Below are 72,089 nucleotides of genomic sequence, written 5' to 3'. Positions count from 1 at the left end.
TCTGCAGACATTGCCTTTTCTCTAATCTATTCATCTTCTGTTTATAAGGTGTATTTTAATTTCCTGCTATGTTGTATCATTTCTTTGATTCTGTCCTTTTAGTGCATCCTTCTTTCTTATTTTTCCCTATATTTTTCCCTATATTTTTCCCTATTTATTTATTTTTTTTTCCCACAATTACTTCTATTAAAGTTTATCTTGGAAGCCTCAACTGAAGACAAAGAGTCCATTGTGCAAGAACTACAGATGTTATTGGTAGGTGACAATCTCTTCCAATTGTATTAGATAAAATAGCAAAGTGGGATAAAAGAGAGCAAATACACTGTAACATGAGGTAACTTGTTAGCCTTTCTCACCTCTTGAAGCTCACTCATATTTATGTAAAGAATATGGTTACTTTTTATAAAAGGAAGGTTCAAAGCATAATAATAGAGTTCAAAAGTGTATGATGTACTGTATCAGATGAGGATAAGTGCTGTGGATAATAGAGAAAACTCCCACCTACCTAAAATGAGGAAGGACATCTGTATTATCAGTGCTATAAAGCTATGATAGGTATGAAAGGTATGATATGAAAGGTAGCTATGATACTACCTTTACTCCATCAAATTCACATGCAAACATTTCAAAGTCCTTGGGAAGGAGCATATGTAAGCAACATTAACTAAAAGAGGTAAAGTATGTACCATATTACCTTTTGATGCTACAACAGTCTTTCACTTTGGATTTCTTAAGAGCATTTTATTCAGTCAGAATCTCATCCAAAAAGCCCACAGTTTCATTCCATGCTAATAGGCTACCAGAATTATTTTGATAACAACTTTGATCTTTGCCCACAGCAGTTGTCTCAATAAGCAGGCTGATTTTGTTCTGATTCAGATCAGTTGAAAACGTTCTGCTAAAGTCCATGGGACACAGTTTTTACACACATTTGGACATTTATTCTGATTTTAGTGGAATAAGACCAAGAATGCCTTGCTCATGTATGGATCAGTTTTTGCCATTGTGGTGCCACCAAGTGCCGACTTCAACTAACACTGCAGGACATCCCAAAAAAATCTTCATCCCCTTTCCTTATCCTTCTTAGGCCAGAAAGATACTGATGAATTTCCAAAACAGCCTGGCACTAAATCACAGTTCTCTTAGGGAGATCTTTGTGTGTGGTTCTGATTGACTAAAAAATAAATACAATGCACCAGATGATATTTAATTTAAGTTAAAATATATATCAGGGTTTGTTCAAACTTCTCTGAGTCTTCCTTTTTTCCTGTTTTCTTCTGCTTTGATTCAAATTTAGAAAATTCCATTGGGGGAAAGAAAAAAAAAAGCCCAGGGACATATTTATTGCAAAGGTTTTAAATATTCCATTATTAAACAACTAGACTGATTGCATTGTTCTTAAATAGAGTGAGCTCAGGTGAGGATATGGAAGAATACCTGAGACAAATATTCTAATGACTTCGAAATAAATGCATCTTTCCATGACAGCATTTGCTTTTAAAGATCCTAGTTGCTGAAATAGCTTCTTGCATCATTAATGAGTAGTGTATAGCTGGCTGATTGTTCACCTCCTTTTGTGCAAGAACTTGGATTTGCTTTGAATACAGACTATGGAATGAATATATTTGAGATTTTAAATGTCCCTGCTTTCTGAAAAGCAGCTTTGTCACCAAGCCACATTTCTGGAGATGTGTAACATTACCAGTTTCTTCAGTTTTCGAACTTGCAAAAATGTAAATCGTATTTTAGGACCACCACCAATCTATCTTTATGTTTTACTCTATGCTTGCATGAGCATACTCTTTCAAAGCTCAGATGAATTGGAGACTGTAAAATGCTCTTCTGAAAGGATATAAGAAAAGGCACTTTTGTGTTATTTTCTATGTAAATCACTAGATTGTCTTTTTTTTTTTTTTTTTTTTTAGTAGGTGTTTCAACATAACTTTGTAAGCAGCAGTGTTGCTTATAATGCAGAAGTACTGTTAGCGTGTTTTCTTAAAAAATAAAAATCGAATAGGTATCTGTTGAACAACCAACTCTTACATGAGATCCCCAAGACCTATGGCTGGTAAAATTCATGGTAGTTCACTACAGTCAGACTTTCAGTTATTCACAAGGGGGGAAAACCTGCTAGTGGCAGTTGCCTTTCTCCAAAGTCATCTAGATTGGGGAAGTTACAGTTAGTTCTGTTTGTACTCTTAAAACCTTTTGCTGTACATTCATGCATTTCCCTATAGGTAACCATCTCTTAATTTTTTTTGGTCTTGCTTTATTCACCCTTGTGACTTCTTTTTTTGTAATAGGTAGTGAGCTCCCTCTGTCACTGTGGAACTTTGAATGTTTTTCTTCCATGCATTTCCCAGAAACATCCACTTTTCTGCATTTTTTTTCTCTCCATTTTCATTTGCAGTTTTTTGTCTTTTCTAACTTTCTAACTTGCAAACTCCTACATGCATCTAAAGCCATTAGACATCCACCTGCTCCCTCATAGAGAAAGGTGCCTTTTAAAGCACGTTCTTCTCTGTAATTCCTATGCTGTGAGTGCTTTTTACTTTCTCAGTCTCCATTCTGCTACCCTACCTCTAACAAAACCTTTGCTCTTAACATTTAGTAGAGACAATCTTTCAAAATTATTTTCATAGCCTTAAGCGTGTCTCTTGCATTCTACTCTCATTATGTCTTAGAATATTTAGTAGGAATTGTAAAATATGATTAGGTGTTCTGTCACATCCATGGTCTTCAGATTTATTTGATATAAGAGTGATCTGAGGCTCAGTAGTTCATTCCTAGCATAATCTGTGTGAAGTTCAGCTATAGTTTTCTTCAAACTCTAACCATTGTCTGTTTGCTCTTATTTTTTATGAAACAATCTTTGCAGAGAAAAAAAAAGAAAGTCTTAGGTGAAAACCAAGATTCTTCCTAAGGGTATTTTTGCTCTCTACCAAAAGTACTTGCAGGCTGGTTTCCTGAACGTGAAATCTTCCTTCACCAATGTGTTGGAAGATTTTTTTTTTCTATGAGGGAAAATATTTGCAGTTAACAATAAAACACGCTCAAACCTATAAATACGTTTTTTGAATGTATTTTTTAAATTTATAAATTTAAAGCTTGATCTGCTTTTTGGGCTAGAAGGAGCTTGAGGCTAGGGAGCCAGCTGGTTTTCTCTGATATCAGATCCAACTGGGAAATAGCCAGGTGATTTTTATAAAGGGATAGAAAAACGTCAGGTGGGTTTGGTAGCTGGAAGGAAGTGGAGGGTTGAAGTGTGTGCAGCCTACCTTGGTCAGGTGGGTGGCTGGTCTCTGTGCTTTAGCAGTATGGCCTCTCATGAAAAACAAAATGTAAGCTGCAACTCTAGTTCTTCTGGGCAAGCTGTTAATTTGTTTTGGTTCTCAGCAACTGAAGATTGAAGATTGAGAAGATGTGAAGCAGGGAGTTTACCACTGGTACCTGAAATAGTAGCATTCAGGCTGTAGACAAAAGTTTTTATCTGTCAGATATTTGGTGAAACAGGAAGTACATCTGCTTTCACAGCACCTTTCTCCTTTCATCTGTTGCAGCTAAATCAAGGTAAAATGATTTAAAACTTATACTTGTCCATCTCACTAAAGCTATGTGTAGGTGAGGTTGCTATATCTCTAGGTGCGGTCTTGCAGGGCTACTGTAGGGATGTTTTCTGTGAACTCAAGGTGGTCTGGCGGCTTGGCTTTTTTTGTCAGGGTCATATTGCTACTGTCTGGCTCTCAAGGCTGTTTTAAGCGATAAAGTGATGATGGTTTTGATGCATGTTATGAATGCTTTATTTAGTGGTGGGGAAGCATCTGACGTTATGATGTTGTTACTAGTAGGTAGCACGGTCTTTAATGAAAATATTCATGATGATAATGTAGGAGAGATGAGTCTACTGTCCTGTGTGTTGAAGCTTTCTCTGAGAGATTTTGAATATGTGAAATTATATTTTACTGTTAACCTTAAGACAAATGATTAGAATTAAAGTATGCAAGTGCTTTGATGCTCTGGGAAGATTTATCCTTATATTAACATTTATTATATATGCTTTTTTTAAAGAGGAATATGTGTGTATATACATGTTAATCTCAATCAAAGCCCATGGTGGGGAAAAATATGAACAGGTTAGAATATCATCAAGGTGTGGGTGTTGATTTTTTTTTTTTTGATAATTACTTGTGTGTATGTGTTTTTTTTTTTTTTTTTTTTTTTAATTAGCGATATACTTTATCTTGTCTCACCATGATCTTTGATAGAGATTGGACAGGAGCTCTTTGTTCCTTTTCTGTGTAGCTACTTGTGATTAATGAAAGCCTACAGAAAGGCTTGGTAAGATTTTAATAAAGAGGCAAAAATTCCAGCATTAGCATATTTCCACACTTATTTTTCATAAGCAAAACTCTTCTGTTATAATAACTTTTTCCAATACAAGGTTCAAAAAACACCCCAAAAGTTCTCAAAACAGCACTTCAAATATTATTGAGAGATTGTACCTGAGATACTTTTTCACTATAAAATAATCTTTTTAGTACTCATCTAGTTCTTTCTACTCTCACGTTATTTCAAGTTGATTTTCTTTTTGGCTTTCTTGAGAAATATGAATGTGCTGATCTTTAAGATGGGCTGTTTAAGGACTGTGATCCATCATGTATTCCAATAAAGAAGAACCTTTGTTTATGTTGAATATTAAGATGAAATGCTGCATGTTACACAAGAAATAGAACAAGAAATGCTATGTTTTCAGTTGATCTGAAGTTCGTTAAATGCAAAACTGCTGGACTCCTATTTTCCTTGTAAAGGTGTATACATGTGTATGCTGGATATTGAAAATTACTACTTGCTGAGAGTATATGTAGGGGTATACAAAATATCATTGGGATTTGTGCCTTTGACTTTGCAAGTTTCTGTAGTGGATGTTGAGTATGTTGAGTACCTACTTTATAACTAGTCTCTTAGACCCTAACAATTGTATCTAAATATGATTGCAGTATGGATCAAAATATTGTGCCTTAAACTACAATTAGAAAAAAAAAAATATGGAGGGATAAGTCTGATGTTTTTTAATAGAAAGGTCAGAAGGAAGTGACCATAGATGACTGTAAATATGCTTATTAACAAGCTTATTACTGTTGTGTTATTGTTTTCAAAACCCATTCTCATGAAAGATGAGTAGAAAAGTGGTGAGAATAGAGTACTTTTTCCAGAGTGAATTTAAGTGAGTCAACTACTTAATGAGTTTATAGCTATTATGGCTACTTGGTAATTTCCCCCTGCCCCTGACTCATTCAGGACAAAAACTATGCTTTGGAGGATGCTAGAGAATTCTAGCTGAAATATTACTGTTTAAATATTTAAGAGTATCTTAATTTCAAAACAGCTGCAGATTAGTGGAATTCCACTAGAAATTAATTTCTTATAATTCAATATCTATTTCTGATGCACTACAGAATGTTGAGTGCCCCCCCCCCCCAAAAAAAAAAAAAAAGGCACCCAAAACCCACAACAAACTAAAAATAGAAGAGTGATTTCTTCCGTACAATGAGTACAATGCAATGCTGAACATAGAAACTGTACTGCTGTAAAACTGCTTTGGAAATGGCTTATTTTTATAACCCAATAAAATACAATGCTTATTTTCCAAAATTTGTCCTGCTTGCATTGTTGTGAATGACTCCTACATTTTCTGTTCAAAAGAGTGAAAAAACAATTCTTTGTAAATACCTTTCACTGAACAAATTATTAGATAAAAATTGCAATGCTTGCTTTAAACACTTGTCCAAGACCGTTCTCTGCTAATAACATTTTTCTAAGAAAGGCTTAATAAATATTAACTGGGAAATTGGAGGATGTAAGTTATTTGTTTTATTGTGTATTACTAAGTAATTCTTTGGCTTTGGAGAACAGTTTGTCTTCTAAATTTCAAATTCTATGTAACCTGATTTTTTTCTTCTTCAGAACAGTAGCTCACATGAACATCAGGGTCTTTTTTTTTTTTTTTTTTTTTTTTTTTTTTTAACAGGATGTAGTCAATATGTTAAAATGTCTTTTAATATTAAAGGTATGTAGCAGAATCTGCTACAAATCTTGAATTTGCAAGAGTAAAAATCAAACAATGCTATTAGTCTTTTGTTCAAGGCTACAGCACTGCAAAGGGATCTTAGAAGACTAAGATATTTGCAAAGCTTTTCTAAATGTTTAGAGATGGTCTCAGTTTATTTTTCTAATATCTGCAAATCTCAGTGTATCATGTCTTCATCCATTTTTCCCATGTGCAACATTCACTGTACTGTTATTGTATGCCTTTGTGCCGACATCTTGCTGTATATGAAACGGTCAATAATTCTTTCTGTGATACAAGTAAGAGTCAACGTATTTTTGCTATAAATCCAGCAATATTATAGTTGGACTTGATGATCCTTTGGGTCCCTTCTCGCTTGTATATTCTATGACAATTCTATTGTATCTTTCTACCAAGCTTAGGCTGGGAGTGGAGCTGGAAGCAGTGCAGGGAGCGTGTTGGAGTTGCTGTGGCCTCAGAAACTGAGGTGGAAGGTGAGGGGACAGAATCACAGAATTTCTAGGTTGGAAGAGACCTCAAGATCATCGAGTCCAACCTCTGACCTAACGCTAGCAGTCCCCACTAAACCATATCCCTAAGCTCTACATCTAAACGTCTTTTAAAGACTTCCAGGGATGGTGACTCCACCACTTCCCTGGGCAGCCTGTTTCAATGCCTAACAACCCTTTCAGTAAAGAAGTTCTTCCTAACATCTAACCTAAAACTCCCCTGGCGCAACTTAAGCCCATTCCCCCTCGTCCTGTCACCAGGCACATGGGAGAACAGACCAACCCCCCCACCTCGCTACAGCCTCCCTTGAGGTACCTATAGAGAGCGATAAGGTCGCCCCTGAGCCTCCTCTTCTCCAGGCTGAACAAGCCCAGCTCCCTCAGCCGCTCCTCGTAGGACTTGTTCTCCAGGCCCCTCACCAGTTTCGTCGCCCTTCTCTGCACCCGCTCAAGCACCTCGATGTTCCTTTTGTAGCGAGGGGCCCAAAACTGAACACAGTACTCGAGGTGCGGCCTCACCAGAGCCGAGTACAGGGGGACGATCACCTCCCTAGCCCTGCTGGTCACACTGTTCCTGATACAAGCCAGGACGCCGTTGGCCTTCTTGGCCACCTGAGCGCACTGCTGGCTCATATTCAGCTGACTATCCACCATCACTCCCAGGTCCTTCTCTGCTTGGCAGCTCTCCAACCATTCCTCTCCCAGCCTGTAGCTCTTCTTGGGGTTATTGCACCCCAGGTGCAGGACCCGGCACTTGGCCTTATTGAACTTCATGCAGTTGACCTCAGCCCATCGGTGCAGCCTATCCAGATCCTCCTGCAGAGCCTTCCTACCCTCAAGCAGATTGACACACACCTAACTTGGTGTCATCTGCAAACTTACTGAGGGTGCACTCGATGCCCTCGTCCAGATCATCGATGAAGATATTAAAGAGGACCGGCCCCAGCACCTGGGGGACGCCACTAGTGACTGGCCTCCAACTGGACTTGGCTCCATTCACCTTTGGGCCCGGCTATCCAGCCAGTTTCTAACCCAACGAAGCGTGCGCCAGTCCAAGCCAAGAGCAGCCAGTTTCTTGAGGAGAATGCTGTGGGAGACGGTGTCAAAAGCCTTGCTGAAGTCAAGGTAGACCACATCCACAGCCTTTCCCTCATCCACCCAGCGTGTCACTTTGTCATAGAAGGAGATCAGGTTCGTGAAGCAGGATCTGCCTTTCATAAACCCATGCTGACTGGGCCTGATCGCCTGCTTGCCCTGCAAGTGCTGCGTGATGACTCTCAGGAGGATCTGCTCCATGAGCTTCCCTGGTACTGAGGTCAAACTGACAGGACTGATAACTGCAGTGCATGGGACTTCCCTGGGGAGCCTCTCTGGATGCCTGGTCCTGTACAACATCATTGCCTGTGTTCGAGACCTTGGCACCACATGGTGACATCTTGAAGTATTTCTTCTGTAAGTCTCTGCCTTCTGACAGGAGTGATAAGTATTTCAACTACTTTTTCCTTCTGTCCACAAAACACGCTACAGCCAGAAGCCCTGATCCTGAACAGTTAAGGGGGATCTTATTAGGATTGGTGCCTAGTGGCATGAGTGCTTACACTTCAGAAAAACAGTTCAGTTTTTCAGAGCTGATGTTCCCCTCTTACAGGAGGAATACTTTAGCCAAAGACCACTCACTGAATACAAATGCTTGGAAGAAAAACAACTACCCTGACTTTTGTTTTATCCTGCAGAAAAGTTGGGAAGAACTTGATTTCTGGGGAGGTGCCCTATAATCCCAACTAGCTGTTCAGCTGGAGGAATTCACTGTGTAATCGTAATTCTTTAGCCTAGAGTAAATGTAAAATAATCTGTTGAACTTGTCTGATTCGGAAAGCATTTTTACTCCAGAAAGCCTCATGGCTCTGGAGATGATGATGTTTTGAGCAGGGATGGCAGTTATGGTTTATAAAACTGATCTTTACAACACTGTTCTCCTGTTCTTGTGCAGAAAAATACCAGCAGTTAAATACTGCATTTATTTTCCTCCAGGTTATGTATAATTCTAGTTCAGTATCCTTGTTGTATCTGAAGATATTTACAGGCATCTTTAAGGAAAGATAGCTAAAGCACTAAGCATAGTGCAAATTGAGCAAATGTTATCATAATTTTAAAGGACTACAGAAAGTTTTTGAAATTGCAAAATGATTTTTACTTACAGTAGAAACACATGTTTATGTATGGTTGTCATCTTAGTAACTCTTTGAAACGTTCAGCAGTTAATGCTGTATAAACCAAAGCTAATATCTGTTTTGAAAAACAAAACAAACAAAAAAAACCTACCAAATATTAATGGGAGAATGTAACCAAAATGAAATAACTTTCAAAAAAAATTGGACTTCTCTCCACAGACAGGAGACATCTCTTCCCTTTATATAACACGTCTCATTTGTGCTGCCTACTGTCCTTTGCTTTCATCTTACTGACCTCTGTGATAGCATACATGTGCCCTGTAATGGTCCAAGTTGTAATGCTGTAAGACATACATAATTATGGCTTTGCTGTAACTTGATAGTGAGTAGCCATAATTAAGATCCAGGTTTTGTTTCTTTTATCCTTAGATAATCTTTTGGGAACTATTTCTCAACTTCTGATTTTGTACTTGAAAGAGTTTTCAAGTGACAACAACAAAACCATTAAACCACATTGATAGCTGCTGCATGTAAAATTTTCATTTTCTAATGGCAGTAGTATAAGTGGAAGTTATAGGTTCATTTTTTTTTTTTTTCTTCTGGTAAAAATTAGATATTAATAAACAAGGAATGTAATTTTGTAGGTTGACTATGTAACAGTCGTAAAAAAAATCTAAAATAGAATTAACTATCATCCCAGATCATAAACATCCTTTCCACAAGAGTATAAATAAGACAAATCATCTTCAGAAGATGACAGGTAAGAGAAATGTCCTACAGAAGAAAAATCCCTGGTAAAATTCCTTGTTAAATCCTGAGCAACAAATTGTTTGAGATCTGATAATTCTAGCCTCTAAATACTTAGCTCAGTGAGGGGGAAAACTGTACTGGAAAAACAATTTTTCTGGAGACTGCAGTGCTGAGATCTGTCTAGGAGTCTGGGCAGCAATGAGGTAAATGGATTATCAACGTGACACTGTGGTGTTGCTGCTTTTTTTTTTTTTTTTTTTTTTTTTAAGTAAACAAACACTGAGATGGTGAAGAATTCTTCACTTCTTCCACCCCCCATTTCTTCTTCTTTCCACTGGATTGTGAAGCTTGGCTTAGATCATGAGATTGCAATATTTCTTGTGTGGTGTGGGGGCTGTATGAAGAAGAAGAGAGAAGTGAAGCACGGGGGTTCTATTTCAGGGCACTAGGTAGGAAGCTGGGGTTTGGCAAAAAAAAAAAAAAAAAAAAAGTTTTTGGCTGGTTTTTTTTTAAACTTTAATTGGAGACGTATTTTATTCTTGTGTGTATATGTCAGTCCTTGCAGTTTTTTAGTAATAAAGTGAAAGTTTGCTCCTTCACTGTGTTTCTTCTAGAGCTGTGTAAAATCCTGTAACATCAAGGGGGGTATCAGCACATCACTAAAACTGCAGACAACCTCTACTGCAGTTGAAATCCTCACTTTAAAAAAGCACACCATCCCTTTTACTTGTGAACTGTCTTGCTTGCTGAATAAGCACTTCTGCTTTGTCCCCAGTGTCTGAGTTGCAGTTGCCTGTAATTTGATTGTCACTTGTGGAAAAGGAATACATACAGTGTTGATTTTTTTTTTTTTAAAGTAATAATCACAGTATATGGCTTACTGTACATTACATATCTGACTGCCTCAGCATGAGGGGAAAATTCCTTTCTTCAGTGAGACAGATGCAATTTAGTATACGGATGTTTGTCATAAAGCAAAGAAACACTGTTCCAGGGAAATTTGATTTTTTTTTCTCTATTTTAGAATATTCATGTTTCTAGCAAAAACAAAATGCTGCCTACAATAAGGGAAAGGAAACAATGGCGAGAACTTAACTGCATTCTTATCTTGCTTTTAATTTAAAAAGTTTTATGAGGTAAAAGACAAACCTTTAGAGAGCTGAAAAATAATATAAATGCTTGTAGAATGGAGACTTGGAGCCTTAAAAGGGAAGAATTTAGACTATAAACTCAAATAACAGCAGTGTTGCTGTGCAAATGCTATAGAGGCCAGTGTTGAGGAAGCAGACTTTTCTGCCATGAATGTTTATAGTTTAGAGATTTGCCACTTGTATATTCAAATTTAATTGGCCACAATGAAATGCATTTTAGTTTCCAGTTTGCTGTACCCATTTACAACAAGTATTTGTCACTCTTCATTCCGCATTGTTCCTCTTTTAGCGAAATAGTCTCTCCACCCAGTGTCACTGCACCATTGGTAAAATTATCACAGGTATTGGAATCATGAGCTCTCAATCTGCTTGTATTTTTTAAAAGGTATTTAATTTTGCTTAGCAGAAGAAAAACAACAGTTGAAGAGGTATCAAAGAATATGAGATAGGGAAGCTTGTGGTAGTTAAAAACATTTATCACTTTAATGGTATTTTACTGTGTGCTCCTGCATATGCATCAACAGATTGCAAATAAAGCAAAGGATTTGCACGACCTCAGTAATGCTTCCGGTGTCCCAGCCTTATTTCAAGCTGTGGCAAATAAAGCATAAATACTGCAGGCAGCATTTTTTTCTCATTTAGTCACTTATAAAACAGACTTAAAAGGAACAATGCTGTGAAACCTGGCTTAACTGACCACCGGAGGGAGAGAAAATGGAGTGAAAAAAAAATAACTAATGGATGTGGATCTGTGTTTTAAAATTCCAAGGAATATTTTACAGAGGATTTTTTGTGTTACAAAAGATGCTTCATATATAATTCTTAATGTATGGAAAATATCACTTAGGGAAATGATGGCTTGGTACTCCACCCATTACAAAAGTTTAGTAAGCAGTATTATTATTACAATGTCCCCCTTTGTTTTACTGAGATCATAAAATCATGGAATCATAGAATGGATTGTGTTGGAAGGGAGACACCTTAAAGATCACCTAGTTCCAAGTTCCCTGCTATAGGCAAGGATGCCACCCACTAGATCAGGTTGTCCATGCCCCCATCCAACCTGGTCTTGAACATCTCCAGGGTGGGGCATCCACAGCCTCTCTGGGCAACTTGTTCCAGTGCCTCAGCACCCTCTGAGTGAAGAATTTCCTCCTAACCTCTAATCTAAATCTCCCCTCTTTTAGTTTAAGACCATTTCCCCTTGTCCTATCATTTCTACCCAAGTAAAGAGTCCTCCACCCTTTTTATAAGACCTATCTGAATATTGAAAGGCTACTATGAGGCCATCCTGGAGCCTTCTCTTCTGTAGGCTTAAAGAGCTGGGGCTGTTCAGCCTGTCTTGTAGGAGAGGTGCTCCAGACCCTTGACCATCTTTGTAGCCCTTCTCTGGACCTGCTGTAGCAGCTCCACATTCTTCTTGTTCTAGGGGCCTGGATGGATCTGTTGGTTAGGTGAAGATTTTTCAAAACCATGGTGACAGCAAACTAGTAATGGAAATCTCTCTCTCTTTGCCAGTTCAGATAGAAGTTAATTAACAAAAATCTCTTTGGTCCTAGATTAAGTTTGTAGTCATAATTTGGAAGAGAGAACCACCTGCAATAATAAATACCCCGTCCCTGTTGTGGTAGGGTTTTGCTAGGGGTCAGTTAAAGCTGTCTCACATTCTCTTAGTGTGTATTGGCAAACTGTGTATGCTCAGATGCAGGAGCAGCTGTGCAGTTGCTCTGTGCCCTCTTTTCTCCATCCTTCATCTCAGACCTGCATCTACTCCCCCTGGGAGTGTCAGATTGAAATATTTGGTGCAATCAGAAGAACATGGGGAGTTGGGGGGGGGGGGGTGTTGAACCTGGTTTCTTTGTGACCTATGGAAAAGCTTTGAATATCGGTTGCTTTGGATCACTGTGTTTTAATGGATGTTTCTATAAGGATTAGTCCTTGTAAAAATCTCCTAACAGTGCATTTATACGTTCTTTTGAAAGACCCAAATTCGGTTGCGGTATTCTCTGGTGAGAGAGACAAGGAGGAGGTGGTCTTGGAAGCTTCAGGCTTTCAAATATTTATTTTCAGATACGTGATCCAAATTAAATATGCTTATTAAAAAATGTTCATTAATACTTATAGGTATATAACACAAATATACTTGTGTGTAAACAATGCCTGAATATTTTGTATTCATGTATTGAAAGCTACAACTTCAGAATGATGCAGAAGATTGACTGCATGGAGCAGTTTGATCAGCCTTGCGCTGTTAAGAAGCTACAAGCCTGCAGTTACTATTTTGAGATCACTAATTACTAGTCAGTCACTGAAAATTCAAAGCATGCTGTTTTTGAACACACCAGCCTTTTCTTAACACTGTAGCAGAGGCTGCACTACATGCTGTGATGGGTTATGCTACAATGCTTTTGTCCATTTGCAAGAAAATGAGGAAATGAATGAAGAACAGCCACCTTTGCAGGTGTGCTGTAAAGAAACAGAATGGAGAAAGGTCCATTCATTCATAGAAAAATGAGTGCAATGGCCAAGATAATGCACAATGAAAAAGAAAGGAGATAAAAATTTTCCAATTCCTCAAACAAGCCCAAAATGCGTCAGAATAGAGAATGCTTCTTTGCAACTTTTGGATATTCTTGACAACCATGAAAGTCTTCTAAACCTTTTTCATGAAGTGGCTGAACTCACCATGTCAGTTTTCTTGCTAAACCTTCTCAGTGGATGTTGTCACCAGCTAATTGTTCTGAGTATTCTCTATTTGCATGTTGCTAAGCACATCTGGAGTACCACCCTATTTATGAAGTATCTGTGGTACCTTCAAGATACCACAGGAGGCTTTCATCTTGCGTTTCCCCTTGGAGTAGGCTCTGCACACAGGAGCATGTTTTGTGTAAACTTCCTAAATTCCTTGCAATGTGTGCATATGCATCTATAGATTTAATAAGCTGTTCATTTAGCTAAGAGGAAAAACTAATATGCCCATGTCTTGGTTGTTCATGTCTGAAATCTATCATGCAGAGATATAGCATGATATCTGCTTCTAAAACAGGAATTAAATCACTTTACTTTCATAAAATCACACTACAATAGTGGCCAAAACTGCAATATGTTTTTCAAATAATGGCAAGGTCACCATGTTGCAGCCACAGTGAATGAAATAACAGCTGCTGCTTTTTCACATATTGGCTGTGTAATGGGCTTGCATCACTAATTATATAATGAAATAAATGAAAATGTCTGCAAGAGCTTTTGGGTTTTTCTCCTTAGAATGTCAAAGGGTCATACAACTTCATGAGTGTTAACCACTACCAATTTTTCTTCTAAGTTTAGAAAGAACTAGTTCCGTTGTTTGCAGGTAGTGCCCACACTGGAGATGAGGAAAACTATACATATGAAACTGTGTTATGAAACACTGGTGTTTAGGCTGAGTGATTGAGTAATATTAGCTGATTGTCTTGCTGGTATGTCTTGCTATTATGTACCACCAGTTTGAACTGCTGTATTCTGCTTTTCCTTTGGGTGTGAGTATTTAGGAGCAAAAAATTAGTGAAAAGTTCTTCTGAACTTCATATTTTATTTCAGTGAAATACAAATTTGTAAGCATGGAAGTACAGGTAGGAAGATAAATAGCTGTATAAAATGGATGAAGATGGAACTTATCTGTGCTTGGAGCTGTTGACTGAAAATTAAATCAAGGTTTTGGAAGCCAATGTAGTTCAAGGTTAACACCCACTTCTGAGTTGCCTTACTTCTGAGTTGCCTTTTTTTTTTTTAGTTTGGCTTATTTCTACTGAAGAACTATTTCTTCCTGACCTGAAATCTTGAACTCTTTTACCTTAAAGGTCACATTGTGGTTTAAGCCATTGAACAGCAGGGATCACATTAATATCTGTTTTTGACATAAAATCACACTATTTCTCACTTTTTGTGAGAGAGACTGAACAGCAATTTTACAAGTGTTAGTTATCTTAGATCAGTATTTTGAGTGTCATTTACAGCAAGAAACTGCTGTGAAATCTCACTGTAGTCAGACTTATGTTTGTTGTAATTTGAATTAGGTTAAAGTGTTTATAGTTAGCTGAGAAAGTACATTGCTTTATAACCTTTTATAATCCACCAACCATCTGATGAATAAAAATCAAGCATGTTTTCCTATGGATGGACTGCTAGGTTAGCTCTAAATTTTGCTGTTCATCAATTTCTCTGTGCAATGCGGTAGTTATAATGGATTTCAGGCTGAGGTGATTTTGGTGGAAAGAAAAACAAGATGCCCATAGAACACTAATGTTGTTGTAGGAAATATCACGTGCTCTAGTATCACTTATGTGACTAAATGAAGCCAGACCTTTACAACAGTATATATTTTTTCCTGATACTGCAATATTCTAAATGTGAAATGTAATGCCTCGTCTGCTTTGGTGATCTTTTACTGAAACTGCTAAATCTATACCACAATTGAAACTCTAAAAAATTTTTTGTTATTTTCTGCCTCTGTTAAGGCTGTTTTTGATTGCCTCTTAAAGCATTTTTCTCCCCGGTATCCCCAGGTATGGAGTTGGGAGGGATGAGGGAGGATCCGTGACACTGATGAGTTCTCACAGTGAGAATCTACCAACATCATATAATAATGACTAGAGCTAGTCTTCTGACGTTTGGTGACTGCAGCTTAATTTGCATGAATAAAAATGTTTTCAGCTGTGTGTGCAAGTGCAATGAGCTGGAGTATTGGCCCTGAGCAAAAACTCAGAGTTGCCGTGGAGATCTGGATACTTATTTTTTCTTTACTGTAACAGAACTTAGATTTTCAAATCCCCTGGGTGGCTCTGAGGCTCTTGCATTGTATGGATGTACACATGAGCACATAGATTTATTTACATTGTATTTTTCCTTCTTGTTTAGAAAGTCATCTTTTCTGGTACTTGCTGATGTAACTGATGTTCTCTTCCAGTAATGGTAATAACATATTCTGCCACTGAAGCCTAATGGAAATTGAAATAAACTATATATTTTTTTTTTTCTCCTCATCTGCTTGTGAGCTACAAAGATGAGGAAGATCTCATTAACATTAGTATATATATATTTTATTTATTTTTCAATGGAGGTGTCTCCCATTTAGATCTTAAGGCCATTATAAAGTCATACTGTTATTAGTTGTGTTAGGGGACCTTTTCACATGGTTCTTGATGCAATGAATTAATTGTCAGCAAACGTTGTTGAATTCTTCCATCTTGCTCTTAGAAGAAAAAACAGGAGTGGACTTGCAGTGTTCTGTTGATGGCCTGAGACAAAGTTAATGAAGGTAGAACTTGTTTGAGTCCCTTGAACTATGATGAGCAGTATTTTACATGGGTATATGTTGCATTGCATACAGTGTTGAACTACTGGTTAGTGACCAACAACTAGTTTAAAGGTGTTTTTTTTTTTTTTTTTTTTTTCTTAAACCATGAAAATTATTTACAGGTCTTGATCAGTGCAAGTAGACCCTATTGATGGATCAGAAAACTAGCAAGAGAATGGAAGAAAAAAATTTTACTTTCTAGAATCAAGTTTGAGACCATAGATTAAGCATTTTACTAAGAGTTTCTCCTAAACAAAGTTTTAATAAAAGATTAATGTGTATGTATATCTTAGGTGTTTTTTGTACATTTTATCATGAACCTTCGTGAGTTTGCTTGGATAGTGGTATGTGATGAAATAATGCCTTAATTCTAACTTTTTTTACATTTAAGGAATATTCTTGCTTTTTAAAAGTCTTCCTGAAATATTCCTGAAATAATGAACAAAAAGCTCTGATCTTGAGCACAAGGTAATTCTCATCCTAAGGTCGAATGGCTGAATAGTCATTGTTTAGCTTGCCTTCTCATAACAGCTCCTCCCCCCCCATTTTGGTTTCCCGTTTCATTCTTTCTTCCCTTTTACTATCTAGTGCTCAGATGAGAACACAGCCCTTTAGTAAGTGGTGAGAGAAGGAATTGCAATTACAGTAATGAAAAGACCATGTGATTTATTATGAATGATTTTCAATTTACCAGGAATTGTGATTTATTAAAAAATAAAAAATAAAAATCTGTTTGCCTAATCAGCAAATCTGTTGGCATAAGCCTTTTCTCATTCATGAGAAAGACCAAAATCCACCTTATAATCATGGCGAGATATAAGTGGTTACCCATTTCTACTTGGCATTGGCAACAAAGTGGTCTGTTTTCTCTCTAAGCCATCTCTGGGACTGGCACAAATGAATTTAAGTAATGGTGAAGGATCAATAGCAACGCTATAGAATAAGAGAAAGCTATGTAAGAGTTTTCATCTTGAATAAGCATAAACCTTCAAAATGCATTTTTAAAACATTGAATTAGCATCTTCTAAATTTGTTCATGTTTGGCACAGAATATGCTCATCAATGTTGCAATAGTGTCTGTTAGAAAACACTTCTGCATCAATGAGAAACATTGGACATTGTTCTATTCTAGTTTATTACTAAAGTACTCCAGTTATAACTTGTCTGACTTCTCTTGAATGGGGAGATTTTTTTCTGCAGATGAGATGTCTTGCCAAAGTCCCATGTTCTTGCAGTAGTCTCCAAGTATTTTTAAGACTTTCCTTAGTGTATTAACTACAGCTTTGAGATCATCAAAATTCTTTAAAGTTCAGCCTGAAAGTAATTGGTGAACCCATTATTTACCTTGTCGTTTCCTATCTGTTGATTGTGCTCTGAGTCCTTTTCTCCTTTGAGCTTTCACCATGTTCACTGACTCTGGCATATTTAATTTGCTTTGTGAATTACATGTGACAAGAAGCACCTTGCTTACTGCCCAGGGAACAGCCTGTGCTGTGAACTGTGGTGCTTGTCTGATGCACGTGACATTAATCTCAGCCACAGATACTTTTAAGTCCATGTAGGATTACAAAAGAGAAAAAGATTAATTGGGGAAAATATGAATGTACCTAACTATTGAAATGGGCTTGAAGTATCACAACATAGAAATCAAAATGAGACTTTCTGGTTTTGTTTAGTTTTGTTTTGATGTATTCAATCATTAGGTTTCAGGTTTGTAAGGTCTTGGCTGATATCTCTTCTAGATGCATGGCACCTCTAAATCATGAGTGGAGCATTCCCTAAGTTTTGGATGCAGTGCACAGAATCTGTGATTCTGTGATTTGAAGTGTTTTATTGTTAGATGAGTGTATGGCTCAAGCTCAGGAGATCTTCAGTGTTGCTTCAAATGTTTTTCTGGGCTTTCTCAAAACAATGCAAGTGTTCTTTTTCTGCCTGTAGAGAAATTGTGAGATCCGTAACATTCCTCCCCCAGATGTCTACGGGGTTTCGAAGTGTGTGGGGGAAATGCTCAGCTGGAGTTGACAAGAAAATCCTTTCCAAAAGGGTTGAAAAGATTAGTTCCTCTGAATACATTATTAATACTGGTAAGGAGTAATAAAAATGTAAACCCTTACAAGCACAGAAAAAATAGCTCTCTTTACTTCTTGCAATGTTGTTTATGAAAGTTGAATAAACTGTTCTTCAACCTTAAAAATCATATTATACTGGTAAGTTACACTGTTCTGTAATTAAGTTATTGAAAGATCCGAAAGAACTATTGGATAACATGGAGAGGAGACACTTGATGAGTGAGGTAAACTTATATGAAATGTGAAGAGATGGAAAAGCAGAACCTTCTCTCCATTTGAAGTAGAAGGTTTAAAGTCTCTTTCTCTTAAATGAAGTAATCTGTACAGTTAAATTGAAGTAGCATTCTCTGTAATGCTTAGATTCTAGTTGGATAAATAATTTAGACATTTTTCCTGAAAGGTTTTCAGGAGGATTGATGTTATTAAATGAGTTCAGGGGAAAAGTCCAATTGGCACTGCTAAATGTTAGACTTCTAAGAAAATTGATAGTGTTGTGTGACAAATCATGCATGTTACCCTGTACATCATCAAAAGGCTTTGGGATGCAAGCAAAAGTTATTAAGCATAGAAAACTTTTTCTGTATTTCAAATATGTGAAGTTTCTGTGTTAGTCAAAGAATGAGAAGAGGTAGATGTGACTTATCCGCAGCAATAACACTAATCAAGTGTCTATTTGTATCGAAATGAGCAAGCATGTATATGTGAACAGTTGTTAGGTACTTGTTGACTACCAGTTCACTAGAAGAGATGTGAAACTGAATAGACTTTCCTTGCCCCTACCACCAATGATACGTTCTCTGCATGTACTTGTGTTTCCAGTGGGGGAGGGGGAAACCAAAAGCAACAAGAATGGTACTGGTCAGGAATTCTGTGTAATAACAAAAATGTGCTGTTTGCTGTTGCAAGCTGTTGCTCTGACACAACTGTTGCTAGAAGAGATGATATCATCTTCCCTCTTGCTTAACAAACCACAGTAACTTTTGTAGAAGAGGATTACTTTTTAAAAATTTATTTTAAATCACTTTGAAATAATCAGCCAAAAAGTCTTAAAAAGCATGGACAACTAGAATGGATAGTCATGATAATTATTGTGCCTTTCACTTGTTAACTAAGGGATGTCAAAGCTCTGGGGATTCCAGATGTGTAATGCAAGTATAAATTAGGACAGTTCTGAAAGAAGCTGTATTCACTGTGATCATTCTCACTATGATCATAGTGAGACAACATTTGGATGACATTGTCACCTTTGCTCTCTGTTCTACGCCAAATAATTGCAGAGCCTCCAACCTATACACTGTTTCAGAAAAATAGAGAGGTGAGGATCACTCTGGTGTTAACATGACCAGGTATCCATCCATGTTCCTGGAGGGAGGGACTCCTCAAGCAGCTTGCTAACTGTTACAGGGCTAACAAGGAATCAATCAGTAAATAATGTGACAATATAGAGAGATTGTAGAGCCTATAGGAGTGGCACATCCCATATTATCTTAGCTCAGAAATGGGAAGTTGGAAACGATTGCAGGCTGTTAGCTTTTAGTTGAAGGGAGTTCTCTGTCCTAAAAAACTTCTTAGACATTTCTTAAATCTTATATTTTAATACCACTGAATGTATCAGGTCATTTGGGCTTTGCTGATTAATGTGGTGGTATAACAGGCCTCTAACAGTAGCTTTTTTTAGTTGGAGGGGTACTTTGCTGCTGGTTTGCTATGCAAAATACAGATGACTCTTCTGGGGAAAAAAGCAGATGAGCTGGTGTGTGGATTCCATCCGCATGCCCAGGCAAACAAACAAACAAAAAAAAGTAAAATAAAAAACACTAGAATTGGTATTTCTCTCTGGGATATCTCTGCGTTAAGAGACCAAGGAAAACGAGCTGCAATGTGTGATTGCTCTCATAGAGCACCCTGTGAATTGCATCAGATTTACTGGTGCTCTTTTTGTGCGAGTCTGTACTTCTCTTTCAGATCCATGTCATGACTAAAGCTAGGATTTCACTAAGCAAATCTACTGTGCTAGTCTGACACCCAATACAGGAAAAGTGTGGTGACTCACTTGCATCAACAGTCAAAGTTGTGAAAGTTTTTGTGGTGGAGGGGTAAGCTACTGCAATTTTGCAGCAGTTGTCCTGACCTGGTTAACATCAGTCACAAAAGATACATTATGGGACAACATCTGATCTCTTTAATGGGGCAACGCTAGATGCTTTATGTGTGTGGGGCATGTCTATTTGCAACATTATCTGTAAACTGGTTCTGGTAGCTGAAGTCATGTTTTTGGTGGCTGTCTACTGTGGCTTAATCTGACAGGCAGCTAAATGCTACACAGCTGTTCACTCATTCCTTCCCCCTGCATGCCCAAAGTGGGGTGGGGAAGAAAATTGGAAAGAAAGGTTAAGTAATTCCTGGGTTAAGGTAACAGTTTAATAAGGAAGGTGTGTGTGTTGACACAACAACAGAAGAAACTAAACCAATTGTTCAACACCAGCCAACTGAGCTGGTGTGCAGCCAGTCCCCAAGACGTGGCAACCCCTCTTGGCCAAATCCCGCAGTTTTAGGGTTGAGCAGAACACTATATGGCATGGGACATCCCTTTGGCAGCCTGGGCCAGCTGTCCTGGCTGTGTCTCCTCCCATGTCAAGGTGCACCCCCAGCCTCCTCACTGTCAGGGCAGCACCAGAAGCTGGAGCATACTTGGCTCTGCGTGAGCACTGCTCTGCCCCAACTGAAACATGGGTGGCTTATCAGCAATGTTATCCTAAATCCAAAACACTGTGTCGTAGCAGCTACTAAGAAAAAAAATTAACTGTGTCCCAGATGAAACAAGGACCTTCATTTATTCAGGTCAGTGGAGAAAAACTTGGTTTTGGGGGCAGCTTCCACCCTGATGTGTAATCTGCTGAGGTGTGAAAACAAGTCTCTGGTCATAGTACGTGTTAAACCATGATCTGCTCCTCCTAGGTAATTCTGCCAGCATAAGCAACATAGTTTAATAGCAGTATATGCTCTGGTCATTCTCCAGCTGATGAAAGGGTTGGTTTGAAACCCATCTGGGGAAACATCACTGAAGAGTGATGCTCATTGAGTACTCAATCAACATTCCTTTCTGCTCTTACTGCTGCTTCTTTCTGTGCTTTTGTCACTACCGCTGCGGCTGTAAGCAAGGTTAGGGCTGTCCCCAGTGGCTTCGTACAGAAGCTGCCGAGCAGGCTCTTGCTGAAGGAAAATGGCTCCTGCTTCTTAGCATAGACATTCTGGTGCACAGAGAGACTATGCTTGCTCCTTTTCTCTCTCCCTCAGAGGGAGAAGAAGCTGTCTCTGAGAACTGCTTGCTGTCAGCAAGCCTGTCATCTCACACAGCACCCAAGGCAGGTTAGCTGGTTGTTTGTTCTGGGGTTTACTACGCTACATGTTGCCCAGCTTTCTAGTCATATTGGTTTGACTCTATGTTAGTCTGAACTTTTCATAGTGCTGCTCAATGAAAAGGTGAGAAGTCATCCTCTAAATGATTATTCGTTTTGTCCTGTGAGAAGTGAGATGGCATGTGACAGGGGGAGAAAGCCCTGTCTTGCTTCAATAAAGAATGGGGGACATGTTGGCAAAGTCCTGTCTTACAGCCCTTGCTCAGAGACTGCCTTGAGACTCTGCCTGACTTCTGCCTTGCCTTGGCAGGCGATTTGTTTACAAGTGGTTTCAAAATCTGTGTTGACTTGAAGGAAATTTGTGTTTGCATCTCCTAAGTCTGAGGCTTATGCAATGTGTCTCAGGATTCTCTTCTGCTTTGTCACATAGAATAATGTCTCTTCTGAGTAAAGTATCTAGTATGTTGGAGTGTTTTAATTATCAATTAGCAGACTTTATGAAAGTATATCTTGCCTCCTGGTAGTAGTTAAAGACATAGGGGGAAAAATGAGTTAACAATATTTTAGTTGAGAATGTAGGAGATACTAGTTACTAGTTTTCATATCTTAACATCCCCCCCCCCTTCAGGGATTTACTAATCCTGTAAGTAAATCTATGGTTAATATATTTAAGCTGTAAAACAAGCTTTCTGTCTTGCCCTAAATTCCGAAACAACTCTTAGCTGCAGGGTCTACTTTGCAGCAAGCTGATGTGCTCTGGAACATAACTCACTGAGGGAAGAAGAAATTTCAGTAAGGCTGGTGGAGAATCTACATTCAGAGAACAAGGGCAGAAGTGGAGTTTATTGATCCAGGTCATAATGACAGAGCACAGCCTGATAAGTATGCTGTCTTACGAAGAAAGGCCTGAAGTTGCCAGCAGAAGTCTGTGCTGTATTCCACAGAGTGACTGTATAAGTAGGAGCAGGAGTTTTTCTGATTCTCTATGCGGCTGTTGGTGGTTCTCATCCCACATCAACATGCAATGCATTTGCATCCCAAGACTGTCTGTATAAATCTTGCCTATAACTAAGTGAGCTCATGTGTCGCTCTTCTAAGTACTAGGTCATATTTTATTGACTATTTGATGTAGTCAACTCCTAACTGAAAAACAAAGGTTCCAAATGCTTCTGTTTAAAAACAGAATGCAGTATTTTGACCAAAACGCAGCAGCCTAATGACTGGGCTGCAGTATAATTGAATCTCCTGTAATGCACAATGTGGCAGCTATTCTGATGCTCTGGTAACCTCAAAGCTGCAAGGTGGCAGGGAAGAAGGGTAAAGAGATGACCCCGTGCAAGGAGGATGATGAAAATGAAAGAGTCTAACCTCAGCAGTTCTGAGAGTACTATGGGCAGTGAACCGTATGAAACAAAATACTTTTGGCCTGGACTAGAAACATGCTCTATCCTGAACTGTAAATTTTCTGTTAGTATGCTGTTTTTTTTTTTTTTTTTTTTTTTTTTTTTTCCCTTAGATCTTTTTTAGCTTTCTTTTATTTTGCTCTCCACAAAACTCCTAAATTTATGACATTACAAAGCTCTTGAAGAGCTACCACTGTCAGAAAGATTTGATAAGGTGGGACAACTGCTAAAATACAATGATCTTGATTTTTTTTTTTTTTTTTTTTTTTTTATCATAGCTTTATGAGCTCCATCCATTTTCATTTTGAAGAAAGTAGAAAGTTTTGCTCTTTGTTTAATAACAAAACATGATTTTCACCATTTAGGCAATCTGCATAAGGAAAATCTGGTCCATGAGTTCATCTTCTGTTTTTAGTATTCATCAATTTTGGTAGCTGTTGTGCTTGTTTATGTTGTCATGCACAGATACCATGCTGTCACTTGTTATGTGATCGTTTTTGAGTTGCTTGGTTTACTGCTATATTGCTAGGTCTTTGTAAAATCTTAAAACTATGGCTGTCATTATAGAAAGTGAAAACTACAAATAAGACTTTGACTTTTTTTTTTTTTTTTTTAAACTCAGCTGATGGCAATACCATTATATTTCAGCAGTAATCTTGTTATGAACCTCTGCAGTCATCAGACGTAGTGCAAACTGCTTGGAAGATGTGTTTTTAATCTGCATTTGAAAAGATTGTAAGGATTAATATAGCTAAACTTAAAAATAATGGCATCCTGAAAATATTGGTGTAAAATATTTTTTAAAAGTCCAAATTTGTCATAAGGTCAACAGCTTCATTTAACTTATTTCATTAGCATAACAACCTAAATATCAATCTTTCCATTATTGCTGAATTTCTTAGTGTTTTGTCAGGCAGTTAATTTAAAGACATCCTTCTTCCAATTTGTATTTGATAGATACATAAGAACCTGCAGGATTGCTGGTGTTTTGATTTGTGCTTTTGCAGAAATTCCAGTAGATTGAAATGCAATTACTGAATTTCTTAAAGACATACATCTGTGAAATTTAGATAATTTTTGGCTTGCTAGGCAGAGATGGACTATTATAAAAGTGCTTGAACCTAGCAACACTTTCTGAATTCTCATTTTACCATGAAATAATTGAATTAAGTTCATTTTCAGTATCTTTGTATCTACAAATTACCTTTATTCTACTCAGAAGGTTGGTCAGGTTGTCTTCTTAAGGAAGGGATAAATAGCTTTCTCTGTACTATCCACTCCTTAACTCCATGAAAAGAAAAAGGGGGAGGGGGAGATTGGAAAGGAAGATTGGCTATGATAACTAATATACTTCATTAAGAAAGGACTTCAGGCTTTGTGTATGTTTTCTGGCTACTACTGCTGGGAGGAAAACATCTTGGCTGGAAGAAAAACTGTCTCATAAACTTGGAGCCTTTTTTTTTGATTTATAAATTGTTGTATGAATTAAATTAACAGGAAAATAACAAGATGTTCCTTAGCTAAAAGTATGGTGTTTTTTAACCTCTAACCCAAAGATACTGTAAGTGCCTCAACTCACCATCACTCTTTGCACTGCAATCCAAGGGTGATAACATGGGGCCCCATCTTACCTGCATGTTGCAAGAGGTGGAAAATTTCTACAAAGGATCAGGAAAAAGGAGAAATGTCTTTCAGTGACTGCAGGCTATGCTAGAAATCTTGGACATGGTATCGATATTTGATAACTGATTTGCTTCAGTTTCAAGTGTTGTGGCAACAACAACTCATAGTTGCTTCATTGCCCTTCCCAGAGTATGTCCCTACTATCTATTTGCCTGAACTTCTGGACTAGTGTAGTGGGTTTACGTGGCAAGGTTTTGGTAGCAGGGAGCCATAGGGGTGGTTTCTGTGAGAAAGATCTAGAAGCTGCCCCATGTTTGGGAAGGGCCCCATTGTTTTCCAGATCCGAGCCAATAAGCGATGTTGTTTTTCGCCTCTGTGAGAGCATATTTAAGACAGGGAAAAACGCTGCGCCACACAGCAGCCGGGAGAGTGAGAGGAGCGAGGAACAGCCTTGCGCCAAGGTCAGTGTAGAAGGAGGGGGAGAGGTGCTCCAGGCGCCGGAGCAGAAGTCCCCTGCGGCCTGTGGTGAGGACCATGGTGAAGCAGGATGTCCCCCTGCAGCCCATGGAGTACCACGGTGGAGCAGGGTTCCACGCTGCAGCCCGTGGAGGAGACCACGGTGGAGCAGGTGGCCCTGCACCGATGGAGGCTGCCGCCTGTGGAAGACCCCTGCCGGAGCAGATTCTGGGCCGGACCTGTAGCCCGTGGAGAGGAGCCCACGCAGGAGCAGGTGATCTGGCAGGAGCTGCTGCCCGTAGGGGAGCCAGGTTGGAGCAGTTTTCTCCTGAGGGATGGACCCCGTGGTACGGACCCATATCTGGAGCAGTTCTGGAAGAGCTGCTGCCTGTGGGAAGCCCACGCCGGATCAGTTCATCAAGGACTGCATCCCGTGGGTGGGACCCCACAGCACAGGGGACGAGAGTGACCGAGAAGGAGCGGCAGAGAAGAAGTGCTGTAGACTGACCATAACCCCCATTCCCCGTTCCCCTGCGCCGCTCGGGGGGAGGAGGTGGAAGAGGGTGGATGGGGGGGGAAGGTGCTTTTGTTTTTTTTTTTTCTTTGTTTTCTCACTTCTCTCGCTTGTTAGTTGTAGGCAATAAATCTTACTATCTCCTTATGCCGAGTCTGTTTTGCCCGTTACAATAATTATTGCGTGATTTTCTCGTCTTTATCTCAATCCTTGAGCCCTTTTCACATATTTTCTCCCCGTTCCTCTTTGAGGAGGGGGAGTGAGAGAGCGGCTGTGGTGGAGCTCGGCTGCCCACTCGAGCGGAACCACGACAACTAGCCTCTAGAGAAAGCTTAAATACACTTGATTTTTTTGAAAATTGTTATGTATTATTATTTTATTAATCTTTGTTACACTGAAACCAATAGTTTTCAATACTTTTTAAAAAGTATGCTTTTTTTTTTTTTAATGTTTAAGGAAAAAAAAGAAGGGACTGGGGGAGCAATACTGCCTGTTAACTGCTATGACATTAGTCACTTTTCCTATATAGCATTTGCAGCTTCATTATTTGAAATTAAACAAGAAGAGAAAGAGATGAATTAGTCCATGTGAGAGGGAACTCTGGAAGAAAGAAGCCTTTTTTTTTTTCTTTTTTTTTTTTTTTTATTTATTTCTTTGCACCTTAAAGACAAATGCTGGTCAGATAAATGATCTTTCAAGTTAAAAATATCTTTGAACATAAATTAAATCCTGCTCGAAGATTTAGGACTGAGTCATATAAGAAGTATCTAAATCGTTCAGTGATTGAAGCTTTTAGGTGTAGATATCCATCTAAGCTAGTTCTACTTTTCAACAGAAAATAGCAAAATAGTGGTTTGCCAGTGTAATGATAAGATGGATGTCACATAAAAAGAGATGGTCATAAAAGGGAGGGTGAGCATGAAGCAAGGAACATGCTGATCGTTCTTTAAGATGAAATGTTCTTACTGCTAAAACGGTGATTCTTCAGATACCATAGCACATGTGGTGCAATTTTTACTGTTACGCTGGCTGTTATCATGTAGCAATGTCTGAATGGTGATATAGGGAGATTATTGTTGTAGGCTATAACAGGGCTTGCTTCCAGAAACAAGATCTAGAACCCTTCAGTGGTGATTGCAATATTTCCAGCTTGGTGAATACATCCAGCTGTATGCTGAAGTTTGTATGTGAATACATACAAACAGCTGTTGATACATGCAGTGCTTGTGAGTTAGGATCACATGTTCGTGGAAAACTTTTGCTACAGAACAAGACTTTTCTTTTATTGAAGGGAGCCGAAGGAAACAGATTACCCACTTTAACCAGGAGTGATTTATCATTTTACTGAGTAAATCACCTAGATGGATATTTCAATGCTTCCAGTATATTTTCCTGTACCTTCCTGACAGGTAAGGTGCAGATTGAAAGTGTCATCTAGATGGGACATAGAGTCACTATGTTTACAACGCTAAGTATGTAATAAAGACTTAGGGTATAACAAGCAGTGTCTCTATCACTGAAATGGGTACCCTGAGAAGTGAAAAGGTCTTTCAAAAGTGAGTGGCCACAAAGTGAGTCCAGAAGCTGTCATTTGGTCATTCAGTTCTCCACTGAAGGTTTCTTTTTCAGGTGTTGAAGCTGATGTTGCAAATTCTGCCTTAATTTCTTTCAGACTTCAGAAGAAATTAGTGTGATGTAGTTTGCAGTCAGTGAGTGGTCATGCATTAATAGCCCACGGGATCCTTATTGTTGGCTTGAGCTCTTTTGTTATATGGAGCTATCTTGTCACTTCACAGCTGTTGCATTATATGAGCAGTTTAAGCCACAGGGAATCATCTTTCGGTATTAAGCCCTTTGCAGAGGCAAGTGCAGGACATAATAGCATTCTGTAAGGTTGCAGAGAGCATTTGTATTAAGACAATTATAAGTACTAAATTATTTATTTTTGTTGCACTGACTATAGGAATGAATTCCAAATAATAATGATCCTACTTTTAAAATCAGCTTTATAATTAATTGTCCTTTTCCTTTTTTCTCATGTACATCTTTTTTTCTTTGGATGAGGGAAGAAGACATGTTCTGAACCCTGTTGCCTCTTGTTCTGCCTAGTACTCAGTGGTTGTCTTTTTGCCTTACCCTTTCCTCACCACAGCAGCCCTTACCTGGTTCCATAGGAAAGCTATCACTTGCTGATTCATCAGCTCCTGTTTTCTGCAAAGATTAAGCCTTTTTCCCCCTCTTCTTTTCACACCTAATTACTGAGGAGGTCCTCTTCAATTTATATCAGCTTTTGTGCTTCTTAAAGAAAAAGGAGACTGTCCTCCTACTGAGTTGTCAAAATTCACACCATTTAGAGCTCAGTCTAATTCCAAAGGGTAATATAGTCCAGAAAAATCTTTTCTCTATATGTGAATACTCTATTTCATGATACATAATTATGGTCCATACATTAAGATTTGAAACTGTTACAATAGCTACCTGCTAGGTTCCTGCCTTCTAGGAAAAGCTGATATCAAAGAAGTTGCATGTTTTCATGTTCATTTTATGCTGCATTAATTGTGATCTTCATTAAATTCATCAAGTAATCATCTGAAATGATCATTATTTTCTGCCTAGCAAGCTGAGCCATCTCTCTTCTATAGCTAGGCAAACAGATAAATGGTGCTGGCTGTATGTAACTCAAGTAAAATGAAAACAGGTTAGCCATGCCTGGAATCATAACTTAAAGGCAAAATCTTTAGGCAGACCTAAAAGAGACCCTCTGCATACAGGTCACCTCAAGGGTATGCATTGGTAATTTCATGAGCTTAGTCTCTGGATTCCCAATTCTGCAATTCAGTGGTCATTTCTGAGTATACCTAAAATAAGAATCAATATTTTGACTTGATTCTGGAGCAACCTGAAAATATACCTCCTTTTGGGCATCCTGTTGCTCATCAGCTTTGAGACAGATTTGCTTACCAGACCTGTTAATTGCTGCTGCACAGTGGCCCTTCTTGAAGAAGTCAACACAACATTATCTTTGAAAGGGTACTGAAGAAAACAGCCTACTTTGCTTCATGTCCAGGATGAGTCAAAAATGAGATCTCTCTCAATAATGCCATAGTATCTTTTTTTTATTGTCCTTGCTATTGCCAGTGAAAGATTTGAACTTGGATGTGGTGGTTGTTACCATTATGTCACAGAGATTTTTATGGTAGGCTAAAGTAACATGATAAGGAGAGGGAAGCTAAGTTAACAGCAGGTTTGGATCTGTATGCCATTGCAAAAAAGACTACAGTGTGGAAACCCTGTGGGACATCCTGTTCTGTTCTTGATGTTGAAGCTTCTGAAGTTTCTATATCAGTCTCCCCCAGCAAGGTTACCTAGAAGTTAGGTGTTCTGTCTGTCAGATGTCAGGGATCCTTTTAGATTCATTGAAGGCATTCTGATACCTTCTAACGATGTTTCAGGATACTTTGATGTTAATCTTAAACAGGGTGAATTGTCCCTAAGATATGTGTACTTTTCTCCTTTCCCTGATTACAGGGAGAGTGTAGCTTGAATGTCTAGGAGTTATGCATCCACCATGAAGTCATTCTGTTAATAGGACTGTTAAAAATATTTATATGGCAGGAGAGGACTAAGGTTTTTAGTGTATCAACACATCAGACTGTCATGTTGTAAATACTTTATATTCAGGTAAGTATTCAACCATTATATTTTAAAATGGCTGTGACCTGAGTTACTGCTGGGTGAGAGTCATCTTGTTGATTCTTTTGGAGATAAATTTGTTGCTAGTAACTTGAGATGATGGAATAAGTTCAAACTCTCAGTTACAATACTCAAGTACAGATAAGGCAGCCCTACTTATTATCATTTTACCTTTTAGCCTTTGGCTGCAAAGTTGTGAAGTATCTTTCAGGATTTTGACTTTCAGCTGTTGCTTATAAAGAAGTGTTACCTGTGAGAACAATCATTAGTTACAAAACCTGGCTTACTGCAGAAATGCAAAATGCCATCAGGAAGAGTGCTGGAGTACAAACATCTAAAGCATACTGTTTTTTCTTCCTTTTCTCCCCCAGGAAGCAGGTAGACAAACAATGCAGCTGAAAATTAATGTTCTCCTAATGGCTATTAGTAATTGGTAAAGATTCAAATCAATTACCTTCTATGTGCTTCTTGAATTTTTACCCGTTATAACTGCATTGTTTTTCTGCCTAGACTGGGAGAGAAAAGCTGGGGAGGGGCAAAGTTAACAACAACAACAAAAGCATAATAAGATGAGGTATGCTATATACATTTCAATTACTTTGAATTCCAACAACTTAGGGCAGGGATGTAGACTTCTTCAAGGGGAAAAAAAGTACATTTAGTAGTGCATAGTTCTTTTTGGTTTTCTGTTTGGAGATATATACCCATGATTTGGGCTAAGGAAATGTTCGATCCAACAATTGGAGACCATGTTGAAGGGGCTGTTCCAAGAACAGCTGTCCTTCTGATCTGCAGGTCCTTCATCTGGCCAGCTAGTGCATCCATCATATGTCCTTTGCAAGAATTCTTTTTTTGTCCTAATTTCTCTGCTTTGCGATTGAGTGTACAGAGGTTTATGTATCTTTATTGTTTTTCAAGAGGACCTGTTGATTTAGAGTGCATATGTTGGAATGATTAAGTCTTCTATGGGACTTTTTGGTTGTTAGAGTTTCTTAAGAAATACAAGCTGGAGTCAAACATGGAGAAACATTGTTGCATTGTTTTCCTTACATTATCATGCTATTTCTGGAGTAGCCAGTTGAGGCAGGAATTGAAACAATAAAGGGTTTCCAAGTTTTTTTTTATAGACTGAGAATTAAAGATAGAAAAAGGCATATGTTAAAGCATTGCACTATTCACAATCTGGTGTTGTTGAACTGTGGTTTAGCTTCTGCATGGTAGAGAAAGATGATATTTAACTGAAATCTCTTTTTTATTTTAATTTCCCAAGCTATACAGTTTACTCTATTTCAGTGGAAGTGTCTGTTTTGCTATGGTTTCCATGCTTTCCTAATGCTGTTTGGGAACATTTTTCTAAAATGTTTTGGTCCATTTCAGCTGATATGTAGGTAGTGAGGCCTATTATTTTGAAGTACCAAAACCTGAGCTCATTATTATAGCAGACTGGAAAACTGAACACCTTCATTCCAATATGTCCATTCCAGAAACCCAACAATCAGTCCAATGTCTGTTACCCTGATAAAATCTTAGAGTTTAGAATACAGTACAGAGACCCAGTCATTTTTGGGGGTAGTGTTTTTTTTTTTTTTTTTTTTTTTTTCTTTCAAGTTTAGTTCCTAGTTAAACATCATTTACACTGATTTTTTTTTTTTTTTTTTTTTTTTTTTTTTTTTTTTTTACTTTGTACTCTATTTGTAACCAAACAGCTGTGGTAGGAATTCAAGCTGCTTTCAGGATTTCTAAAACCTTTTATCTTCTGCATCTGGATGGAAAGAAGGTCTAGTGATATCTTCTTGCTTTGACATGGGATCCCAGCATAGGGGAAAAACAAGTATTCTATGAACTTTTGAAATTTTTATGCTTTTATACATTATCTGTTATGGGTGGAGGGGCTAGTTGTATCCTACTTTATCTCTTTTGCATCCAAGTATGAGGAAAGCTCTCATTGTTTTTTAAACCCTTTAATGCTGCCAGGCAGTTTTACTTGACATAAAACAGCTCAACACTTTCTGCAAGTAGTCTTTGATAGTCCTCTTTATTTCTCTTTTTCTTTATATTTTGTTTTTATCTATTTTTATTGTGAAATTTTCTTCCAGCATTCTTCTCAGAAGAAAAACAACAAAAGTTGCTCCTGGATTCTCTATGTGTACAATTGCTGTCCTCCTTCACAGCTTCTCGCCCTCAGTATTCTAGAACCACTGTTTTCTCTTGTCATACTAAAGAGCTACATGTTCTGGGTGGGTTCTTGTAATGTCTTCTATGTCAGATGTTGTTCCTATTAACCAGCTTTACTTTGGTTTGATTTTTGTGAACTATGCTCAATAGGTGAAGTGTTGAACCTAGCTATTGAGTTACCATTTTCTTTCTTGCTTTCTGACAACTTGGTGTTTGTGCTGGCAGAGCCCAGTTCCTGGATTAGTTTGATTTTATCGTTTCAAGGATTTGGTTTTGGCCTTCCTTTCCAATGGGAACTTACTTACTCCAAAGAGATGAAAAAGCAATTAGAATTTGTTGATTTTCTTCTATTTGAGTAGGTGATGTTATCGTGCTTCCCTCCCAAATTACCCTTACTGTATAGGATAATATTGTGGTCTAAGGTGATTTTTTCTTTCTTTTTTTTTTTTTTTTTTTTTTTTTTTTTTTTTTTCTCCTCTTAATCACAATTTTAGCTACTGGACTTAGTTTTTGTTAGGAACTCATAGGAAAGTCCCAGTCAGACTATACAAAATATATTTGGGAGGGTCTGCCATTAAGAACAGTAAAGAGTAGTTGATTCAGTCAATAGTATTTTAGATTGCAAGCATTTAAAAATTGTACTAGGTGTTTTGCATTTATGCACAGAAAGGATCTGCATCCCTATCTACAAGTAGATATGGGGAAATAGCTAAAAGGCTAGGATTTCTCAAGATCCAACAGTGTTGTTGTCATGATAAGCAAGTAGCTATGATTTGGAATACTAAATTTTCTGTATTACTGTTTCAAGAAGTCTTATTCTTCCTAGCTGTAAAGACTAACATAGCATCAACTAAAACGCTAGAAAGCTGTGCTTCTGTAGGCAGATACCAGCAGCTCTGTGGAAATCCATTTGAGAAACTACTGCTCAGTATTTTACCAGTCAATGCATTCTGGGTGCTCCTGAGACAAGGACACCTTTTTTGATGTCCCAAGCAGGTTTCATTTTGTTTGCTTCACAGAAGCTTGATTCTCTTTCCTTCCCTCACTTCCTGATGGAATTAATATTTTTAACGTGTGTTCAGTATGTTCAGACTGAAGCTCAATCAAGAACCTGGGCCTGTATATGTTTTGGTGAGAACACTTAATCCAGTGATTTTGAGTGCTGCTTCTCTCTGTAGATGGTGTTTGTTATAACATTTCTGATGTTTCCTTGCAGCTGTTTTATATTTCAGCTAATTAAGTTAGTCTATGGTTTATTTTTACTCTATGAATTTCCTTCCAAAATGAAACCTTTTGGAGAGAACAGTGTTTTAGGTGTCCCCCATACATTTTCAGTAATATTTTTCGAAAGTTTCTATCATGTGGAAAGAGGAAGGGTTTTGTAGTGAAACAAACTTATTGTAAAACATCGGACCTCAGATTTCCATACTTCTGGGTAAGTGACTAAACTACTTGTTGTCCCCCCCTTGAGAAAAATGAAATAACAGTTCAGGAAGACACTGCAGATGATAGCCAATATGTCTTGTTTGGTGTGCTGTACTATCAGATATTTTGTAATAGGCACCTCTCAGTGTCTCTGGCTTTCTTCTCCCTTCTGTGCTACCTCATACAAATAAATATTTCTTGGGCCAGTGAGAAGCCTTGCAGACTTGTCTGGAGTGTTTATGTATCTGTCTGTTGGTTTGAAGATTAATTCTTTAAGAGCAAGAGTATATGCTGGTTTATGCGTCCAAGCTTCCAGTTTTATCATTGTCAGGGACTATTTTTCCCCCCTCACTGCTATCCATTTTTCAGCCTCTCTTCTAGAATAAGTCTAGCCAGGAAAATCAACTGAATCTATCCAGTTGTCTTGCTTTTACCAAGAAATTGAATTTCAATGAAGCCCCAGGGAGAAATTCTTCCACAGCTCTAGATTATCCTTGCTTATCCTGAGGTCTTTGTTCATTGTTTTTGCTTTAGGGGTAAAGGGGACTTGCTCTTTACTTGAATTGAGTCAAAACATCCTCAGCACCAAGGTCACAAAAAAGAATTGGAGATACTGAGAGACTCAGTAAACTAGGAGGAATAGTCAGTATAAATACTAAGCTGGATTAATTGATGACTGAAAACATATGAAAACTTTGCTCTTCATTTGAGTGATAGCTGCTATGGGTAAACATTACTTTATGAAACTACATCTTACGATGCAGTCCAGAGAAATAAAGCAACAATGAATTGTTTGTGGAGTTGATTTTTTTTATCTATTAATTTTCACTATAAGGGGGATGGAAGAGTTAATAAGCCTTTCTGGCAGAAACTAATAATCTATAACACAGGCAAACCCTGGATTGTGTGGCCTGAGAAATGTAAACCCAACAATGCTTTCACAAAAATCCAGAGAACAATTGCAAAAGAGAGCCTATGTTCAATCAGAAGTCTTCATGCTTGTAGTAGTTTGGTGTTGCTTATCATAGGGTGAAATATGGGGTATTGTGCTGTTTATAGTTGTTTAGTAGTCTTTCTTATAAAGTTGCCTAAGGGTTTACATAATGAAATCACAATAGACAGACTGGTAATCTTCTTGCAAGGTTACTGTAGGCTTACATATTCAGGGCAGGGTTAATTGATTTTAATAGCCCAACTGCAGAAGTTAACTTATCTCTGCAAGTAACATTCAAATAAGCTTTTGTTTTGGTAAGGTCTTAGTTTAGATATAGAATTTAAAAATGGAAAAACATTGGTGTAATTCTATTTGTACTTCTCTGAATCTAAGGCTTCCCCGTCTTATGATAGGTCAAACTCAAGTTTGAAAGAAGATTTTCAAACATTGTATGGACCTCTCTGAGACATTTTAAACTTCCACTGTTTTAAGCAACTGTCCTGGATTATTTTTTTTCATTGTCTTAAGAGGCTTTTTTTTTTTTTTTCTTTTTTTTTTTTTTTTAGAAGTATCTGATTTTTTTTTTTCCTTCCCCTATTAATGTTTTCAAATGACCTTTAGTAAAGTATGGAATATATTTGTATTCTGACAGTTTTGCAATCAAAGCATACAAAGAATTTCCCTAAAAGAAAACATATTTCCTACTGGCTCTTACATCTGGTTTATCACCTGGTTTATTACTTTTTGGTAACTATAGCATTTTACATCTACCCTACCCTTTCCCTTTTTTTCAACCTAAACATTTTCATGTGAATGTCTAAATTCTTGAGTCATCTTGTGGAGTATTTTCTTGCCATAATTTTGTGATTTTGTTTTTTTTTCTTTTTCTTTTTAACACCCTTACTGTGTTATTGCTTTGCATAAGTACGTGTAGCATGTGTCCTCACACTGTTATTACTAGATGGCTGGAATGTGCTACTCTGAAAAATGAATTTTCTTAATGAGATGTAGCTTGGATTTGGAGAGGCAAACTTCTTTATTTTTGCTTCTGATCATGCTGCTAAGTAGTAAAATACTGTGATTGAAGAGTATTCAGTTGTCACCTTGATTCATGTTGAATTGTTCCCTATTTTACAGAGAGCTTGACTGGTTCTAATAGTGTAGTTATTTACTGCCTGTCTATTGGTACAGCTGGATTTCGTTTGAAGATGAGCTAACAGATGCATAGGAAGTGATTGAGTAAGGAAGCTCCATTCAGGGGCTGAGTTTGCAGTAGCAAATATTGGGGGAGGGATTTGAACATTGAGAAAGATATATAGAAATCCTTGGATCTGCATAAATGATTTCTGCTGCATTCAGTCTGAACTGAGGAACTTGCTAATGCTTTATTCTAAAGAATGCCACTACATGTTCCTTGAGAAGCTGCAGCCATGAATGTGGTGTTACCAACTTGAGTTCTGCTGTTCAGTCCTACTTTATGTCTGCTCTCTGCTTATTCTCTGAGAAGTGTCAAAGAAACATGCCAATGAAACTGTTGGTGTACAGGTCCTAAAGGAATGTGAGAAGAGTAGGCTATGAGAGAGACACTGCTTAAGACACAACAAGGAAAATACTGGCTGTTGCAGATAATGTTTAAGCTAGAGTTTTTTCAGCCCTGAGGCATCCTGATTTGCTGCTTAATACTGATGTGCTATACTAAGGAGTTTTGCAGGGACTTGGCAAAATAAGGCAGCTGTTAACATGTGGTAGGTCAAACTGATTGCTGATGTATGCAAGTTAATGTACAGCAGAAGGAACAATAAGAGCTGTTTACATACTTCTCTGATAGTTTCAGACTTAACTGCAGCCCGTAAATAAGTAAATAAAAATAAAAAAGATTTGGTTCATTAAGAACCAAAAATTACTAACGGGTTGTGGGAAGAACAGAGGAAATAGTACTTAGTGTCAGTCACCCTCACTGTGGTGTGTGCAGCCATCTGGAAAACTGTGCACTTTTAGCCTGCCTGCTGCTGACAAGAGAGTAGAGATGGAGGTGGAAGAAGCAAAAATAATTAATGGTATGGAAAAATCCTGCAAGGAGGAGGCGTGCAAAGAGTGAGAGCACTCTCATGGAGACAAAAATGAATAGAAAGAATAAGTGAAGAAAGATTCAAAATGGGTTAAGTCATAGTTGAGTTGAAATACTGGGCAAGAAGACCATTAATGCTTTTCTTACGACTGCAGATCAAACCTCACAGTTGTGTGGACAGTCATTGTAAGCGTTTTTGTTTCATTATCTGCCATACTATAGGCAGATATAAGGATCATATCTGAGGCAAGAAATGAGGACATATGGAGGAGGAGCATAATTTATACATGAAGTAAAGCATGTAAAAAGAATCAGCAAAGTTGCAAATACAGTGTAATAAATCTGGGAGCACAAGTGCAGGCAAGGGCCATAGATGAGACACAGCATTCTTGTGTGCTGGGGGATCATGGGCTGGCACAATTTTAGTGACTTTGAAACATCTGAGAAATGTACCTGGTGTCCAATGGTATCAAAAATATTATCTGTGGGAACTGCTGTTCAGCATGGTCAATGTCATTACAAGATGATGAAGGCTGTTCCTACAGATATGTGAGAAGTTATGGAAAGGGTCAGCCAAAAAGTACTTTAAGACTTATTGACCTTTAGTTTGGTTTGAAGACTGGGAGGATGCATACATCTTAATTTTTTGGAGACAGTATGTCAGTGACTTTAGGAAGGTATAATATTCAGTTTTAAATAAGGAAGTCAGTGTTTTATACTAGAGAATATAAGGCTTTGAAAAGTTTTGAATGTTTTGGTGTGGGGGGGAGAAGGAGAAGGGTAGTGACAACAAATGTATATCGGTTTTTCTATTTGTTTCGGATATTGAGGAAAACCTTAGTAACATTTGTGTTTACATTAGCCAGACAGTGTACCAAAGAGTCAATCAACCAAATTATTTAATACCCTTATTTAATACCCGTGAACATTTATGTGGCATAAAAACAGTGAAATAAAATAACTATTTCTGTTAAAGATTCTCTTCATGATTACACAAGAAATTATTTTTTTTCATGATTCATAACTGGTTAGGAATTGGTATTCTTAACAAAGCAGTGCATTTAATCACACAGCTGTCTGCTGTTCTGCTGTGTATGTAATATGTGGATATTATGGAGGTTGCTCCAGAGTACTGAGAAAATGAGATAAGGGTGTATCTTTTGGTGATAAAGTTAACTACCTATATATTAATAACAATTTTATTGTCAATGTTGTTTTATTAATCCATTTCTTACTTTGACCCATACAATCACAATAAAAATCTGTAATACTACGCATACTAATAACTAATACTAAACACACTGACTTCTCATGATGTGAACTGTTGCTAACAAGATACATTGAAGACATTTATCTATCATAGGCTGTCTTTATATCACAGCTGAGAGCTGTTTAGGATGTACAATCCATTTATAATGGGTTACAGCTTATCTGTTCCCTTGCTTGCTTGTAGAGAGCCTGAGTGACCATTAAATACAAGTTTTTGAACGCTGGTGCTGTCTTCCTTGTGTTCCCTAGTGTCGATTCCCATGCAGCAAATATGTTTGGGTACTGAGGGTGTCTGCTGTCCATACCCCTAGTTGAGAAGGCAGGGACTATGGGCTGCGTTAGGGAAGGGTAGGGGTTGGGAGAACCACCTCTCATGCTAGTGGGGCTCCAGCCAGTTGGGCAGTGATGGTGGGCAGACAAGGATGGAGCGAGCGTTCTGGGGCACTGGTATCCCAAAAAGGGTAATTTCCCAGTGTGACAGAATTCATGGTTGAGAGCCAACTAGTCGTTCTTCTCCAGCACTTTGTGGAGCTCTTGCCAGCAAGAGAGGTGTTCATAGCTTGTGCCCTCCCACAGTGGAAGGAGGATCACTATAAAATGTGGGGGAGTAAGTGTTTTTACCTCTTCAAGTTTAAACTATGAAGCAATTAGATATAGTAACCTTTTTAACCTGTTAGAAAGTAGGCTTTTACTAAAATGTTATTGGTAGAGTTTCTGTGCCATAGACGAGCTGTCTCAGAGGAGCAAAGAAGTTTGTAATTTACTCCATAAAATGGGTAAGGTGTAATATAACCCTGAGCTGGTGAGCATGCTATGCATGTTTTGGCTCTACTGAGCTGAACTTTTTGCTTATGTTGTCTGTGGTAGATGGCTATGGTTCACAGACTTTTTTCTAACACAAGGACACACTATAATTTGCCTGTAATGTGATTAAGATGCCAAGACTCCTCACAGGAATACAAGCACCAAATCTCCCTCAAAAAATCAGAAAACTTTTATTTTTTTTTTCCTTTTTTTAATCAAGCCTATCTTGACTTACTACTTCTCAGTGGAAAATAATCAGTATCTTAGGAAAGAAACCCCAAATGAGATCACATCTGTCAAGTGGTGTTTCCTCTGGATCTAGTGGAAAAGGGGCTCTAGAGAGATCTTTCACCCTGACATCATTTAGTGTCAAATGTTGTTGTGTATGATGTGGTTCTTGCATGTTTAGTGGCAGTATTTGCTGTGCTCCATAGATCTTGATTTTTCTGAAGTAATGAGACTGGGGGGAGGTAAAATAAGGAGATCAAGTTTAAAAGACAGAAGGCAGGTACATATACTTTTTTTTTCTTTGAACAGTTTTCTTTGAACAGGCCTTTGCAAGGCCTGGAGTCTCTATAACAGCAGAGTGCATGTGCCTTTAAGTACAGTGAAACATTTTTGTTATGTGTAAATTTAGAGCAGCATTATCTATGAGACTGAACTTTAGAAAAAGCCTTTCATGTGAAGAGATGATCTGATTTTTCTGAGAAGCACTGAAAACCCTCAAGTCCTTCTCACATTAATGCATGCAGAGGGAGGTACTTGAGCAGCACTGTGGATGACTGTTCACAAAGCTGCATGATTCCTTGCCGCAGGAAACTGTAGATACTAAAAGTTGAAGGAATCCATGGTGGCAGGGAGGGGGCTGTCAAGGATTATACGATGCAAAACAAAAAACAAGCAGTAACAACAACAAAAAAACACACACCAAAAAACAACACTACCAGGAGGTCTTTACAACAAAAGTCACTTGTGGCTGTTCTGCAGATGGATGGATGTAAACAGCCTGTTTTGTGCTCTTCTCTAAACAACTGCTAATGGCCAGTACCAGCAGCAAGCTTTGTTTAATCTGATTTTATATGTATATATCCCCCATATCAGTTAAACAAACAAACAAACAACAAAAAAAGAGATGTTGTATTTCTCCCATTTCACTGATAACCCATAACAGTTCTACAGATGTTTGGGTGACACTTTAATAATTTAAAAATTGATACTGGAATCCCAGCGTCACAGTTATCTATTGAGAAATTGTGCCTGTTAACTACTTAACCTCTTCTAAATGGCTAAATTTCTGGCTCGTCTGGCTTTTTGCATTGCAAGAATTTTTTATCATATCACAATTTACCTAATCACTGTACCAAAAATATTGATGGGCTGTTTTGTGGTCCATTAAGAAACACTTTGAATGCTTTCCTCCAAACTCTAGAAGAATTTGAAAAGTTACGGGCCTGACTAACAAATGAATTTGTGTTAGGGTAGCTTTTCAGAGATTATGAATCCTGTGCAACGTGTTAATGGCATATGATCAGGAGCTTCTCTAGAAACTGCATTGCACATTGAAATGATTTGGCACTAGGTCTGCAGAGAGTTTTGAAGATGTTTTTATTCCTATGGCACCATGTGAAGTGTTATTTTTCTTTTTACTATCTCTTGCTTTCCAGAAGATATGCTATACTGCTCAATTTCACCATTGCTAAGCTTGAATCTCTCTTTCAAACATTAGGTATCACTTTTTTATGTTTATTGTGACAGTCAAAACTGAGCAAGGCTCAGTTTGGGGAGACTAGCCTAGACAAATTCAAGTGATGGATTTAGTGAGCTCAGGAAAAAAAGCAGCAGTAAGAAGGGAAGAGAGAGAGGGGACACATGAAAAATGGGCTAGAAGGAAGGAGTGGAGGCTGTGTTGATGTACTCAGCCTGAGCAACAGAAGTAGCATCAGGTGCTTATAAGTGTTCATTTGAACAAAATTTTCCTCTCCTGTGGATAAGCAGATGCCTTGGTATGCACCATCTGTGGGTGTGGTGGCCAGTACAGTAGACAGTATACAGTATAGTGACTGATTTAATGTAAGATTAATTGTGTTACACTCGTGATGCCACTATATTGTCTGCTGCAACTGCTTGGTGTTTGTCATGAGCTCCTGGAAACACATTTGCCTCAGGGACCCATCCCTGTGCCCTTTCTCTCCTTCCTCTGCCCCTGAATTGCATTGACCCTCCTTAGGGGAGAGAGGGTGTCCTACTGCTACCCATCATGTGAGCAATGCTGATCATCCTGCTTGACTCTCATTCTGTGGTAGTACCTTCTTCCCTTTCCAATTCCAGCTCCAGCACATCCCATTTCTGTTCCATGCTGTCTCATTTACTGCCATGCCAGGATCCTTCAATCTTTGCCTCACAGCCAAGTTTAGATACTGTTTCCTTGCTCCTTCTTCCTAGTAGTTTGCTGTACCTCTGTAATTCTTCCTCTTGCAGACATTCTTCCTTGTCTCTCTCCTTCCATATTCTCATCTGTTTTCTTTTCTTCTCTTCTCCAAATGGCTTGTTCCTTTTTCATCACTGTCATTGTTCTATATTTTGGAGATAGGATACCTTCTACCTACTTCCAAAGAGGAGGTGCTTGTGAATTGCTGAGATGCGCCAGGAGGTTGAGGATGCTGGCAAAATGACCTTGGGAAAGGGTCATTCCCTAGCTACTTGGGAAACAACAGTTTGACCTAGAAAATACATCAGTTTGTTGGAGCTATATGAAACAGCATATTGAATTTTATCTGCTTGGTGAAAGCTGAGTAAGGAACAAAGCCTTTTTTTTTCCCTTCTATCTGATGTTTACTATGTTTTTTCTTTTTGTGTTATAGTATTTGAAAAGAAGAGGCTGCTTACTGTAACTCTGTTCAGCATCATGTCACCCTCATTTACTTGAAACAATGTGCAGTTCTTTTCTTTGTGCTCCTACACTGGAATCTAATTATTTCCACCTGTGTATTCCTAGTGCAATACAGTAGGTTTTTTTAAAGTGTGACTACTGGGTAAAACATGAGACAGGGTAATTCAGGACAAAGAATTGCACTTGAATTCTGATAAGTGCAAAATTACTTTTGAAGTTTAAAATAAAAAAATCAAAAAGGGAGGGAAAAAAAAAAAAACACACACACAACCGTTGAGGTGTAAGACTGGTGGTCTTGCCCCTGACTACTAAACAGGCCATCTTCAAAGCCTGGCTCAGTTCAACATCAGGAGGGTCCCCATGTCTCTCTTCAAAGATACTGTTTTGCCCTGAAATATATGAAGCTATCAAAGGAGAAACCTTGTGTCCTGAAAGCTGTATGTCACTTCAGCTGACTTGATCAGTTTTTACCCCAAATGAATAATTTCCAGTGAGAAAGACAAAGCTTGCAGGAGCTAGCAACCAAGTTTTGGAGTTCTGCATTCCTGCTAGCTTTCTGCAGGATGTTGTGCCACCTTATTTGCTTCTTTCTGGCAGGCTACCAAAGCACAAAGGGAATTTCCCTGTTGCCTCATTTTATTAAAGAAAACTGTCATATTTGTCACTGTGCAAATATGGCACATGAAATTAGTTTACTCATGTAGTCCTCTTTTTGAAAGCCTTACAGATCACCAGTATTGGAAAATGAAGTTTGATGGGTAGAACACAATTATCCTTTTCTCTGGGGCTGTAAATAAATAAATAAATAAATAATTCCCTCTTGCATAAAATTTCTGATCAGCATTCCATGCTCTTACTTATTTCCATTCTCTTCCAAAATATACAGCCTTATTTCACAGATGACTGATTTTTGAAGTATTCCATATCCGTTAAATGAAGTTAAAACTCCATAATATTAGTGGAAGCAGTTGTACCTTCCTGAGGTATAGAGGGAACCTATAATAAAATACTTCAAATAGTGCACAATGCATATAAGTCAAAGGGTTTCTATACAATGTAAATGCAATATTCTGGTTCGGCTAGCTCCATTCCAGTATGCTTATGTTGAGAAAAGAAAGGAAACTAGTGAAATATAAAATATTTTATATACAACTTATATAAAATTTCCCTCTCAGCTTCTCTGAAACAGCAGGGGCTGGCATGGCCATAGTCAGTCCTGGCTTCAGATGAAAAAGCTGTAACAAGAGAACAGGACCCAGCTGTGAGGGATTCTGGAACACTGGAAAATGGAAAAATCTTCATGTGCCTAACTCTTGCTGTAACTTACTGAACTGACTAGAGATGAAGACTACTTCCTTTTAGATTAAAGCGATGTCCCTTGATGTTTGAATATAGTCTATTGAAGGTGAAGACTAGAAGACATCTTCAGTATGTAACCCTGTAGAGACATGGACCAAACTTTTTGCCAGGTTATGTAGTACTTACAATTACAAAGCTGAGGGAAAGGTATGCAAACTGAAGAAATAAAACATGTTAACCACAACATAAATGTCAATCTCACTTTAAAATACCTAATAAACTTCAAAAACAGTAGTTAGGGCTGATGTGAAGATTAAGTTGTTATCATAAACAGCCTTACTGCAATTCTAATGCAGGTGCCATGGATCATTTCACTTAGTACATCATTAACCTATCATTTTAGTCATCTAAACAACTTCAAAACAACTGGTGTTACTCAAAACTCTTCTAAATTAACTCCATTATTTCTACAGCTCTTAAAATGAGCTTTCTGTTTAAGTAGTAAATCAGATAATTCAAACTCCCCTTCATATTTTATTCTTAATGCAGTACTCAAAACTTGTTTGTAAATGTTAATCTAGTCTTTGTGGCCTTAGTAGTAAGCATATTCTTCCCAGAAGGTGTACTTAGCATTCTTTTGTGTGAATTACAACTATAAAGTAAAGAATCTGGTAATATCTTTTTCCTTTAGTGAATTCTACTCACAATAACAATCAAGTAAATTTTATTAATGTAAATTTTCATCTACAAAAAATGAAAGTGTAAAGAATCTTTTTCATCAGTTGACAAGAAGAAGTGAAAATAAAAATTCAACGTTAATTTTTCCAACGCTGTAAGACCAATCTTTCAAAATTTTTTTGTCAGTTCCTTTTAAGGATGAAAGTTTTCTGATTCAAGGAACTTCCTCTATTGGTTCCATTCCATGTGTTGCTGGTGTTTTGTTGTTGCTATGTTGGTCTTAGCTTGAATGTATTGTCTTCTAAATTAACTAAAACTCTTGCAAGCAGTAGTCTGGATTGTGTATAGATAGCACTTTTTTAGAGAACACTTTTTTTAAGGATTAATATTGTTATATACAAAATATATTAAAAAAATAACAGCAAATATTTTCTAAGTGAGTACTTACAGCTTATGAAGCATTCTATGCATCCACAGAGGACCAATACTGTCACCAAAAAAAAAAAAAAAAAAGAAAAAAAGAAAATCTTTAGAATTCAATAAGACAACCTCTAAGACAACCTGTATGACTTGAAAAATAATTGACCTTTTCCTAGGAAACTGTCAAAAATTAATCCATTTTAGGATGGAAATATCACAAGCAGGGGAAAAGTTTCTAAGGATGAATCCTTTTTCTTTCTATATATAATTATACATCTCTCTATATATAAATAGTGTTGTGAGTTTTTTTCTTTTGTAAATCTCCTGCATAAGTAAACACTTTTCTTTTTTTACCTGACATCCTGAACTACTAAAACTTGACCTGGAGCACTGGCGTGGAAGGAATGACCTGGATGCTCAACTTGCATTTCTATGGCACTGAGATTCAGTTGAACTCTGTTATTTGCCAGCTTAAAGGGAATTTGTAGGCATGAAGCAATTCACTAGGGCAAATTTAGTCCTTGAGCATAAAAATCTTTCAGTTTTGCAAACTTCCTTTTTAGATTATATCACACCTCTTTGCCTCTATATTGAGCCTTTATACACCAGAGAATATGATAAAAATGTACATCTGTTGGGTTCAGCCAATGACTGGGATTCTAATGTGGGAGAAACACACAAACACACACACCCCAAAAACCTTCAACAAAAAATTGCTCAGAAAATGGATCTGGAAAGGCTGTCATACTAGCCATGGTGCCAGAGGTTAAAGCAGGGCCTGCCTCTGGAGCCGAAGCATGACAGCAGATACATATTCTGACCCTAAATTGCTCTAGTTATCATTGTCAAGAAATCAGATATGGGTTCAATGAAGGAAGAAAAGAAGATCTGCGTTACTCTTATCACTGGGATTTTTTAAAAAATATTTACACACAGTGGCTTTCTATGCACGTGTAACATGCTAAGTTTACTTTCCTTACCATCTTTACTAGAGTAAATTTTATTTCACTAATTTGATTTAAAGTCCAAGACATTTAGCTAATGTGTAAGTACATAGCTGATATTTCAGAAAACATCAGTTTAAGTTAGGTTGATACACTAAGGAGAAAAGGAAATGTCATTGATTTGGTAAAAAAAAAAAAAAAACACACTATTTTCCCTTCAGCTGCCATTTCACACTTTTAATGCCAGAGAAATGCTCTTTCTCTTCTTGGAAAACAGAAATATCAGAAATCATGTTTGCCTCATTCTTTGAAAGTGAACAGTACAAAGCAGTGTTTTTCAGTACTACCACTTATGCTCCTTTAGAGGGAGGTCTTTGGATTTTATTTATTTTTTTTTCCTTGTTGAGATTACTATGTGTCCTTCATCAAGGCTCTCACAGATCTATCAAAATCTATGTTCAGAGCAGCGAGGAGCTTCCTGAGAATCTAGTGGGCTGATACCAAAGGAGTGGAAAGAATTGCTTTGGTTCTGTGAAGACAATGATTCCCCTCTCCTCAAGAACTGCACAGTGCATCTTCAGTTTTGCAGTGGTTTTCATACAGTAGTTTGTCTTCTTCTTGGGCTATGCTGGCTGCTGTGTATGACAGTATAATGTCTCCCAGCAGGTGTATGCATCTTCTGTGTGTGTCATTCCTCATCTTCTTTTGTGACTGTATTGGTGTCAGAAGGATATTTGCTAATACAATTATTCTCATTTTCTCTAGATGAAAATTGCTGACTGCTGCAGCTAAGGCTGCTCTGAAATACTTTAGCTTAAAATTCATATAGGACTGCTCCATAGATGAGGTTATCCTAGCTGATGTCAATATGAGAATTTCATTGCATGTTTTTTTAATTTATTTTTTTTTCCTGCAAGAGGGATAGGGAACATATTCAAATAAAAATCTTAAAATATTCATTTATTTATTTTTTAGGGAGAAACTTCTGAAATATTGGGGGGGAGGGCAAAGAAAAAGTACTTGAGAATGATTTTCCCCTTTTATGCTCTCAAGAAAATGTTTACGAGGGTGGTACAGTCAGTTCAGAGAACAAGCATATAGAGATGTGTTTTCAAAGTAAAAATAGTTGGAGATTAGAATATCTGTGTTTAAGTTTGGAAGTGAACTAAGTGGGAGGCTTTAACCATAGGTATATTTAAAATAAACATGTTCTGAAAGCTCCTTTTCCAACTTTCTTTGCTCTTTATTGTATTTCTCATTCATTGAAATTATCCCAAAATGCAATATGTGTATTTCACTGCTGGGATATCCTGGAACTATGAACCAGAAACAGAGGAATAGGCTGGCTGGCAATAAAATACAGAGGAGGTAGGATGTAATTTATAAAACCTTGAATTAAAATCACTTTTCTTCTGAACCATGCTTATATAGTGACCTCATATAGTTTTTGTTCATTTCACGTTACTTTTGGGGTAAAAATGTGGCTGGGTTGGAACTCTTTGGACTTGTCTTGCAAGCTATGCTGCTGGGTTCCACAGCAGAGGAACACAGAGGGTGATTGCCAGTCTTCCTTCCCTTGACCCAAAAATTTCACTTTGTCTGATTATTTTTTTTATTTTTTTTTTTTCTGTAGTATAGGAGAAATTAATCTTCCCTACAACAATAAGATTGTACAATAATATGTTATCCTGTCTGAGACAAAAATTTAACTCAAAATATTTGCAGTTCCCAAATGGCCATATCTATATTAGTGATGCTTATTTTTAGACTGAGACATTCATACAAGTTTATTTATTATTATTATTATTTATTTTTTTTTTTTGCCTGTGACACTGAATTAAGAGGTTAATAACTGTCTATTTAGTGTTCCTTTCTCCTTTCCTCTATGCATAGTCATTCCTCTGAATGAATGTGACCATTTCTTCTTAGGGATACATGCTGCAAATAAATAAATTTGCAGCTTGCAAGGACTAGGAAGGAACTCGTGCTTCTTGACACCTGGGTAGAATGCTACTTTTCTTGGGGAAATGATCTTATATCTCCAAACCTTTCTTCACTCAGTACCTCCAACAAGTGTTTTGTCAATATACAAAAGATTCATGCTCAGGCTTGCAGCTTGCTCAGGCTTGCAGCTTGCTCTGGAGGAGCTGAATAAGGATGTGTGGGTCTGGATAAGACAGTCTATGGTTTGTTTCTAATGCTTCATCTATTTTAGAAACAATGTGTTACTGAGGTGTTCAGGTAATACCCAGAATTTTTTTTCTACCAAGTATTTTTTCTCTCCCAAGAAATATTTGTAATACTAGCTTCAACAATGAGATTACATTTGTGTTTTGTAGCCAAATATTTCTAGTATTTAATGATGTTTCAGGACCTGCTGCTTTCTTGATCTTCACAGGCTATGTATGGGGTAGAGGTGGTTTGGTTTGGATTTGTTTTGTTTTGTCTTCTGTCTTAGAAGTAGAAATTAAGGCACAATGGGTAATTTCTCATAACTGCTGGTACCAGAATAAGATATAGTTGGTTTCAGAGCTCCATGGTGGGCACAGCCTCATAGGTTGCACAGGGCTTTCCTGTGGACAGTGAGCACTGGGGCTCCTCCAGCAGCTGCTGTGGCTTTCTTCTCTCCCTAGAAATTGATAACAAAGCTCTGTCAGATCTGCTCTGTAGAAAAATGCAGGCTTCAAAGTCCAGATAGATAGGCAGGTGGTTTATGTGAAAAACCTCTTGCTTTTTCTTGCTCTGGAAAATTCATGCTGTGACACAAAAAAATGCATTTTAGGAAGGGAAAGGAAGCCTGGACTCCCACAGAGGCTCAGGCAGGAGGCTGCAGAGATAGGGTTGAAATGTGAGGGGAAGGGTCAGGGGGATGGTAGGAGGTCTTGACATCTCAGGCTGTGTGTGTGCTAGGGCTTGCAGAAAGCCACAGTACTCCAAAGTGGGCTCTTCCAAATTGGAAAAAGGGACTGAGTGTGAGATTAATCCTATCGTAATGAATTACTGATGACTGCACCTAGTAAAAAGGAGACAAATTGTATGTGTTATTAGAAGGAGGGAGGCTGTGTAGTTGATTTGGTTTTCATTTTGTTGCATTACTCTGAGCATGAGGAGGAGAGGCCTCCAGCAAGAGCTGGAGGTGTTGTGGCTGAGAACTGGCTGTGAACATCTCTAGGAGATGAGGATTTTTATAGTGTTGCGTGGTGGGGAACATTGGAGTGGGTGAGGGCACATTGATGGGGTCATGTCACTCAGGCAGAGAGTAGCAACAGTAACAGGGAGCTAATAAAACCTCTGAGATGGGATGGGAAGGGCTCAGAAATTGTCTGAGAAGTCAGAAGCTGAATCTGGAAACATGGACAAACTTGTGAGAATTCAGGACACAGGAAGAGTTATGGAGAAAATCTATTCTGTCTGACATAGTAACTATGCTTCTGATACTAAAAATAAATCTAGCTTTTCTTATTCTTCTCTTTCCCACCCCCACCCCCCCCCCCAAAAAAAAAAAAAAATCTAGCATTTTCTGCATTTTTTGTTTGAAATTCTATCTTGTTCTTTAGTGAGCTCCTTGTAAGAAGAAGGTGCAGGCACACCTATCCCAAGGCTGTGGTTTATTCTGGGTCCTGGCATTTTACAAGAGTAACAGTAGATATATAGATAAACTGGGGAAAGGCCCAGAAAGATGGGCAAAATGAGTATGAAAACATAACAAAGTGATGTGAGAAGCGATTTTAAAAAATCAATTAAACTAGAGGGGAATTCTGGAGATGAAATTAACTTGGGAGACTGCTTCCTGGGTGGTAAGTGTTTTAAATATAAATAGTGCAATTATCTATGGAAACATTGATTATTTTCATGGAGAGTTAAACTTAGAATTTAGTAAGCAAATATAATCTAGTAAGACTGTTGTTCTAAGTGCAGGGCAATCAGCTGTACTCAAACAGCTTTCAGTAATAAATTGTTTTTCATGACTTCCTTCTTTCCAAGGAGAGAAAGAGGAGGAAGGTGATTCCCTTTGTTCTGTGATCTTTGATAAAGTGAAATAAACAATTTTTATTTTAAAGTACCTAGATCCAGGTACTAGTAATATTGGGAGTATAAATATTCAGGTACCCTAGATCCTGACCTGAATCCTGGGGACTAGACTCTATGGGGAGGGGCAGTAGAAAATGACGTTGTCAGAAGAACACTTCAAAAATAATGTAAAGAAGCACATGGTAGGGCTGAACCCAGTTAGATTTTTTTTGGTATTGTATTTCTTAATGGTTGGAACCTGATTTTACTGTTGAGAGATTTTTACCATATTTTGTGATGAGGATAATTAGATTCCCTGTCTTTTTGTTTAGATGAATGTGGTGAAACACTAAAACACTGTATATGTGTAATATTACCATGCCTAAAGGAGTAGGGAGTTTGGAGTTTTCTGGGGGAGAATTAGGTCCTTGCTCAGTTGATACTTTGGATTCAGCCTCTTCTTTCAGACAAAATATATCTTTGTCCTGATAGATCTGTTTCTTCTTGCTGACCTCCTGATGATTCATCTTTATGTTTAAAAGTTTTCAACTGTCTTTGAATGTCAGCTCACTTTCAAATACTTTCTTCAAGAGAAAATGTAATTCATTATAAAATGGAACTACTTCTGTTTAAAACAGCTTTTTATTTATTTGTAATCTTCTGAGTAACTAGTTATTTTCTTTTTATTTGCTTAAACAAACCATAATCTCCTTCTCTGGGTCCATTCAAAATCTATCCATCACATGAAAAACTGCATCTCAAGCCTGGCAAGGCTAATACCCTTATTTATATTGTTATATAGAGCCTACTAAAAATTAAACATTTGGCTTCAGACTTAAAAATATTCCAGGGCCTCTAAAACACTTCATATAATCTAACATATTGTTTAAAAAATAAAAAAAGAGATCTTTTAAATTTACTAGAAAATTTTCCTCTTTTACATAGAGCAAATATCATTTATGCTATATACGTACGACAACATGGATAGGTTCTGGGGTCCTCCAGATGTCTGCACATTTCCTTCCTGTTAACAGAAATACATGTTTATTAAGGAAACTTGGTGTTGAGATATACTTTAACCCACAGATAGGAAGGAGGAAGGAGCTACAGCTATGCATTTTTCTTGTGCAGTTGCTTCAAATTGCTATGTGTAGAGTCTTAGAGATTAAGCTGAAGATTGCCTGGACTTGAGCCTTAAAAAGATGGACTTTTTTATGATTATGGCGATATAAGATGTATAATTAATTCAGCACAGTTAGCCCATTTAACAAATCTCAGTTAATTAACCTCAGTCAATCCTGCTGACATACATTTGCAAATTCTGGTACCTCCTGTAGCTGCTGTAGCTGGGACAGAGCTGGTGGCCAAGAATATAATCTGTGGAACCACAGTAAAAAAAAAAAAAAAGTATTTTTCTGCTTGTTCTACAGGGCAGAGGCTTTTTTTTTTTTCTTTTTTTTTTTTTTTTTTGGGGGGGGGGGGCGGGGGGGGGAGGCTTTGTCTTTCTCTTTGACATGCTAATGCAATTAGCATGAATTCCCAGACCTGCTAGGGAAAATGCAGTGCTTTTTCTTTTTTTCTGAATTCCCAGGCCTGCTAGGGAAAATGCAGTGCTTTTTCTTTTATGTATTCAATTTATTTAGAGAACTTATGCAGGATGGAGACTATCTTGCCCATTTAAGTATTCTGACTTCCTTCCTACACAAAGGAGAAAGAAAAAGTACTGGCTGTTTCAAATACAATTTAAGAGTGCCTGTCTCCCATGGGAAAGTGAAAGTCACAGGCAACCGACGTGAGGTTAGTAATAGGTGAGTCTATGCAAATGTTCTTCCTATACCATATCTCCAAAAGTGAATGCAATATTGTGGCTGCAGTTTGTCATAGAATGATTTGTCTTGGAAGGGACCTTAAAGGCCACCGAGTTCCAAACCCCTGCCATGGGCAGGGACACCTCCCACCAGCCCAGGTTGCCCAAAGCCCCACCCAGCCTGGCCCTGAACACCTCCAGGGATGGGGCATCCACAGCTTCTCTGGGCCGCCTGTGCCTGTGCCTCACTGCCCTTTGAGTGAATTTTTGTCTAACATCTGATCTAAATCTCCCCTGTCATGGTTTAAAACCATTATCCCTTGTCCTATCATCACTCTCCCTGACAAAAAAGATGGTCCATGGACCATCCAGAAAATTAAAAGCTGAAAGCAAAGTCCGACTTGGGTATCTGCAGGTTGTTGCTAGCCTGTTGTGTAGAGAAAGCTTTATTTTCTTTCTTTGTGCAATGGGGATGGTGACCTTTCCAACTGTAGTTAGTGTGATTCCTTTCTTGAGTCAGAAAAGAAAATGGGGGAAATAAATTGGTTTCACCTTCCCATTTCCAGATCACCAATCCCTTCCAGCTTAACTGAAACAGTGCATCGCTGGATTTTCATGGTCTGTTGAGGCTTTGGCTAAATTTCCAAAATTATCAGGAAAACAGAAATGGTTAATCATTCTAAAATGCTGGATGGCTGTATCTCACCTGATGAGTCTTGGGGAATGTTTGTGCTTGAGGCAGATGCTAAATCAAGGCATTTGTTGCTCAACATCATGTGCTTGTGGACTTTAAATGTGCCAGGTGTCTGTCATCTAGAAACAGCATGCTTTAGTAGGCTGGGCTGAGAGCCAGAGACTCTGAAGCTGCATTCTACCTGTTTCTGACTTAATAATCCTGTATCCTTATGTAACACTTTATTTTGCCATCGTCTTTCACTTTTCTCTCTCCTTACCTCCCCCGCATCTAGGCTGTTACTGCATCTTGCCAGCAGTAGATAATAGGAACATATTAGTGCTCCACTGGCATCTTAAGATCAATTCAGATCTATAGCTTTGTCAGTGCTACCATACTGCTAAAAACAGCCACCTTCAAATTATTCACTTTTTTTTTTTTTTTTTTTTTTCTCCATAGGATTTGAGATTGTTTGCCTTATGGTCTGTTCCTAGATATTATTTTATGTGGAATTGCTGGGTAAAGTCAGGAGGCTTCTTTTCAGTAGATTTTTGATTTAAAAAAAAAAAAAAAAAAAAAAAAAGGTGGATTTTACCAGAGATCTTGCAGTGAAATAGCAAAAGGCGGATAATAAGGAATTTAATGTGTATTTTTGCAAAGAGTAAATTGGGGGAGGGAGCAATTGGGGGGGGGGGGGGAGGAAGGGGGGGTGTTAGCAAAAACCAGCTAATTAGAAAACAAATCTTGCTGTTCATAGAGCCAAAAATGCTGGCTGCTCTTGACAGTTTAAGAATGGAAGGCCAGTAGACACAGACAAAGATGCTCTCACTAGTTTTGATTGATTAAATTGTGATTTTAAAGTGGAACCCAAGAAAGTTAGGTGCTGGATTGTCTCAGGTTAGAGACAATTACAGAATATTCCTGTAGGGTAAAATCTGCATGTTTCTTTGGGGGAAATACGAGGTAATTTGGGGTTAGTCTTGTCCTTGGTGAAAGAGGTAAGGATACAGACATTACCTAAGATGCCGCTACACTCTAAAATAAAAGCCTAGCTCTCTGTCATAATCAGGTTGGTGTCTTTTAATTTAACATCTGACAGACAGTTTTTGAAGGAAACTTCTGCAGTCTACCCTTTGGCTGCAGTGCCTTGAGAGAGTTAGATAAATTATGTGCGTTTCATGAAGACTATGGAGAGTAGAAATAGTATTGCCATGTGTAAGTGCTATGCTGAGCAGTGCCAAGAAATGGTAACAGCATGACATGGGGGAAAGGGCTGTGTCTTCAATTAAAGGCAAATGTTGAGGATAGAAACACTTGGCTTTTTGTTCAGTGCTGAAGTTTTCATAGTTCTGTTTCCTAAGAGCCGCTTAGGTTTGGCATTCAGGGAGTACAACTTGTGTAAAGAACTTTCCCAAGTATAACGATATATCTCAGGTCTCAGACCTTCAACAGTCTCCTTTCCACAAGCTTGGAAAAAACAAAGGAGGGTCACAGCTTGAGTATTGGAGTAGGTGTGTGCCAAAGCATCTAACTAGGAGATAAGGATTTTCTGAGTTTAGTGGCATGATGTTCTTGTGTTCATAGAAGAGAAGGCAGCCTTGCAATAAGCAAATGCATGTCTTACTGACCTCATTAACATTCTTTCTATTCATGCCAGGGCTGAGTTTTGTTCTTCAATCCTGCTAGGTCCATGCTAGGTAAATAACAGACAAATGCAAATGGCCTTATTTTATCACCTGCATAGCATGAATACCTCTTGCTATCCACCTTTAACTAGGTTAGAAGCTTGGAATGAAGAGCTATGACTCCCTGTCTGGTCAATGGAGAACTTACGGGGGTGTCCTGAATCATTCTCTGTGTGCTTCATTGATCATGTAGGAATGTAGAGTCCTAGCTTAGCCCAATGTTAATGTGAATTTGCTCTTTATACACACATGGATCTGACTTTAGTATGCCTGAGCTTGATTATGCCTGTTCCACCCCTCCACCCCACCCCCCACCCGTGTTCTCTCATCTAAGACAGGTTTGTCTTAATTGTAGTGTAAGGCAAGACACAAAATTACAGAAGTCACAAGCTGGATGTCACCTTATCTCTATAATTCATGAGGCGATGTTGTACCTATAAATCACAAAAATTTAACAGCTGCAACTGCAGCCAGATAAAACATTGACAAGGGCAGCTGTGAGGCAGTGAAAGACAGATGAAACTATGACTTTTTGTCAACTGACTTCTCCCTCCTGAAGTATATCTGGTGTCAAGCTGTCACTCTGCTTGACTTCGGAATGAACAAACAGAGTGAGCTCGTAAAACAGTGTGAGACTTTTCATCTTTCCTTTCTTGGGAAAATTGGGAGATCAATATAATTCATTGAATCATAGAATATCCCGAGTTGGAAGGGACCCATAAGGATCATGAAGTCCAACTCCTGGCACCACACAGGCCTACCCAAAATTTTAGACCATGTGACTAAGTGCACAGTCCACTCGCTTCTTAAATTCAGACAGGCTCAGTGCTACTTCACTGGGGAGCCTGTTCCAGTGTGCAACCACCCTGTCAATGAAGAACTCTGACAGGGTGGACTTCCTGGTGTCCAGCCTAAACTTCCCCTGCCTCAGCTTAACATCATTCCTGTGGGACCTATCACTGGTGATTATGGAGAATAGGTCACCTACCTCTCCACTCCCCCTCACGAGGAAGTTGTAGACTGTGATGAAGTCCCCCCTTAGCCTCCTATTCTCCAGGCTGAACAGGCCAAGTGACCTCAGCTGCTCCTCTTATGTTTTCTCCTCTAGGCCCTTCGTCTCCCTCCTCTGGATGCTCTCCGACAGTTTCACGTCCTTTTTGTACTGTGGTGCCCAGAACTGCACACAGTACTAGAGGTGAGGCTGCACCAGTGCATAGTAGAGCGGGAAAATCACTTCCCTCGACTGACTAGTGATGCCATGCTCGATGCACTCCAGGATACGGTTGGCCCTCCTGGCTGCCAGGGCACGCTGCTGGCTCATATTCAACTTGCTGTCAACCGCAACCCCCAGATCCCTCTCTGTGGGGCTGTTCTCCAGCATCTTGTTGCCCAATCTGTATGTATACCAAGGGTTGCCCCGTCCCAGGTGCAGGATCTGGCACTTGCTCTTGTTAATCTTCATGAGGTTGGTGATTGCCCAGCTCTCCAATCTGTCCGGAGACGGATCCAAGTCCCATTCATAGAATGTTTAACAAGATGTTCTTTCTTTGTCATCCTGTCTTCCAACCAGTCTTCCAAATACCACTCACATCCCTACCCCTCCCATATTGTATCAGCTTGTAGCCTAAAACTATAGTAGTGTCTAGTGGTCCAAAATTCTGGTTAAATAACATGTCCATACACCACTGTATGAAATAGTCTGTCTCAGCCAATAAAAATGCTTATGTAAGTGCAGAAAAGATCTTGAATCAAGAATCTGTTCATCTTTGTAATTTCTGTAACTAAAATATCCAGTGAGTATTGTTGAAATATAGGCTATCTCTGAAGATTATCAGGTTATAGTTTAGCTTTGCCTGTTTAGACCTCCATATATGTAGAAGTTATATGTTGTTTTCTTTTTTTTTTTTTAAAAAAAAAAAATCTTTTATTTACATTCTAGCTGCAAAATATTTAAATACTATGAGAAAATAGGCTACAGACAACAATTGTTCCACCATGGGAGTCTCATGACTGCAGAAATAACTTGGATTTATTTATTTATGAACGATTTTCAACCCTCAGGCATAGTTACACAGGCTTTATTCTGTTATTTATTTAATATGCCATTGAATAGTTGGAGAAGTCATTACAACAATATTTCCTCCAACATCAGCTCATCAAATATCAAAAGCCTTAGCTGAAGGCTGTATGAGATCACTGGTAGTCATTGACTCAGAAGTACATGAACTTCCTTAATTTTATTTCTATACAAATATTGAAGGGATGGATATGAGTCGTTAATGAGGATCTTGTTGATGGATGTCAATTTGTCTTCCAAACTCTGTCTTCCTGTGTCACTTAAACTTGTGTTGTTGGAAGGACTTTGGTTCCTGGCTTCTATTAAACCACCCCCAAATACTGCTTTTCTTTTACCCAAGGTTTATATCATTTGCTATTTTTTGCATTATGGAAAACTTAATTTTGGATAAATTTAATTCTTTCCATACAGATAGGCTTAGTTTCATTATGGACTGAAGGAAAGGACAACAGGATATGCTTCCTGTGTCCCTAAATGCAGAGGTCCCAGTTTTGTATCAACATTTTCACTGGATGTATAGAATACGTACTTGTATGTAGAGGATGGAGAATGGAGGGATCTTTACACTAATCTCTTAAGTAGCTACACTAGGTTTCTACTGTTACCTGCTTCTGAATTCCTTCAAAGAAACTGAGGTTCACTGTGGAGGAAGTCAAGGTTCCTTTTTCAGCTTAGGGATTTTCCGTCAGTTGTGCTGTATTTTATGTAAAATAGCGATAGCTCTGTAAGCAGGTTTCAGTAACCCAATTAAGAAGCTTCAAAATTAAGCTACGAAACTCTGCTGTGTACTAGGAAAAAAAAAAAAAAAGAAATCTAATTCAAGCACCTTGTTTTGTGTTTTAGCAGGATCAGGATTAGGAATTAATCTTTTGTTGTTGTTTTGCTTGTTTAATAACCTTTGGTATTTTACTGAAAATCTAGTCTGGATTCATGTCTGATGGGAAGAAGTGGTGACAGATGTTTTAATACATGTAATAATATGCTCAGAAATGCTGAAAGTTTTTCTGGATTGGTAAAATGTTTTGACTTTAATAGGTTTTCAAAGGAATGGTATGCAAAGTAAAAGTAATGGAGTGGAGCCCTTCCTTAGGGTCCAGGTCGAATGGGTACACTTCAGATGTTGAGGGCCCCAGCTCCAGGCTCCTTTTGTGTCCTGGCCACCCCCCTCCTGGAAGGTTGCCCTGGGTACCAGATGTGTTGTGGGGTGGCTGGCTTGGCCTCTGTGCAGCACTGGTATCTGTTATCTTTGCAGTATGCAGCATAGATGGAACTGATTAACATGCAAGCTAGTTTAATTTTGATCTTTGAAAAATATGGAGGAAAAAAAAGGTGACTTTAAGCTAAAGCCCAGTAATATTGTAATATTCATAGTAGTACAAAATATGTGAAGAATTCTGAAACAATGCAAAAGAGCTGTCTGCTCAAAGAAAGTTGTCTGGTATGTAAGCTAAGTGTTTATCTGTTTTTTAAAACAAGAGTATATATTACAAAATGGATAAATGTTAAGCAAAAACAAAAGATTGTTTATCTCCCACTATGGAAGACTACATTCAGAATACCTATAACGACCTTGGCAGCCTGCTTAATGAATAAATGGAGTACTCAGCCATATCTGATAATGAAAATGAAGCATGCTTAATTGACTTAGCACCCAACTAATCATCAGTTAATGCAGTCCTGAAAATTGCGAAGTTATTTCATCCTACAGGGTCAGAGCATGCCTGTAGAGAAGGGACAATCTAAGCTTTACACCTTAGGCATGGAGCAAATACAAATGGCAAACAGTAATTAATGTGGCCCAGAGGCTTCAGATGGTAGTATGGCCTCAGTCCATGCTGTCTTCAGCCATCTGCAAAATGGCTATAATTCTAAAACTAAACTTCATTAGTTGACATCCTGCAGGTAATTATACTAAAGGACCTATCAGACTGCTCGCAAAACAGCTCTGTTATGAGAAGAGTACCATCTTAGATTGTGCGTGTTGTTATTTTTTTTATTTTTATTTTTATTTTTTTTTTTGAAGAGGTAGAACAGTCAACACTGACTGCCACAGAATAGCCTGCTGGGACTTTATTCAAAGTATATACAGAGTTATAGAGCCTGACTTGACACCTGCAAATGTCTCTGCCCTGATCCTACTTGGCTATACAGACAATGATTCAGAACTAAATGAGATAATTTCTTCCAAAATCTTTCTGCCTCAGCTGGGATTTTTGTCTAGCTTACAGGAATGACTTAGTATTCAGAGCCAAAACAGTGATGCTTGAGGGACAGGCCATCAATTTAGTTCATTGTACAAGGGATAATCGATGGAAACTGTGCTTTCACTCTTCAAGTTCAGAATCCCTGCTTAACAAAAGACTTGGTACAGCAAGAATCCTCTCACTCCATATTCTAAGAGCTGTTTTTTTAAGTATCCTTTTCTTCATTTGAAAATATTAAATGGTTTTCACACAACATCTTGATCAGCAAGTAGCAACTATGAGTTTTCTTAGGATTTTTGCATTTATTTACAAGAGCGGAGGGTTAAATGTACCAAATAAAGTAGCAGCTACGTGTCCAGAAATAAAACAGAAATGGCTGTGATGTCTGGATGTTGGTTCTATTGGCATCTGAGCTGCTGTGTAGTCCCTGATTTTAGCAGCAGATGTCTTTCCATAGAAAGCATGGGATTTTCCATGTCTCCCTACCAGGAAGGTCCAGAAAGCAGCCCTGGGACCTTGAAGTTCTCACAATGAAATGGGAGTGAGGAAGATGAAGATCCAGACTCTGCATTGGTCCAGTTGCAAAGGTATCTATCTATTATCACTTTTGTCCCTGCAGAGCCAATTGTTGCTAGAATCTGGACATCCTACACATGGTCTTGACAAATGAGGGAGCAAGAGTTAAAATGTGGAGGGAATTTATCTTCAGTTTTTCTTTTCCTTTGTCACTTATCTTTGCTGTGTCTGTCTTTATAGACATAAAACAATAGATTTGTGCGTGTGTGTGCTAGAATATTCCTTCCAGCTTTTGACTTATTTCAGTGCCATTCTTCAGACACTTAATGTTTTGTAAGGTAGGGCTTTGCAGACCTACCTTGAATATGTTCTCAGCTTATTGCTCAAAATCCAAATCCTTGATTTAGCATCAGCAAACTTCACTTAAGTAGGTTTTAAATCTCATCTTTGTACCTCCATCTGATGCCTTAGCTGAGGGGTCAGTGTGTCTATTGTGAATCTTTACAAATTTCAGAAGCTTTGGAATTTGCCTGTGGAACAGAAGGTGACCCTTGCCAAGCCCCAGCTGTGAAGTATCATGTAGCCTTTTAAATGACAGATTTTATTTGGCAGTGTTGGATTTCAACACAGGCAAGAATGTACCACAAAGGTATCGACAAAACATCCTGTTCTCTAAAATGAATGTTTATTATAGTGATGCCTGAGGAGATTTCAACTTTTTTTTTTTTTTTGTTAGAGTAATACTGCAAAATGTACATAGGCACTAACTGAACTGTTAGCAGGGTTTGCAAAGAATACTAATAGGGTTATTACCACGGTGGTGATCTAAGAATAAAAGCAAGATAAAGGTCATGTGGAGCAGCAATATTCTTAGACTTACTGGTAACCAGCTACTCTGTCAAGTTTCTGGAATAAGGTATTTCTGTAACAAAAATATTTGGAGACAGATCTCAGAGCAGGGATTTTCTGAAAAACTCTGTAAATACATAAGTAGCTTTAGGACACCCTTTAGAAGGCATTCACACGTGACTTTCACTGTATTTTGGTTCTGCCCTGCCCTGCCCTGCCCCACTTCCTCTTCATGGTTTTAACTTAGTCCATTTGCCTGTGGCTAAATAAATGTAGGGCAGAGTTTCCAAGAAAGTTGCAAGTGTCTTAGTAAAGGAGACAATTTCTTAGAAGGGAAAGTGCCATGAAGGCATTATAGTACCACACAAAGCCCTCTCACATCTTTTTCTGAAGCTTTGGACTACAGTAAATCTGAGGCTGACTTTTCAGTTTGAGATGGGCAGCTTTTAGCTTATTTTCCCTATATTGATTAACCCAAAAAAGCTGCAGGGCTTGCTGCTTCATTCTCTACATGACGTTGCAGTGTGTTGAATGTGTTTCTACACTTGTGGAGAGAGATTTTGCAGCATTTGTAGCATCACATATTTATACAGCCTGCTTGAGACTGATTACCTTTTATCCAGCTGCCATATTGGTGCCTGTTGTCCTCTTTGTTGATACTATGTGTGTGTCACCAGGTCTTTCTTTTACCTCTTGTGTGTATTAATGTTAATGCTTAATATGAAATGGATGGTAAAGAAGGCATCCTTAAACATTGTGTAGCCTTTAAGTTGTGCAGAGTCTGGAAATTTTTTTAATTTGGTATGATATGTGATGGGCAGAATGTGGGGTTAATGAAAACAGTAATGTCATTAAGACTCTCATAGGAAACAAGCAGAAAGGAGGATGGTGCCTGCTTCTCTACTGCCCCTATCCTCCACAATTCTGGAGGAACAGCTTTGGCAAACTCAGCGTCTGGAAGTGTGATGGGGCAGGAGGGCCCTGGGCTGGACCACAATGGCCTGGGCTACGGTTAGCCTAGGGACTAACCTGCCTTTGAACACCCTTGGGAAGGCACATGGATATAGCCAGCATCCTGCTTTGGTCTCCTTGCCTCCCTGTGTGGCTTTAATTGAAGATCTGTGCTGGAAGAGGGCAAAGGAGTGGGTAGAAGGGGCTGTGACCACTGATGGAAACCAGAGTACAGAAATCAAAATCTTTTGTGTGTCTTCAGCATGCTGTGGTATTCTGCAGAAGTAGGTGATCTGAGATCAGAAGACAGCTCTTCCACAGATGGACTGATACTGACGTGAGAATGGTTGTTCTTGTCTATAGGAGGTCTTCCTTTTTCTGCAGGTGGCAGGAAAAAATAATTTAAAAATGTGTAATGACTGGAAAAAAAAAAAAAAAAAAAAAGAAATCATCTGCTCCTAACCATGTTAGTTCAATAGTCATAGAGGTTGAAGAATTGAGTTATAATATAATATTGGATATCCTATGCTGGATTTGAAAACAGATATTCTGACATATGCAGCTTATGCTCTGCTCCCAGTGTGATCCACTACTTATATTCTATGATTCTTTGATATTTATTTGGTGTAACTAAACAAGCAAAGATCTTAGTCTTCTGATACAAAATGAGCCATAGAAACACAGAATGTTTTGAGTTGGAAGAGGCCTTAAAGACCACCTAATTCCAACCCCCTACCATGGGAGGGGACACTTCCCACTAGAACAAGTTGCTCAAAGCCCCATCCAGCCTGGCCTTGAACACCTCCAGGGATGGGGCATCAACAGCTTCTCTGGGCAACCTGTGCCAGTGCCTCACCAATGTCAGAGTAAAGAATTTTTTCCTTATTTCTAGTCTAAATCTCCCCTTTTTTAGTTTAAAATGATTATTCCTTTTTCTATCCCTACACTCCCCAACAAAGAGTCCCTTCTCAACTTTCCTGTAGAACCCTATAGGTACTGGAAGTCTGCTATAAGGTCCCCCCAGAGCCTTCACTTCTCCAGGCTGAACATCTCCAACTCCCTCGGCCTGACTTCATAGACTTCATAGGAGAGGTGCTCCAGACCTCTCATCATCCTCATGGCCCTCCTCTGAACCTATTCCAACAGGTCCATGTCCTTCTTGTATTGGGGGCCCAACAGCAGAACACAGTACTCCAGGTGGGGTCTCACAAGAGTGGAGTGGAGAGGCAGAATCACCTTCTTCAATCTGAACTGTTTAGAGGCAGCACAATTACCAAGACAGAACAATTATTGCCTGTAGATCAGAGATGAAGTCTTGGCTAGAAACAGCTACACCCGAAATTGATATGGCAGCTGTTTGTACAACCTGGCTCTTGAACTCTCATGTTCTAGCAACAGTTTTTCTTAATAACAACAACAACAACAAAGTGTTCTATATGTGTCTGCAGCTTTCTAGACTAATTCAAACTAAACATTATTTACTAATGAGTGTAATGTTGAAGATGAAATTCTGAGTGCTTAATAACAAGGTAATCGGTCTTTCTGATTGCCAGATATATATCTGAGAGATGTTTTTCTTAGGTCTGGTCCCAGCCATCCCATGATTCCACCTGTGTTCTGATCCTATTCAGTCTCTTTCAGCTGATGAGTTCCCAAATTGCAGCCTGAAGGCTTGTCTGCAATCGTTGCAGTAGTAACTTTGTGTGGGGGCATAAGTGTTATTTCATTGATTATTTTTTTTTGGGGGGAGCAGATAGTTGTAGGATAAGCTCTTTTCCATTTAATATTTCTCATTGGATTGCTGCCTTAAGGGCAGATTGTCAGCATAAGATACAGGAATTTGCCTACACAGTATGTCCTATTAATGTAGAGGTACTAAATATGGAAGAGACTCCCACTTCCATTGTCTTTCTCATTCTGTTTCTTGAATACCCCAGTTGGACTTCTAATAAAGTACTTCCTCCAGCTGTCATGAAAGCTTACTCTATGATCATAACTTTGTTTCCTAGCAACTTTGCATCCTTCAGCTTGTAAAAGAAGGTGGATTATGCTTTTAATGAATTTAATTCCAAGCCTAGGCCAATCAAAAGCAAATAATGTGGAAAAGTAAATGTCATCCATACTTTAAAGAGGAAGTTAAAAGTTCATATAATTGCTTATCTGCTTTAGTATTGCATATCATTTTGCTAAGATGAACATTTCTTAAATGTCCTTGTATTTCAAATTATATTTTCAGTTGTGACTGGTAATATGGATGTGACTATCCTCAGCCATGTGGCCTTGGGGGTTAGGGATCTTTGCTTGTGAAGGTTGTTTTGCTTAGCAATTTCTTGCATTTGAGCATGAATGTTTTACTTGAAGGAGGGTAATGGGCCTTCTTTTCAATTATTTTGTTAATTGTTTTATTTTTATTTTACTTTGTATTTTAATATAATTCAGTTTATTTGGCTGGATTGTTCTGTCCTGCCCTGCTTTGAACCTGAGTTGCATTATGGGGGAAGGCAGCAGTCTGCTAAGTTGGAGTATGGTGAGATTGATTACAAGCTCTAAAGTAAGAGATTTCAGATGGATTATATCCCTGCTGTCTCACTTGCATAAAGCAAGACAATGAAATATCTTCAGCATTCCCTTTGCCATGATGGTTTCTTAGTATTTCTCATCTATAAAATACTATGAGTTGAAATACTTTTTCCTATTCTGTCTCACTTCATTGCGTCATTAGCATGTTGTGAAAGTGGAAGCTGGTGGGGAAACATTTTGAAATCAAAGATCCCTTTTAGATACATCATAGTCAGGATGTATGTGGAAGTTGTGTGTGAATTCTGATTCCTTCAGAAATGTAGCAAGAATCAAATATTTGATTGGTATTTGAAAGAAACTTCCTAAGTGACTAATATGATAGCACAAATAAGAAGTGAAAGCTGACTAGTGAAAGCTAATTTACCTTTTGGTGATAGGTTTTCCGTATTTAGAAACCTCAATGTTTCTTTGCATTGGAATTGAAGAACTTTCAAGAAATTATTTAAATTAAAAAGGTCATTTTTTGTTGTTGTCGTTGTTTGCTTTCTCACATCTGAAGTGACCAGATTGTTTTCATTGCTTGTTGGAAAATAGATACTGCGAAAGAGCAAACTTCAGTGAAAACATGCTACGCTGAAAATAATGTAATTAACTAGAGAATGTAGGACCTGCTATGCTGGTTCAGAGTACCGATATATTTAGCATGGGATTTTGTATAGTACAGAGACAAACAAATGCTAAAAGAGGGAAAAGACTACTTTCTGGATTTCAACACTATAGGGAAAAAATAAACTAAAATACTTACCTCTTTCTGTCTTCTGTTACTGCAATATCATCTTCATTCTTATTTATTCTGGACAAATCTTCCCAAACTTTTTGTCATGTCTCTTAAGGTGGTCATCTTGTTTTTCACCTTCCTCTTAAATACGACTCTACCTAAGCTTCCTTATGTGCATATATTATAATAGTTTTTAATGATGAGGTCACGTATTTCTTCTTCCAAGTATACCTGCTAAATGGATAGTTGCAAGATGGATGGCATTAAAAGCACATTGATATTAGTTTAAGATTCGATGCTTTATAAAATCTTAAACTAATGTGTATTATGCACTTAGTATTATCCAAATCCTGATCTGCCTACAAAACATTTGTTATAACAATGTTTTTTTTCTGTGATGTTTTTCACTATGTATTAGTGATGACAAAACTTGCAAGATAGCATCTATTTTCAAGGTGCTTTCAGGGGAGGAAAAAAAAATAAAAGAGAATCTTCCTATTTTGCTTAAGGGGAATGGAGAGGCGGAAAGGTCAGGGTTAAATTAGGGCATTTCAAATGCCTAAATTAAGATGCTAAAGACTTGATCTTTCTGTGTCTACAACACAGAGAGCTATGTAAATTTAAAGCATGTGGGTTCAAAGCTTGGCTCCCTTTAGCTGCAGCTCCTGTGCAAAAGGCTTCTTTTGTCATACAATGTTGCTTCATCCCTGAGCAACCCCATTCTGTTCATTGGCCCATCCATCAAAAAAAATAATAATGCAAGAAATGATCAGAAACTCCAGTGATCCCAATATCAAGTCATTTTCCATGTGAGTGAATAAAGTTAACTGTTAGCAACCAAAGGATTTAATTGAGTAAGCAGATACTCCACTAGTTAGGGAGGACATGCACCTTTCCAGTGAAGTTCACCAGTATTTGCCAGGAAGGGAAGAATACATGTAGTACAATTTGGAAACCATGGACTGCAGTTAATGCAGTGGGGAAAAGCACAGGCTTGCTACAGCACAGCTGCCACCTTGGTGGCAGAATCAGAACCACTCACAGTTAACACATTTATCCACCCTTTGCCTGCACTGGCTCCCAGGGCATTCTGTCCCTCTGCCTTCCTGCTCCAAATCAGTCTGCACTCAACTTTATCCAGATGCCCCAGTTCCCTGCCTTTATCATGATGTGCACTGCATTTCCAGTGTCTTGGTTTCCTTAAGCCCATTTCTGATATACAGTAGCACCCGCTCAACATTAAATTGTTTTTACTTTAGTATTTGGTTTCCTGATGAGGAAACACTATCGGAAGGGAAACGGTCTTGAGCCTACTTTCATTCTGCCCTTTCAACTGTTGCCATTTTAGAGGGGGAGTAGGGCCCTAGAGGATAGCCCTCCTCCTGCAGTGACTACATACAGCAGTGCTTACCAGCAAAGCCAAGGCATGTACTTGCTGAAACTACAAGTGTTAGACTACAGCTTTTGAAGTCAAGAGGATTAAAATTTGTCTCTTAGGTGTTGAAAGTCTTAATGCCTCTGAGTATTTTATTTCAAAATCTTTTTTTTTCCTTTGACATATGCTGAGTGAAGTTTTAAAACATGACTGTTCATTAGTATGTATAATGCTGTAATATTGTAGGGAAATGAAGGGGGATAATACCTCTGTAACTGCTGAGCTTAACATGATGAAAGACAAGCTTTTAAAAACTCTTTAAATAGGTACTCTCTAGACATTTCTTCTGTCATTTTCATTCTACTGTGTAGATAGTGTTAGATATCAATTCCCTTCACATTTTTTAAACTTTATGCAGTTGGTGTAAGGTGTAGGTAAAGGCACTGAAACATCCCACAGATTTATTTTTTGTTGTTGTTGGTGATGGTGGTGGTGTTTTTACTGTGGGAAACTTAAAGGGTAATATCAACTTTACTAACATATCAGTTTGAGCCTTCCCATTCATATAGCATGTCACAGACATGAAAAGAAAATCTGTTCCAGACAGAATTTGTGCATGTCGGTAGTCACTTTCTGTTTTGAACGGCTTGTGATGCAGCTGCACTAACCAGAAGTAAAGTTGTATGCTCCAGAAAGGATTTTGAAAGCTCCTTCAAAAGCTTTCTTAGAGCCAGGAATCTAGGCAGCATTGAATCAAAGGCAAAATGTTCTGCCCACATGCTTCGTCCCCATCATCATCTCAGTTTGAGTTGCTGACCTAGAAGCAGACAGATAGATACGTGACTTTCTGCTTTTTCCTGCAATGACAGAACATCCTAAGTACTTTTGTTACATCTGTGCTGTATTTGCTCAGCTTTGTAGCCAGAGCTTTCAAATTACTACAGTTTTTCTGGTGCTTCTCTTTTTGTGCCTGCTAAATCAAATGTAAGTTTTTTTTGGTGTGCTGTTTTTGCCAAAAACATTGATCCCCTGTCCTCTCCCATATCTAAAAACAAGCTGCAGCTTTAGGTGCTCAGAGTCTGCTCAGAAACTTCAAGGATGATATCTGGTGTTTAAAACCATCATCACAGGAATACAAGCAACTTCCTGTGTGATACAGAGTGTTGCATGTTCCATCAGAAGCTTATACTACTTGTGAGCTATTTACAAAGCATTTTCATCTCATTAGTCCACTCTGGAAAATTTTAAAGCCAGTTATTTGATCACTTAAGCCTGCCTGGTATTCCACTGGTGCAAAAGCATACAGCTGAACATCAAACAGGACTAATTAGCTTCCAACTGCCTACTGCTTGAAGTTACAATTTCTGTGATTTCTTGATTTAAGCTACAGCTGAGGAAACACTTCTTTGCTGAAACTAGCCAGAAGGAGTAGATGGAAGGGAGAGGAGACTCATGTGGCTTTGATCTAGAATGACTTACTGTGCAGTGGAGGATCTATCCCATTATACTTGCAGTGAAGTGTATCTATCCATGATTAGTAGGAAAAAAACATTTTCCTTCAGAGCTTTAAAATGTATAGTCTTGTACAAGTAGGTACCACTGACTACTTGGATCTCAAGGACCTGGAAAATGAGAGCACTGCAGCACCCAATACCAATAGTCATGCTTTACAAGAGCTTTGTGGTTTTCCTGTCCTTAGGGGTTTTTGTTGTTTTATTTTAGATGTGTTTAGCTATTTTGGTAGAGTGTAGGTAGGTTGTATTTAAAGAAGAAAATTAATACTAAGCACTCTGATGAACTCATGACTGCTGTGAATGATCTTTGAGTCAGTCTGGCCCTGGAGTCTGACACCAGGAAATAGCTGCCTTCCTGTGATTTCATAAGGCAGTGGCCCATATGTGATATGTGTGCATCTATAGACCATCAAAGGTATGTTTTAACAAGCATAGGGTTAAAATGCTCAGCTTCATCAGGGGACATTCTTTAGAGAAACTATAAGTAGTAATGAATTACACAGTTATGATCAGAAAGTTATTATCTTTACAGTCTGTCATTTATATAAAAGAATAAGAAAACCATGAACATTCTTCCTCTGACCCCGGATTCCTCCTCCCACCAAGAGTCTTGTGAGATGTGTAAACTATTTTAGTCATGTGATGGCAAAGTAGCACATGTCCATAGGTCTCCCCATTCACCACCCTTATAAAGTTTGGAATATGCTCTTTCCTCTTCTTCTTCTTCTTTTTTTTTTTTTTTTTAATATTTTTTTTTTTAATTTCACCAGTTTATACATATACACATTTCTAAAGAGTAGTCTAGAATCTAATATGAGGTAGTCTAGAATCTAACATGAGGTTTGCCCCCTTTTTTTTTTTTACTCAGTAGGTGTCTAATATTTGTCGTACAAATCCAAATTTAACTTTTTCAGTTTCTCAGTTTGGCTGCTGAACAGACATATCCAGTATTCACATGGTGTTAATCACTTTTACTGAGATATCAGGACCAAAAGATGAACAGTGGAGAAATAACTGTATAAAAGCAACAACAACAAAAACCACAACACATTGGGGTAGTAGTCATACCACATACTGTGCTCCAGTGAAAGGTCAGGATTCATATCATCAACCATTACATTTTCACAGTATTTATGTCTTTATTTGAGCTCTAGTAAGTGGAGACATTTAATAGATAGGGAAGAGGCAGTGAGAGCAGGGACATGGAGCCTGGGAAGAGTATAGGGGTGCTATCCAGATGTGCAGGGATGGGATCAGGAAACCCAAGGCACAGATGGAACTATGCTTCACAAGGGATGCAAAAAATGACAAGAAGGGATTCTATAGGTACATTGGCCAGAAAAGAAAGGTCAAGGAGAGTGTGCTCCATGTGTTAAACAAGAAGGGAGAACTGGTAACAGCAGACATGGAGAAGGCTGAGGTATTCAACTTCTTTGCCTCAGTCTTCATGCTAGTCAGGCTTCCCACATCTCTCATTACCCTGAACCTGTATATAAGGGCTGGGGGAGCAAAGTCCCTCCCATTGTAAGTGAAGAAGCGTGTTCAGAACCACTATATGCAACTGAACAGGTACAAGCCTTTGGGGCCTGATGACATGCATCCCAGGGTCCTGAGGGAAGTGGCTGATGGAGTTGCCAAGCCTCTCTCCATCATATTTGAGAAGTCCTGGCAGCCAGGTGAAGTCCCTGGTAACTGGAAAAAGGGAAACATTGCTCCCATTTTAAAAAAGGCTAAAAAGGAATACTGGAGGAACTACAGACTGGTGATCTTGGCAAGATCATAGAAAAGATCCTCCTGGAAGCAATGTTAAGGATGCATGGGGGATAAGGAGGTGATCTGAGACAGGCAGCATGGCTTCATCAAGGGCAAATTGTGCCTGACCAATCTGGTGGCTTTCTATGATGGAATGACTGCATCAGTAGAAAAGGGAAGACAAACTGATGTCATCTACCTGAAATTTTTAAGGCCTTTGACGTGGTTCCACATAACATCTTGATCTCCAAACTGAAGAAAGATGATTTTGAAGGGTGGACCTTCAGTGAATAAAGAATTGGCTTGAAGACTTCAACCAGAGAGCTGTGGTCAATGGCTCTGTGTCCAGATGGAGGCCATTGATGAGTGGTATCCCTAAAGGGTCTGCCTTGGGACCAGAACTGTTTAATATCAATGACAGACAGTGGGAATGAGTGCGCCCTCAGCAAGTCTGTAGGTGACACCAAGCTGAGTGGTACAGTTGATACAATAGAAGCAAAGTATGTCATCCAAAGGGACCTGGACAAGCTTGAGAAGTAGGCCCATGCAAACCTAATGAGGTTCAACAAGTCCAAGTGCAAGGTGCTGCACCTGGGTTGGGGCAATCCCAGACTTGAGGACAGACTGGGAGAAGAACTCATTGAGAGCAGCCCTGCAGAAAAGGACTTGAAGGTTCTGGCTAATGAAAAGATAAACAAGAGCCATCAGTTCATGTTTGCAGCCCAGAAAGCCAATTGCATCCTGGGATGCAACAAAAGATGATTAGTCAGCAAATTGAGGCCTCCTTGGTTGTCCTCCTCTACTCTGCTCTCACAAGGCTTCACTGGGAGTACTGCATCCACGTCTGAGGCCCCCAGCACAAGAAGGATATGGGTGTGTTAGAGCAGGTCCAGAGGAGGGCCACAAAGATGATAAGAAGGCTGGAGCATCTGTCCTATGAAGAAAGGCTGAGAGATGGAGGTGTTCAGCCTGAAGGTAAGAAGGCTCCAGGGTGACGTCACTGAAACTTTTCAATAATTAAAGGAGGTTTATAAAAGAAGACTTTTTGCTCAGTCACATAATGACAAGACAAAGGGGAATGATTTTGAACTAAAAGAGGGGAGATTTAGATCAGATATTAGGAGGAAATTCTTCACTCAGAGTGGTGAGGCACTGGAACAGCTTTCCTAGAGAAGCTCTGGATGCCCCACCCCTGAAACTGCTCAAGGCCAGGTTGGATGGAGCTTTGAGCAACCTGGTCTGGTGGGAGGTGTCCCTGCTCATGGTAGGTGATTGGAACTCAATGATCCTTAAGGTCCCTTTCAAACTGTATCATTCTGTGATTCTATGGTAAGAGATGTACATGCTTTTAGGTCATGATTTGTCTGATCTGGTTTAGGTGTAGCAAATGTTAGGGTGAGATGATTTATGCCCTATGAATGCCCGTTTTTCTGCAATGACTGGGGAGGGCACCTAAGATGCCCTTGCAGATAGTTACAGTAGCATTTATTCCAATCCTTCCATTCCTTCCCAATGTATTTAAGCTAGGCATTGTAAATTTGGTAGCATATCACAACCTGTGCTCCTCTCCCCCCACCCCCCCAAAAAAAAAAAAAAAAAAAAAGGAATGACATGAGATTAACTTTTAAATCCTTATAAAAGCATAGTTCAAGTGCTGTGATAAAACAAGGAAAAGATTCTTGTAGTGTATCATTCCTGCTTGTACCACAACTGGGACTGCTCTGCACATATATATATATATATATATATATATATATATTTTTACCACATGTGACAGAATGTGTTTGCTTTAGCCAAAATTAATTTGAAAAACCCTGTAAGTTTTCTTTCACACCTCTTTTAGCAGTCGAACTTAGAAGATCAAGAGCGACTGATAGTTATGTGAGGGAGGAAGGAAATTACAGGTTATTGCAAAAAATGCATCTTTTATCCTCTTGTATTTCTTTGTCTGTTTATTGTGTCCTGAGGAAAATACTTCGAAGCTACAGAGAAATCTGTTTCTGCAGGTAGTGTGATTGAATGTGTGATTGAGTGAGGATTTTTAACTCCTCTTAGGAGCATTAGGATGATCTCAGAGGAGGGAGAGTTCATAAAAATTCCCAAGTTAAATGGGTATATGAAGAGGATTAATGCAGATAAAAGGTTTTATCCTTAAAGGATTTAAGGCATGAGATAGTGCTTTGCAGTAATAAAAACTGTTGATGAAGAACCTGAAAGGAAACAAATCTGGGTGAAACTGAAAAATACGTTGCAAAAATATTTGAAGCCAATAAAATAGCAAATGTTTCATACAAAAAAATCCCAACCTTCTGCTTAGCCATTCTAGTAACATTTGTTATTAGTCACCCATTAGTAAGGCAACTGTTTCTTTTTCTTTCACTTTAGGCTTAATTTGAGCACAGATCTTAAATTTGATTGCTTAATGTAGTTTCAGCTGTGGTTTCTGCAGAGTCCATGAAGGTTTTTCTCTTAAGACCTACAAAATAGGAATTTTCTATTCCTCAATCTGTGTGCTGAAAACCATAATTTTTCTCTTTGTATCTGAATCTCAAGGTCCCCCTGCCAAGGTTGCTCTTTGGTTCTGCCAGAATTTCTCTAATGTGGTGTACAAATCCAGAGGTTATGGGTGGAGTCCTACTGTCAAAAGGATGAGAGTGCTTAAAATGGTTATTCAAGGTTATCATGCTGCTCTTAGAAGTCCAAGTAGCATTTTCTTTTGATATGTTCTTTTGTCTGTGTGTAAATATTATATGTTTATATCTTTTTATATATATTTATATCTTTTATATATACAAATGAAAGTACTGCTAATAACACCAATATACTGTAGTGTGATGCAGAGGGCAAGAGTGCCAGAACTATACTAACCAAATCTCAGGAACAGAAAAGAGGTTGGGGGGAGAGGGGATGTGCTGATTGTGGTATTACATGGTATTAACTAAGTTCTATTCTCACTTATGTTTTGCTATTGACTTTTTTTAGTTCAGTGCCAGCATTAAAAAAAAAAAAAAAAAAAGGCATACCATATATGTAGAAATGGATATGTTCTTAAATGCAATATGCAACAAAAAGAGAGAACTAAAGTGTCTGAATGTACATATACTGAAAATGTTTCATGATTATTGATTAGAGATCATGGACAAGATATTAACTTAGATAACAGTGATTTATTAATTCATTTTCTACAAGCAATGATGGGTTTTTGATCAAAGTTTTGCTGTCCTTTCTGGTAAGATCACAAATCCTCTTGCCTATTTGAGGGAAAAATGTGTCATGGATGAAGTAAGACTAGGTCAGCACCCAGGCTATTTCTTGTTAAAATGTCTGTGAAAGAAATTAAACAGGGTTTTTCAGTGGCTAACTGACAGCAACGAGGAGAGGTACAGAGAGTACCATAGTTTTTACCACTGTTTTGGAACAGCCAACTTGGTGTGGCTTTTAATACATGTGACTTTGTGTTCCCAGCACAGAGGAAACTTTTCCTATTCAGGCATCCTAAGTTCACTAGAATATTGTTCACGCTAGGTACTCTTAAGAAGTTTTTTTTTTTTTTTTTTTTTTTTTTTAATATTCCAAACTGATTATGCTGTCACAGTAATTTTTGCATATATGAGCATTATATAATTTCTAAGTGAGCTTGAAACTGAAGGTATTAATACTAGGAAGTGCTCTATGAAGTGTTTATTAAGAAATGGCTTTTTATATACATAGTCCCTTCCAACTCCATCTATTATTGATGCATATGTACTGAGTTCTCAAAGGTTCACATCACTGTGGCAACCCATGGTATGCTAGTAGTTGGATAACAAGATGATGTTAAAAGCAAACAAACATGTAAATCATTTTGATTACTGGATAGCACTGAACACATTTTTTTTTCACTAGCAAAGAAAATACAGTTATTGAATCAAGTTTAACCAAATGGCTTTGCTGTTGTACGGTGTGGACAGCTGGCTAGGTAGGGGCCTAGAAACAAACTTTGTGCTTCTGTTGTGGCAGGATGTAGTTTTGGCTTTTTCCCAACACCTTGCCTTTTCCACCAGCAGTGTCAGAAGCAGCAAGGTCTCCTGCCTGAAAATATTTCCTGTTCTCTTTCCATGCAGTATGAGCTCATGTGGATCTTTTGTTTTCATGCCCTTGTGTTCATGCCCTTGGGAGAATGGGGGGTGAGCAGGCATGAGACATGGGAGATGGGAATTTGGGGAACAACTGGGTGTTTCACTAAACAGCATCATGCAGCTATTTTGTGGTATAGTGTTTAGAATTGTGGAAATATGGTCTGGGGAAAAAGGGGTTAGACCCTAACATAAAATTGGAAGGGGGGGAGGAGGGAGCAGGATTCCCCCCCTCCCCTCCTTTGGTCATAAGGGTTAGGAGAAGAATAATCTTCTAAGGAGAAGTTGTTCCTGGGAGCTTTTATGAAAATACACTTCCTTCTGTTTACATTCTCTGGAGTATGTTCTGGATGACTCAACGGTTTTAGTCTTATTTACTCTTGCTAACTGTTTTGGCAGAGAGGTCTGTCTACGTGCCAGGCTGTGCAGACTCTCCAGACACTGAAGCCACCTGCTGAAAGGACCATAGAGCACCTGCTCCCACCACTGAGGAATGCCTTGGAAATGGCAGGAGGCTTTTCATACATCAGTTTCTCCATGCTTTTATTTTGGCCAGACAGCTAGCCAGGGATGGTGGGCTTGAGCTTGTTCTCAGATTTAGTTTTTGTTCTTCTCCTTGGACTGACTAGGGGGCCAGGTGCAAAGCCGTGGGTTACAGCATACCTTTCCATAGCAAGTATAGGCAGGAATGGAACAACTCTCCTCAGGTTGGGCAGGATTGCAGCCAGAGAAGAGAACATGTTGGCCCCTGTAGAATCCTGTACATCTGCAGCAAGGGGACAATCCAGGACCAGAGGGGTGCCCAGTGTGGGCAAATCTAGGTAGCTCTGACTTATCTGGCATCCTATTACGTACCTGTGCTAGGTATTTGGGATGTCTTCAGTGTTAGCAGGTTCAGCATCTCTATCAGTTCTTGTCCAATAACACAGTAATTCTTGCAAAAAGACTTAACAACCCATTTTAGTCTAAACAATATGGTAAAGCAATTTCTTCTGTTAAAGTAGTAAATTATGCTGATTGCCCATGGAAATACAATTTTTGAAACATGAAATTCTTCACAAGCTTGATGAATAAAACTCAGTTGTAGATATCGTTCCAATTAACGTCCAGACTTTCTGTAATCTTTTGTCTTGTTACAAGATTTTGTTAGTTTCCTGCTTCATAAGGCTGCTCATTAAAATACTTCATATTTTTTTCTTCAAAAATCTATGGCAAGCATGACAGTTACGTGGAATTACCTAGAACCTCCTGCTAAA

The sequence above is a fragment of the Netta rufina genome (genome assembly GCF_964035555.1).
Source record: "Netta rufina genome assembly, chromosome: 1".
NCBI classification, from domain to species: Eukaryota; Metazoa; Chordata; class Aves; order Anseriformes; family Anatidae; genus Netta; species Netta rufina.
The sequence above is the reverse complement of the archived record's forward strand: the minus strand, read 5'-3'. Positions refer to the sequence as shown.